Raw genomic sequence first — 72,089 nt, forward strand, 5'->3', positions numbered from 1 at the left:
ACACACCCACCCCGATCCAAACACACACATCCCCAACCCCGATCCAAACACACACACACCCCACCCTCTCCGTTCCTCTCACTCACGCACCACGCATACACCCAGTCACTCACAGTGGCATACATGCATTCATACATGCATATTTCCAGACATGCTTGCACACATTCTTACACACAATCACTCACATGCGTGCAACCACGCACACAACACAACACACACAGACGCATTCACACACTCACTCAAACATTCAGGCACACACTCAGACACACACACACAACACCCCCACCCCCGCCCCTGTCGGAAGCCCGACTTTCCTTGTGCCAGGAGGGAACCAGCAGGACACCGCCAGGCCGTATTACTTGTCGTACTACGGCTGGCAGAGTTCTACTGGCGTGGCAGTGCTGGTGCTAGCTGTGCCACCTTGCCACCATCCGCCACCATGAACACTGCAGGATTTCCACCCTTCTTTTGGCAGGAGTCTGGCAGTGCTCATAATATGGCGGACAGATGGTAGTTGCGGTGGTGGTATTTTGGCGGCCGTCACTGCGGTGGTAGGCGTTTTTTACGGCCAATATCAAAATGACCTGTGTCTTGCACAACTGGTGTCCAGGTCTTTCAGTTCTGTCCCAGTGGCAACAGTCATGCATAATACTGCTGTTGTGTGGGGTCTCATTATCCTAATGAGGCTGCTGGATCGGCTGTATCACCTGAATTGCAGGCCAGGGAACCGGTAGTCTCAGAAAGCAGCTGTAGCAAAGTCAATCAGCATGTAGTTGTGGTCATTTGGCTGGAATCTCCGTCTAATGTGCATAGAACAGAGAAGTGTTTTTATAATAAAACAGCTGAATGTTCTGATAAAATGTCCCCACGTAAGGATATGTGTGTTTCTGTGAATATTTGAGACGCAGAGTACCACTTTGCTGGTGTTAGAAATGGTGTCTCTAGTTGGCAGAGGTAAACACCCTTGTCCAAATAGTGACCTCAATCCTAGTCAGGGTACGTCACAACACAATCCAAATTATCCTGTGCCCACCGCCTGGTAGCTTGGCACTGAGCAGTCAGGCTTAAATTAGAAGGCAATGTGTAAAGTATTTGTGCAATAAATCATACAGTAACATAATGAAAACACCACAGAAATACACCACACAGGTTTAGAAAAATAGATAATATTTATCTGAATACAACGAGGTAAAAATGACAAAGATCCAATAAGCACAAGTTGAAATATTACTTTTAAAATGTTCTCAATCCTTATAAATGAACAGGTATTTCTCTGTAACACAAGGTACCAAGAATGGGTAAAAAATAACGACACATGGAGACCGCAGAGAAGGAGATGCGTGGAAAAATAAGGTATGGTGTCGGATTTTCCTGTGCGGCACAGACTATGCATCATTTCTTTCCTTGCTGCAAGGGTTTGGTTAGTTTTTCGGCATGCAGTGTTGGTTCCTCTCTGCGATGCAAGGATATTTTGACACCCAGGAACTATGCGTTGAAAATCCTTGATGCACTGCAAGAATGGGCAGGCACTGCTTTGTTCTGGTAGGCGATGCCTTGAATATTCCATCACAAGGAATTTCCAATCGGGAAGGCGGTGCTGCGTCGTTCTGGTTGGCTGTGCGGCAATTTCTCAGCCGCGTTGCAGGCTTTGCGTTGATTTCTGCAGGCGGTGTGTTGATTTGCGATGCACAAGGAGTTTCTTGAAGAGGTGAAGTCTTTGTTGGTCCAGAGACTTCAGAAACAAGAGGCAAGCTCAATCTAAGCTTTTAAAGAGCACTTCAGGAGGAAGGCAGAGTCCTTCCAGCAGAGTCAGAGGTCAGCACGGCAGCAGGGCAACAATCAGGGCAGCAGTTCTTTCCAGTAAAGCAGTCCAGATAAGTCCTTTGGGCCGCGAGGCAGTTTCTCTGACAGAATGCATGTGTAGGCCCAGAAGTGTCTGAGTTGATGGGGTCAGAGACCCAGTTTATACACCCAAAAATGCCTTTGAAGTGGGGGAGACTTCAAAGAGTGGTTTTGAAGTGCACAAGTTCCCCTTTCAGCCCAGTTCTGTCTGCCAGCGTCCCTGTTGGGAGTTATCAGTCCTTTGTGTGAGGGCAGGCCACTGGCCTTTGAAATGTAAATGTGAGGCCCTCCACCCTTCCAGCCGAGGAAGACCCATTCAGTATGCAGATGAATGCAGATGTGACTGAGTGTCCTGTGTTTTTCACTACCAGGACATGTAAACATATGTTAGACTTGACATCATTGGCATGGTCTCCCCTAATGTTTTGCCTATACTTCCCAGGTTGTTTCTGTGTGCTGGACTCTGTTTTTGCTGTTTTGTTTGCTCTGGACACTTTATCACTGCTGACCAGTGCTAAAATGTAAGTGTTCCCTGTATAAATTATATGTGAACATTGGCTTATCCATGAGTGCCATGTTTGATTGACTAAGTAAGTCCCTAGTAAAGTGCACTAGAAGTGCCCAGGGCCTGTAAATCAAATGCTACTAGTGGGCCTGCAGCACTGGTTGTGCCACCCAGATTAGTAGCCCTGTAAACATGGCTCAGACCTGCCATTGTAGTGTCTGGGAGTGCAGTTTTAAACTGCCAATTCGACTTGGCAAGTGTACCCACTTACCAGGCCTAAACTTTCCCCTTTTAGACATGTAAGGCACCCCCAAGGTAGGCCCTAGGTAGTCCCACGGGCAGGGTGTAGTGTATGTTAAAGGTGGGACATGTACTTGTGTGTTTTACATGTCCTGACAGTGAAATACTGCCCAATTCAGTTTTCACTGTTGCAAGGCCTATCGCTCTCATAGGTGAACATGGGGCTGCCTTTAAATATTATTAAAACACTGAATCCCTTTGGGAGCAGATAGGCATGTGGAGTATGTGGTCTCTGAACTCACAATTTAAAAATACATCTTTTAGTGAAGTTGGTTTTTAGATTGTGTGTTTGAAATTGCCACTTTTAGAAAGTAGACGTTTTCTTGCTTAAACCATTCTGTGACTCCAGGCAGTGACACAAAGGGAGCTGGGGTGTAGCCTGCATATCCTGATGGGCTATCTCGGCCAAGGGGAGGGGAGGAGTGGTCACTTACACCTGAAAGGGCTGTGCCTGCCCTGACACAATGCAGTCTCCAACCCCCTGGTGTGTGTCTGGGGTCTGGCCTGTGCAAGGCAGAAGAAGAGCACCCAAACCCCCTGAAAATCAGATTACTTCTGAAACCAAGAGGAACCCCTGCCAAGGAGAAAAGCTGGAGAAGCTGGAGGAGGAGTACTGCCCCTTTGCCTGTGACTGTGCTTTGCTGGGTTGGCCTGCAGTATCTGCTTCTGCTTGAGAGAGAACAAAGACTGACTTTTGTGTGACTTCCCACTGGTGAAGAATCTCCCAGGGCTTGAAACAGAGCTTGCCTCCTGTTGTTAAAGTCTCAGGGACAGCAAAGACTTCTCTCTGCCAGCACTTGGGCTTTCTGCTGAGATTCCTGCCTGCCAAGTGGTGCCCTAACCTGTCTCTGGAATCTTGAAAGGTGCAGCTGGTGGAAATGGACAGAAATCCTCACAAAACACTGCGGGGGAGCTTTCGACACACTACCCGCTTCACGGCTAAAAAATGACGCGCCACCGGCCTCGCGGCTAAAAACGAGTCTCCACCTGCACGGCTGGGAGATCAACACAACGTGGCAGAGAAACGATGCGTAACACCCATAGCGGCTGCTGTTAACGACACAAGCCCCCACGCAGAGCGGCTTCTTGACACCATGCGACCGTGCGACTTTGTGCAGAAAATCAGCACAAAGCCTGCCCGGACAAAAGGTGCCCGTCCAGATCGACGCATCATTCTCTTGCGGGAGAGAAGAAACAACGCACGCCGACCCGACCGGAGAAGGAACGATGCACGCTCTTGCTTGCGAGTGAGAAATCAACGCATCGCTGGCCTTTTTTGGCAGACGCTCGGCCGTGCGGCTTTATTTTGACGCTAACCAGGTACTTTTGTATGCTAACAACATTCTCACTGTTTTCTAAAGGATTTAAGAATATTTTGCTTTTTAAATTCATAACTTGACTGGTGTATGGTGGATTTTTGTTGTTTTGGTCTTGTTTTGGTTAGATACATACTATCTATTTTTCTAAACCTGTGTTGTGTCATTTGGTAGTGTTTTCACTGAGTTTTTGTGTGTTGGTACAAATATTTTACACCTTGCTTCTGAAGTTAAGCCTGCCTGTTCGTGCCAAGCAACCAAGGGGGTGAGCGTGGTTAACTGAGGGTGATTCTCCTTTACCCTTACTAGAGTGAGGGTCCTTGTTGGGCAGGGGGTAACCTGACTGCCAAACAAAGACCCCATTTCTAACAACACACAAGTACATGTCCTGTATTTTACCTACGTAGCACCCTCCCATATGGGTTACCTAGGGCCTACCGTAAGGGTGACGTATGTAGAAAAAGAGGAGTTTAAAACTTGGCAAGTACTTTTAAATGCCAAGTCGAAGTGGCAGTAAAACTACAGACACAGGGCTTGCAATGGCAGGCCTGAGACATGGTTAAGGGGCTTCTTAAGTGGGTGGCACAATCAACACCACAGGCCCACTAGTAGCACTTAATTTACAGGACCTTGGCACATGTAGTGCACGTTACTAGGGACTTATAAGTAAATCAAATATGCAAACTGGAGATAAACCAATGTTACCCTGTTCAAGGGAGAGAGCTTATGCACTTTAGCACTGGTTAACAGTGGTAAAGGGCGCAAAGTCCTAAAACCACCATAAACAGTGTCAAAAAAGTGGAGGGAGGCAGGCAAAAGGTTGGGGGATAACCACCCTAAGGCTGTCAGGCATAACAGCCTGCAACACTATCTTGCTGCAGCCTTGAGGAAAGCACAAAGTTAAAAGAATGTCTTGCTAAGAAACGCATTGCTTTACTAGGTGAAAGAACAACTAGATGAATGTGGCTGAGACTGAAAAAATTAAAAATGAAGCAGAATAAAATGTAACTGGGCCAAAGGGCACAAGTGGCAGGCCTAGTTGCTAAAATATTGTGCCTGGAGGCATCATTAAAATGGCTATACAACACTGTGTGGAAAGCAGCTGATAGGAGTGTGTGTATGAGTAGGAAGATGCACTGGTCTCTGTGTCAATACTTCTCTCTTCAATAACAGGTCCTTATAGTACATGGTGGATAAGGACGGATCTATCTACTAACACCTAGCTGTTGCATGACAAGTCGCCATAGCTGTATAACATAATAATTGGCTCCTGCATTACCAAATGCCTATAGAATAAAAGATTTGAACACTACCATAGAGATACATAAGCATGCATCAGCATATGTACAGTCCCTGGAGATGGAACTGCCAGTTTTGGTGAATATTGCAATACTATAATAAAATCAAAAGTAACATTAAACTTTTTATTACAACAAAACAAATCACCAATAATACTGAACTGCAACAACTATAGTAACAAACTATATGAGCAACTATTAGGCAAACAAAACAAACAAGTATAAAACAACTTTTTTTCACACTCATCAGAAGGCACCAATGTCTCCCCCTTTGTGCCTTATTTGTCTACTATATTTTGATTTAGGTAGCACTTCTTTTCAAGTCTTTTAGCACCTTAGCTAGGCAATGAGTGTTCAGTTTCAAGTATATATCAGCAGGCTAGGTGGCTAGAAAGTTTCCACTAAGTGCCATGTCTATAAATTACAACTCACAAAGTTTAGCTTGGGCAGACTTAGCTCCTGCAGCTGAACTGCATAACTCTACAGTCACTGCCACATCCTTACAACTTGAAAACACTTTCCTTCAAGACGTAGTTATTCCTCAGCAGCACAATAATCCTGCTTGTATTAACAGGGCTTTTTTGCCTCTTAAATAAGCCGCCTTTGTTCTATTTTGAAAACGTTTCCATCTTTGTCTTAAAACAAGACTAAAATAACAAAAAAAGGTGAAAGTTGCATGGTGATCAATAATTCATAATAGTGATACATCACTATCTTTTCTAAGCTTTACTACATTTTCCACCCACAATCACATTTATGCCATGACCTCTGCTTCCAACACTGTCATCTTAACACACCTTGGCTAACACTCACCAAAGTGTTTCACTCTAGAAATAGTAATATCACCATTCCAACATCTCATGTGTCTAAAATATATACACAATGAGGTTCACAAGAAAATTAGAGCTTGTATTGTTAAATTTTTTTTAATCATTTAAAAACCAGTACTTCCTTCACTGGCAAGTATATACAGTGGAAACAGTTCGGGGCTTATTTACAAGCACCTTGTGCTGCCATAGCATCAGCTTTTTGTGACACTTCGGCGACGCAAGCAGTCCCCTACTCTCCGCCACATTTACAAACTAGCACAATGGGACCAATGCGCCAGTTTGTAAAGCCCTGCACCACTTATACCTGCTCCAGGTATAATGTATGCATGTTGGGGATTCCCATGTTAAAAGCCATGCAGAACTGGCACAGTGAAATGTACTGCATTTCACTGCACCATTCTGCGCCTTCACAGCATCACTTTCTGAATGCCTGCTCAGAGCAGACATTAAAGCGATGCTGGGCTTTGTAATATGTGACCCTCTCTCATTGCTGGAGTAACATCAGATTACCAACGCTACTCCAGCACTGCGCCACTTTTGCGGCAACAGATGCAACATAATGTCTGCCTCATCTGTGGAATCGTACGCCATGGAGCACTGTATCATAAATACAGCACTACCATGGCATCATTAAGGGGTTTGGGGCTGGCATAAGAAAACCCTAGGTCTTGGGTTCCTTGAATTCTCCCTTGTGTGAAGGAAATACTTCTTTCTGTCTAATCGGCAAGAGGGTCCTCCTATTGCTAGTAGTCCTTATCCTGCCGAGGATAGATAAGGACCAAATTAAAATAAGTCTGCTACATTCAGAAAGAAGCCCTATTCTTTAGAACAAAAGAGATAACCCGTGAAGATGGAACTCCTATTCACATGAAGCTCAGTGGTTGATTTTCCACATTTATCAGAAGATACAATTCCTGCATTTTCCATCTTTCAAAGTCAGAGGTACTGCGTTTATGAGGATATCAGGTCTCTCCCAGGGAGCTTTTTTAACACCACATACTTGCCAAGTGCCCTGAGGAAGGTGGGTGACCTCTTTGGTCACGTGGCATCAAAACCCGCATCAGCACTACAACTGGGGCAACACTTTGGATTGGACCTTACCTTTCTTCATATGAATTTTGAAACAATACACTCTAGGAAATTGTCTCAAATAATGATGACTCAATTGATAAGAGAAGTTTTCACCTGAATAGATTGTTTGTAATTATTAGGTTATCATTTTTTTCTTTTTGAGCATGGTCCTATTGTACTTTTATCTGTTTTTAATGAGTGTGATTTAATTGGAATGAATGTTGTTTCTTTATCCTTAGATTCACCTATTTGCATTTCACTCCGTTATCATTGGAGCTTCCTTCTCTAAACACAATTGCATGTGAGCTTCACCTCCTTCACGTTTTACAAATTTTATGCAAAATAAATAGGATGTGCCATAACAGCTACAGAGGCCGACTTTGAAGCTTGAACATTGTTTAAATCTCGGGAGAAGGCTCAACATCCTGTGATTTAGAGCAAATCACTTCATTTCACTGTGACTAAAAATGCAAATGGTGCTCATGTCATTCTGTCTGCAAGGCTGCAAACGTCATCGCCTTCAGACCATAAAAATATTAAACGAAAAAGAGTGGGTAAGGCGTTACAGCAACAAATGCAGCAACTAAAACAGACTGATAAACAAAACATGCGGTTGGCAACAACAGCAATGTCTATCTTTACAGCTGCTAAGCTAATTTACTCTTTGAGGCAGGGAAGCAATCTCTGTATTCAGCCCCCTCCCAGCAGGCCTGGCTCCATCCTGTAGCGCCCATACCCTTCAACAAAGAGGTGTGAGTGCTTTAAAGTCTGACAAGGTGCTAAAGGTACACTAAATGCTTGATGCTGCACCATGGCGGTCTTCCACACTCTCCCCACCCCTTTTCACCCCTGCCAACTTCAAATGGACTGTTTCAAAAGTGTAATGTGATGAAGCATTTTTATTGCGTTTTGTCCCCATGTGTCACCTTTTCTAAAGCTTTATAACAACTTGCAATTAGATTGACTTATGTTTCGTTTTTGTGTTGCTAGAGGCAGCATGTGTCCAATATTGACAGGTATTTCTTTCCTATCTGCTAGGCGGTGTGTGTTGCTTTTAATTTCTTTAACACTGTCATCACTGGACCGTTGTACTCTAACTTTAATTATTTACATATTGACTACACATCCTTCACATTTTAAGACTTTTAAGCAACAGAGAGAGGGTGTGGCATAACAGCCACAGTGCCTTCCTTTGAAGATGGGGAACCATGTTCGAGCCTGGGTGGGAGCAGCAAACAATTAATGCATCCGTCTGTAATACAATTAGTAAAACATAATCTTTTATGTCTATATTTCACAACAATGATTATATTACTGTAAAAGAAACCATCCGGTTTTCTGTGTTTATTTTGAGTGAAACATCTACTCATTAAATAGTGCTAAAAACGGACACAACATTTGTGACATAAATCATGTGAGCTGCTAAAATAAAGCATTATTAAAAGGCTGTACAGTAAAACTAATAGCTCTGCTTTAACCTATAAGCAGCACTCTTGAATAGGCACCTGGTCAGAAAAAAAGAGAGAGGGCTGTTAATCACATTTCCAGTGCCGAGCACTGGCCTTCATGGTTCAGGCCTTTGACCTATCAGGCTTTGTGCTTCTTACCTGGAGGCCGTGGCTCCAGGTTAATTGATTAGATTTTGTTCACATTGTTATATATGAGCTTCTTGAAATGGACAAATAGAAGTGCAGAGTACCTGCTTGTTTCTGGGATGTGCCGGTACTCTCCAATTAAAAGTATTCCGTTTTTCGTGAGAAATGCAGGTATTCTTCCTCCCAAAATGAAAAAAGTGCCGGTACTCAGTCCCGGACAGTACCGGCCCATTTAAAGTACTGCTCATAGGTACATTTTAAAGTACATTTCACCGGCTTTATAACTGGAATTTCGTTTTTAAAATATATTCACAGGTGTAATAGACCTCTGTCACATTTTAAACGTTTTACGCGAAGGCAGGAGGATGTGCTGCTTCAATTTTGAACTTTGAGGATGGAGACAGTGGTTGAGCCTTGGCGGAAGGCTCAACATCCTGTGATTTTGGGCAAGTTGTTTAATTTCTCCATGACTAAAAATAAATGTCTCTGTCTATAAAGCACTGGTGCTCATGTAAACCACATCAGCTATATGCAGTTAAAAATGTTAATTTGCACACGCATCCTTTGACAAACTGTACCTGTGTTTCCAATATCACCCAATAACGGTAAAAAACACTTTTAATCAAACTCTGGGAGAGAAAAAAAGAATTATTAACAGTGAGGAAAATACTAAAAGCTGAACACCCAAAAGGTCTTTAGATAAGGCATTTCACATTTTTGAAGTTTCTGTGTAGAATTGCTTGTTTATTTGCAGCCCCTCGCCAACTCCCAGAGGAATCCCTGGAATCCAGAGCAGGCCTTGGAAATGCAGTCTGTGTTTGCTTACAAAAACAAGCTTGGCTGTTCTTGTGTACCAGCACCCTTATCTTGTGATTTGAGCACCAGTTACCTTACACAAAGACACATTCATTTATTGGCAGGTACAGGGAGATTAACTGATATGCCCAGAATCATAGGATATTGAGATGATGCTGAGATTGAACTGGCTTCCTCAGCTCCAAAGTCAGCAGCTCTGGCCATTACGCCACACTCTCTTGGGTTCATATCTGCACTGCAAATATATTGTTTCTGAGATGTTCCACTAAGCACATGTATATTTTTCATTAATTCAAGGGGCAGGCTTTGACTTACACTAGGAAATAAGCTTTCCTTTTCTTGATGGGGCACATTAAAGTCCACATTTTATGGGTGAGTACTCCAAAGAAGGCATTCACGATGCATGTTGTGTTTTTCCTGCACACTAGACACCAGATCTTCCTTGTGAAGAACAAGCTGTTTCAGTGTGCAAAGAAGCACTATATACAATTTTACATGTAAAGAACGCAAACCTTACCATCGTATTTCAAATGTGGTTCTTTTAATGCTCACCTGAACCATGTGACTTATAGTTAACAGGTTTATGTGTACCTGGCATTTCCATTGCTTGGTTTGTCTTATAAAAATCCATTAGCAAATATATATTTTTTTTAAAATAAGGTAGATAAAAGTACCTCCCCATCATTGGAAAACTTGTTCCAGTCTGGAAGATCAGTCACTATTCTTCGCCATTTCAAAACTGGCAATACAGGTTGCTTTATGTGCAACCCAGGCGTTCTCTGATTTGATGTACACCAGCTATCTGCTCAGAATCCATTCTTTTTGAAGTATTGCCCCTTTTTTTGGTGAACACTTCACTGAACACTTTGCCAGTCCTTTTACCCATCATTCACCAGCCCTCCCATTCACCAACAACATGACGCCACATTCACCAGCCGCATGTGACCTCCTGTTCACCACCCCCACCCATCCTCCCATTAAATAATATTCACTGCCCCCACTCACCCTTCCATTCATTGCCCCCACCCGACCTCCTATTCACCGCCCCCACCCGATTGCCAAATCCAAAAGCTCGCCCACGGGCAGTGCCGCCAGCAAAGGTGTGAGTATTTAAATGTGTTCCTATTTTTTTTTGTTATTGCAGGAAGAGCATGCCAAAACTTGAATCCCATTCCCCAGTCTTGTTCAAACCTGCAGGTGACAGAGGCAAACCCTTGTGCACAGCCTAGTGCTCAGTGAGACTGACATCAGTCTTCCCTCGTTTGGGAAAGTGCAGTGATTTGGCTGCCTGCTCACTTGTATGGTGCATCATAAAACAAAGGAAGGAAACAAATTAAATCTGCCTTTGTACATTTCGTGATGTTTTAACAGCAGGCACAGTGCTCTACAATATAGATTCAAGACATTGCCAAAGCCAATAGCTCTGTCTAAACATTTATAAGGTCCCAAAGCCAAGACCTAAAGACAATGCCAATGCTTCATGCACTGCTGCTGTGCTGTATCTGTGCTGTGTATGAGGTACGCTTGCACTGCTGCCTGTACTGTATGTGTGCTGTGCGTGACGGAAGCTTGCACTGCTACCTGTGCTGTATCTGCACTGTGTGTGAGAGAAGCTTGCACTACTGCTGCCTGTGCTGTATCTGCTTGGTGTGAGAGAAACTTGCACTGCTGCTGTGCTGTACCTGTGCTGTGTGTGAGGGAAGCTTGCACTGCTGCCTGTGCTGTGTGTGAAGGAAGCGTGTACTGGTGCTGTGCTATATCTGTGTTGTGTGTGAGGGAAGGTTGCACTAGTGCTGCCTGTGCTGTAGCTGCTATGTGTGAGGGAAGCTTACACTGCTGCTGTTCTGGATCAGTGCTGTGGGTGGGGGAACTTGTACTGCTGCTGTGCTGTATTTGCTGTGTGTGAGGCAAGCTTGCACTGCTGCTGTGCTGTATCTGCTCTGCCTGAGGAAGCTTGCACTGCTGCTGCTGTGCTGTATCTGCCCTGTATGTGATGGAAGCTTGCACTGCTGCTGCTTGTGCTGTTGTATGTGAGGGAAGCTTGCACTGCTGCTGTGCTGTATCTGCTGGGTGAGGAAAGTTTGCACTGATGCTGCCTGTGCTGTATCTGCTCTCTGTGTGAGGGAAGCTTGCACTGCTGCTGCCTGTGCGTTTATATAAGAGGGAAGCTGGCACTGCTGCTGTGCTGCATCTACTATGCGTGAGGGAAGCATGCACTGCTGCTGTCTGTGCTGATTCTGCTGTCTGTGAGGGAAGCTTTCACTGCTGCTGCCTGTGCTCTAATGTGTGAGGGAAAACATTCACTGCTGCTGTGCTGTATCTGCTGTGTGTGAGGGAAGCTTGCACTCATGCTGCCTATGCTGTATCTGCTCTGTGTGTGAGTGAAGCTGGCACTGCTGCTGCCTGTGCTATATCTGCTTTGTGTGTGAGTGAAGTGTGCACTGCTGCCTGTGCTGTATCTGCTGTGTGTGAGGTAAGCTTTCACTGCTGCTGTCTGTACTCTTATGTGTCAGGGAAGCTTGCACTGCTGCTGTGCTGTATCTGCTGTGTGTGATTGAAGCTTGCACTGCTGCTGTGCTGTATCTGTGTGGGTGTGAGGGAAGCTTGCACTGCTGCTGCCTATGCGGATCTGGTGTGTGTAAGGGAAGCTTGCATTGCTGCTGTGCTGTATCTGCTGTGCATGAGGGTAGCTTGCACTGCTGCTGCCTATGCTGTATATGTTGTGTGTAAAGGAAGCTTCCACTGCTGCTGTGCTGTATCTGCTCAGCGTGTGAAGGTAGCTTGCACTGATGCTGCCTATGCTGTATCTGCTCTGTGTGTGAGTGAAAATTGCACTGCTGCTGCCTGTGCTGTATCTTCTTTGTGTGAGGGAAGCTTAGACTGCTGCCTGTGCAGTATCTGCTGTGTGTGAGGGAAGCTTGCATGGTAAATTCTGTGAGGGAAGCTTGAATAGTACCTTCTATGTGGGGGAAGCTTGCATTGTATCTTCTCAGTTAAGATATAAACTACCTATTCCTCTCTATCTTCTTTTCAATGTATTCTATGCAGCTCTCAACCATATATTTTCACCATGCCACTTAATTGCACTACACAATTACACACCATACCACACAATTTCACACTGCACAATTCCACAAGTAACAATTCAAATGCAAACCACAAATTTCGACTCCACACCACATACATCCCCTACACTCCAAATCAAAACACATAAATAAATACATTGTCATTTACAACACCAATAGCTTGCACTCTTGCCAATGCGAGACCTATTGCATTGCAAATGCTTGTTACTATTTATGATCCCACGTGAGTCACGCAAGAGTATTACAACTAGTTAAAACATGATGGCCCTCATTACAACCCTGGCGGTCTTTGACCGCCAGGGTTGTTTTGGCAGATTTCACCACCAGCAGGCTGGTGGTGAAATCCTGGGGATTACGACTGCGGCGGAAGCGCTGCGGTTGCACCGCCGGGACCGGCGGTTTCCTGCCACTTTTGTCCCGGCGGGAGTAATCCTCCAGGGCAGCGCTGCTTGTAGCACTGCCCAGGGGATTACGAGCCCCCCTCCCGCCAGCCTTTTCATGGCGGTTTGCACCGCCATGAAAAGGCTTGTGGAAAGGGGAGCTGCGGGGCCTCCTGCCACGGTCCCGTGCAGCTTTTCACTGTCTGCTATGCAGACAGTGAAAAGCGCGGCAGGTGCAACTGCACCCGTTGCACGGCCGCAACCCCGCCGGCTCCATTTGGAGTCGGCTTCAGTGTTGCGGCCGAGGTCCCCACTGGGTCGGCGGGGGGAAACCAGGTTTCTGCCCGCCGGCCCAGCGGGGATCTCATAATGGCCGTGGCGCGAGTGCGGCTGCATCGGCAGCTGCCCGGCGGTCAAACCTTGGCGGGCGGCTTCAGCCATCCGCCAAGGTTGTAATGACCCCCCATATATTTACAATCTCCACAGTGGTTATACCTTAAACACCTTCTCTTTAAATCTAGGGAAACAGCATGCCCTTGTGTTGCCCATTTTATAGCTTTTTTGCTTCTAGAACACCTCCAATTTTTCACAGTAAACAGTAATGGCCACCATTTCATTTCTACATTCCAACAGACAGGCAATCAAGTCACTCATTCTCGAGAGAGCACAGATGTTCACAGGAAATATGGGCCTGTGGACCGATGACAGGGCTCCACCTTTGATTTTGCGCTCTCCCAGGAGCGTTGCTGGACTCTTGCAAGCCCAACTACCAAAATATACAATTATTTTTTTACCTTCAGTTTCTCAAAAACTACTGATCAGGTTTACACCGAAATAAAAACACAAAGCACAAACTGTGGAACAAAATCTAACCTCCTGCCAAATTTGGTGTAATTTAATTCAGCCTTTTTTGCTAAAACCTGTCTTAAAGAAGTCTATGGAGAATGCATGCTGATTTTACATATTGGGACACCCCTTGCTCTCGGCCCCTCTTTAACATATCACCAGAAAACTTTCCAGGAAAAAGCACCGGTGGGTGATCTTTTTATGGATATTTTTGTGAAGATTGGTCAAATGGGGCCAAAGTTATTAGCAAACTATAAGGCACTCTATTTATGGAAAAGTAAAACTAGCTAAAACTGCCTACTGGCAATCGCCAGTAGGTAATTTATATATATAGTCTGAATTTGCAGCTTGGATGGGTGGACAGCATGAAGATGCTCCAAATAAAGCCACCAATGAGTTCTGACTTTGTACCATTTTGGAAGTAGTATAAAATTATAATCCAAAGCCTTTTGAAGTATCTGAAATCCTAGTTTATTAGGGGAAGTTCAAGTTAGCATAATACAACAGTACAATAGAAAACAACACATTTCTTACCTCCGCCTTCCCCCATCTACCACTTTGGAGATGGATCAGTGTGTCTTCTGTTGTTACAAAAACCTCTGTGGTGACAGCTACACGAAGACATTGCCAGTTTTCATTTTTCACCTCCACCCTGAAGAAAGGGAGGGAACCCGTTGTCACTCCAAGCTCAGACATGACATACTTGCAAGTTCCCTCAAAATCAAATTTTCGTCCGTCAAAACTGGTGTAATGAGGATCTCCACCGGCCCAGCAGATGCCATCTGGTAAAGTATAGCAACCGTACACTCCTTCGATACTGGTGCAGACCTCAGTGGAGGCACAAGGGGAGCTTGAGCACTCAGTTGTTCCACTGGATCCATTACATTGACACAATGTCTGACAGTTGCTTCCTTGCCGAAAGGTCTGGCCTGCCTTGAAATATTGGCCATCATAGGTGCAACCACACGAATCTGGGGTCACACATTCATCAGCACTGAGGATGAAGCCACTGTTACACTGGCATCCTTCTGCACAAGGTGTAGAGCAGTGGGATGAAGAGTTTGGTGCAGCACATGAGGAAGGACAAGAAGACCCACACAGCTCATAGTGGCTGTTGCTGGGACAGCTGACATCTGTAAAAATATAGTAATACAGTCAATGAATAAACATTAATGTAGCCTTTAGGACTGGGCATACTGGATAGCAATCCTAACCACAGACTCCTCCTTCTCTACTTCAGCTCCCAAGTCAATATATGTAATGGTCTGCATGGGGTGTCATTCATATTGTTCTGCCAAATGGACACCAAGCTGCATTTTATGATCTGCATAAACTCTAAATCTATCACTTCAGTAGAAAGAAAACTATTCCTTCCAAATTATCATATATGAAACCAATGCAGTCTCCCATCATCATTACCCTGCCTTGTGATACAGAACAAACAGAATCCTGCGCTCAAGAGAAAGACCACCCATATTTCACTGTGAACCAATGTGGTTAGTTCTTGCGTGCTTGAGCACAGAATAATCAGTGTTAAGCTATTTTCCTTGATTTTCTTCTACATCTTGGGATGATTTCATTTAGAGTATGAGCAACAGGCAGATATATGAAATACAGTTTAATACTCTGCTCTATTGAGTTTCAAAGCAAGTAACTTGATTCTGGAAAGGAAATTGACTACCCTTATCTTACGGCAGGAGAAAATAAGGCAATATTAAAGTGAAAGGGACTCTGATAAAACTGTTATAGTGAGTAGCTGATAAACAAGGAAGTGTAAAAATCAGAGTTTGATGGAAAGGGATGGAAACTGGTGGAGCTTCCTGAACTGGCATCAACTTCGTGCCTCGCAATATGTTCTTTGAGCTAGTCGGATTCAGTTTAACTCCATAATGCTAGATAAAAGAAGCAGCTGAGAGTGCCATTCAGTAAGGAGTCTTAATTGGTTATTAGATATTTCACCTCTCTCTGAAATGCATGAGTAAAGCAAACCTTAGATATATCAAGTGGTATACAAGGGCTCATTAACCTTCCGGATAAATAAATTATGGACTTCCAGGACAATGTAGTGGCACGAAGACCTCTTTGGCTGTATGTGTTTCTAGAAAGTGGTTGCCCTTCAATTAAATTATGACCATTTGCAAGAACGTAGCGCCTGATTCACAAAGCTTTTTTTCATGAGTAGCGAGAGAACTTTCTTCTGGGTGCTTAGGGACAGATGTAGCAAGCAATTTTGCCCATTGTGTGTCTATGGGAAAATGTGTTCGTACATATGGCCCTTAATCTTTACAATAAAAGTGTGCCGATGATGAGAGAAAAAGGACAGCATTACATTGTAAAAGATGTCAAGCAGCACTCACCGCATTCAGTCAGATTCCTCCACGATAGTACTGGGAGACCACGGCTTTGGCACTCCTGAGTGTAACTTTGAAGACTGTCACATAGGCTTTGCTTATCATCATTGGTGGCACATAAATCGTAGACACAATTGTCCATGTAGGTGCTGGGATCCTCCAGCCTGTTGCAGCCCCTGAATGGGCCACTGGGATCTGCCATTATCCCACATGACTGTAGGGATCTGTACTGAGTTTGCAGGGCCAGGCTACACTGTGGCTGGCTGTTGGTATCCAAGCAGTGAAACAGAGAATCATCCTCTTGCCAACTGTTCCCAAATGCTCCTGCACTGGTAAGCAAGGTACCGTTGGGAGCCCTGAAATCATCAGTCTCGTTGCCATCAAAGTCTCCACAGAGGCCACAGAGAAGCCCTGAGTAGGCATAGGGAACCTTGACAACCACATGGTGACTCCAATCATAAGTCACAAAGAGGCCAAAGTCTGTCTGTAGTTTGGCTGTGGAGCCACTTGTGACAACCTGGACCCTCCCTGACTGCAGATTAACTGGAAGATTGACCAGAGATCCATTCACCTGAAATAAACAAACAACATGCAAATCTATGAGTCTGTGCCAATCTGGACATTTTTGCCACAGCATTCCGTGAATGTAACACGCACTGACCCAGCCACACAAAGGGCCTAATTGATATATTGCTGGAAAAGTTACTCTGTCACAACAGTGACAGATATCCCGTCCACCAATGTCAAAATCTCATAGGAGATATTGGCAGATGGGATATCTGTCAACGTTGTGATGGAGCAATTCATCCACCAATATCTAAATCAGGTCCGTAGCCTCATGAAAAACACAGTCTTTCTAAACTTATTAAATGCCCACACTATGCTTCACCACATACCATATTAGCTCCTTTCCCTCTCAATGTAATACACGTATGTGCTGAACCACAGCCATGTTCAACTGTAGTAATGGACCTGTTCTCTAAACAATACCACTGTTCGTTAAACAATAGCCCTGTTTAATAGAGCCAACCACAACAAGAGGGTCAGGAGTTTCGTGTAACACATGCACCTTTGCTCATAAACAAAAATACCAGCTCGCTCTTGGGGGTCACAATAAAACTTGCATTTGGAGTAACTTACCCTAATGTGTGCCTAATAAATTGGAATACACATATAAATATACAGCTTCAATTATATTCCAGTCTAAACATTTGTTTCCAATAACCTCTGGTAAAGAGAAAAATACATGGCTGTGTACAGAGTGTATGGGTTAGCACTTCACCTGCATTTTATTCATTTGACCAACAACTATCGATATCAGCTCGCCATAGACTCTGATTTCCACAGATCGTGTCCAGGCCACCCTGGTGGATGTCCGGTGTTCGTTAACAACCTGGATGCTAAAGTCTGATAGATTTCCAGCAGCTCCACAATACTTGCTGAGAGTGGTCTTACAAGTTCCTTGGTAGTCAAAGAGGAGTCCGTCAAATGAGCGGTAGTGGGGATCACCTGATGCGGTACAGATCCCATAGGGTCCCCGATAGCAGCCTCTTACTCCATCTACAACTTTGCATTCCTGCAGAGAGCTGCATCCATAATCTTCACACACCATGTCCTGGGCTGCCTCACTGCAGGTGCATTTCTGGCTGCAGGTGTCCGTCAGAATGACCTCGTCCCCGAGGTTGTAGTACTGACCATCCATGTTGCAGCCACACATGTTAATAGGAACACAGCTGCCACCACTCAAGATGTAGCTGCTGTTGCAGAAGCATCCTTCTCGACATGGCAGGGTGCAGTACAGATTGGAAGTGGAATCTGAGCAGGTGGATGGGCAAGCCGTGCCACAGGTCTGGTACATACTGTTGGCGGGACAGGAGGCTCCTGTAAAAGAAACGGATGCAGTATGGTGAAGATGTTTTTTCTCTAAGCCAACATAAATAAATCCCATTGGATGTACCAACACTGCAGTCGTGAACTTGCAACCGATTTCATTGCACCTTAGTGGCTAACAATATGCCTACTAGGTAATCCGATTAGTTGCGCATATACACACACACACATGACGCTCAGCAGAAACTGTGACAATAGATTCTACTTTAGTCTGTTGTGCCATATTTTCATTACAAAAAAATTTGTTTTGCTCAGAAATAGTAAAAAAAATCGAACACATATCCCATATACAGCTCAGCTCATATCCAACATGCCACAAATCGCCCAGTGTTACTGATACATATTTTAAAATGTTTTGCAATTGAAGAACCTCCTTCTCACCCATCTGGTTATCACTCACTACAAAATCCAGAGCTTCGCCACTGCCCAACAATGACGTTTAATGCCTGACATCGCTCAGTGTAAGCCTGCAAAGCATTACACAGGGTGGATTGATTCCCTTCGGTAACGCAGAGATCATAGATGCAGCCAGACACAAAGTTCTCTGGAGACAGAACTGGAATACAAGATGCAAAGGCACCTGTGGTGAGCCTCATCAAGCCGCAGTAGGTGCTACCATTGTACAGAGTCTGGTTTTGGATGGTGCATGTGGGTGCAGTATAGTCATCACTACAAAGAGCATCGTTATCTGGCACCTTCCAGCTCTTGCCAAAGAGCGCCTCAGTGGAAGCCTGAGTGCCATTCGGGGTCATGAAGTCATCTGAAGAATTGCTGTTCAAATTCCCGCAAAGACCACAGGTGGAGTTCGCGTAGTTGGGCAGAAGTGTGACTGTTGTGTGGGAAAAGCCATCGTAGGTCACAACCAGGCCCAAGTCGGTGCTGACGGCCACCGTGAAGCCGGTTTGGTAAGCCTTTAGGTTTCCTCCAAGAAGCGTCACCGGGAGACGAACTTTATCGCCATTTAGCTAAAAGTTAACAAAAACAGGAACAATTAGGATGAAACGTTAGGACACAAGGGATGGTGAGACTTCTACGCACTTCTATATAGTATTAAACATGGGCAGGATAGATGATTGATCAACTGATTATCTAAACACATGAGAGAAAGAAATGTCAATTGTATATTAAAAAAATCTCAATTCACACGACATTTCCCTTGCACACTCGGTTGTCTTTGGAAAAGGAGGCATATGTGACATTGTCTCAGATGCGTACTGCTGGTAAAATGGAGATCCTACGAGGCAGTCAGAGGTCTGCCCCGACCCCTGGTGTGACTAAGGGAGTGGGAGGAGGCACGTCTACAAGTGAAAGAGAGTTGCAGAGACACCAAGCCTGCCAGGTAGGCTGGACTGAAGCTCTGGTCCTAAAAGAACTCATAGCTCTGTTTGGAGAAGCAAGTATGTGGTGTTAGTTGATGATTGAGGTGCAGAATGGACTAGATAGCATTATGGGAAGGTACAATACAGCAAACCTTTGAGATAAAAGTTTAGTTTGAAAGTGGAACAAAGGTTCAGAGGGGTATGTTACACATTTCAGTAGCTCCCATGGTGAGCATTAGTTGACTTACATAGACTTGCCCACTCAGGCCTTTGCTCATTACGATTTCATTGCCATATGTCACCACACGCACAAGCTTGACCCACGACACTGCATTTCCACGATTCTCGTTCTTGGCTTCTACACGGAAGTAGGTTAGGTTGGAGTTGTTACGGCAGAGCTGGGAGAGAAGGTAGGTGCATGTGCCCTGGAAGTTGAAGTAGCGCCCATCAAATGAGGTGTAGTGTGGATCCCCGGAAGCCAGGCAGGTCTTCTTGTCCGTGGCCTGGCAGCTGTAGTAATTTGCTACGGGCTTGCAGGTTTCATAGGACACACAGGGTTGTTCCTGACAAGTGATTATGCCGGTGTTTAGGCACTGGCATTTATACTGGCAAAAGGTGGTGTTCCAAAAGGATATCCCTGTTGGGAGAAAAGCCCCTGGAATAGAATGAGAATGAGACATATCAGCAATAAATAAAGTCTCTGTGTCCTGTCAGATGTAGAAGTGCTCTGATGTATTGTGTGGCTGGCGCACGGAGCAGCTCTACTGTGAACACTGACTTTTTGTTACCATTTCATTAAACCAGTCACACTTTCAACAGAAGACTGTGTTTTCGCAAAGCGTTTCCCAGATATACAACTGATTACCGTATACTGTGCACCGCAAGGTATCCTCTATGTGACCTTTTGTCTCTATAGACTCGATATATAAAGATTAAGAACAGCACTAGTTTCAAAAAGGGATTTGGATCATTAGAGTGGTTTTGCAATAAAAACGGCTGGAGTTACTGTTATTGACATGTATTGACAAATTGTGGTCCAATTGTCATACATCCGTGTACTCCTGTGTATTACTACCTTACACTGGCACGCATCGTACACGAATAAGTCTCACACAATGGGTGGTGAGTGGGCAGTGCAAGGAGTGGTTTGGCTTGAGAATTTGTGAAAGCCCACAAACCTGATTTTGTGGCCATTCAAAAACCTGTTTCCGACACTTTCAGCACCCTGGAACTCAAGGGCTGGAGTAAACTATTTGCAGCATGATCGGGGGAACAGAACAGTTCAAACTTTATTGGATGCAATTGAAGGTGGCGCCCCACAGGGCAAAAAGGGTTCCACACTGAGAAGTTTGAACAAAAAAAAACCACAAGTACACTTACGTAGCGGCGCTGCCTTTCTGCAAAGGAGAACTGTGCATATGTTGAGCATTGGCCAAAAAAAAAAGCACACAAAAAGGGAAAGGACTGTCCTTAACCCCTTCGCTGCCAGGCCTTTTCCCCCTCAGGTGGCAGGCCTTTTTTTGGCTATTTGGGGCAGTTCGCGCTTAGACCCTCATAACTTTTTGTCCACTTAAGATACCTACACCAAATTTGTGCCATTACATTCCAACATCCTAAGGATTTAGAAGTACCCATAATTTGTGGGTTCTCCTGGAGGAGGCCAAAAAATTTAGCCAAAATACAGATAAAATTGTTTTGTTTTTTTTAAATGGGAAAAAGGGCTACAGAAGAAGGCTTGTGTTGTGTCCCCTGAAAATGGTATCAACAAGGGGTTTGCAGTACTAAAATCACCATCCTCCCAGCTTTTAGGACCAGGCAGACTTGAATCAGAAAATCACATTTTTCAACACAATTTTGACATTTTACTGGGACATACCCCATTTTTACTATTTTTTGTGCTTTTAGCCTCCTTCCAGTTAGTGACAGAAATGGGTGTGAAACCAATGCTGGATCCTGGAAAGCTAAATATTTCTGAAAAGTAGATACAATTCTGAATTTAGCAAGGGTTTATTTGTGTAGATCCAGCAAGATTTTCCTATAGCTGAAATAAAAAATATTGAAATTGAGGTAAAAAAACAGCCAGTTTTCTCCACATTTTACTCTGTATCTTTTTCCTGCGATGTCAGATTTTCGAAAGCAATATCAGCATAGTCTGCTGGACTCTTCTGGTTGTGGGTATATATAGGGCTTGTAGGTTCATCAAGAACCCTAGGTATCCAGAGCCAATAAATGAGTTGCACCTTGCAATGGGTTTTCATTGTATACCGGGCATACAGCAATTCATTTGGTGAAATATAAAGTGTGAAAAATAGGCATCAAGGAAACCTTTATATTTCCAAAAGATAAGGTACTGAGAAGTAGTGGTTATTTGCATATCTCTGAATTCCGGGGTCCTCATATTAGCATGTGAATTACAAGACATTTCTCAAATAGACTTCTTTTTTACACACTGTCTTACATTTAGAAGGAACAATGTAGAGAAAGACAAGGGGCAATAACACTTGCTCTTCTGTTCTGTGTTTCCCCAAGTTTTCCAATACAAATGATACATCACTTGTGTGGGTAGGCCTAGTGCCCGTGACAGGAAATGCAACATGAACACATCACATTTTTACAATGAAATCTGAGTTGTTTTTTGCAAAGTGCCTAGCTGTGGATTTTGGCCTCTAGCTCAGCCGGCACCTAGGAAAACCTAGCAAACCTGGACATTTCTGAAAACTAGACACCTAGGGGATCCCAGATGGGGTAACTTGTGGTGCTCTCACCAGGTTCTGTCACCTAGGATCCTTTCCTCACATTTTGGTGCTGCAAAGTTCTGGAATCTGAGAGGAGCCGCAAACTTCTGTCTACCCAGCGTTCCCCCAGGTCTTCCGATAAAAATGGTACCTCAAATGTGTGGGTAAGCCTAGTGCCAGCAAAAGGAAATGCCCCAAAACACTATATGGACACATCAAAATTATCAAATACAAAACTACCTGTTTTTGCGGGGGACCTGCGTTTTTGGTCCTGGACTCAGCAGCCATATAGGGAACCTACCAAACACAAACATATCTGAAAACTAGACACCCGAGGGAGTCCAGGGAGGTGTGACTTGCGTGGATCCCCAAGTGTTTTCTTACTGAGTTTCTTACTGAATCCTCAGCAAACTTCAAATTTAGCTAAAAAATCACATTTTCCCCACATTTCTGTGTGGAATCACCGCATTGGGACAAATTTCCTACCATCCAGCATTCCCTCTGTCTCCCGGTAAAAATTACGCCTCACTTGTGTAGGTGGGCCAAGTGCCTGTGACAGGGAAGAGCCAAAAACATGTCAAAATTGAGGGGACCCAAAGGGGGTCCAAAATGGCAGTTTGAAAAAATATATTTTTAGGCTGACAAGTGGGGCAGAATTTCTATTGGTATAGTTGCGACATTGCTGGGTGGTAGGAATTTTGTGGATTCCTGCAGATTCCGGAAGGTTCAATCACAGAAATGTGGGAAAAATGTGTGATTTCCAGAAAAATTGGAGGTTTGCAGGGCATTGTGGGTAAGAAAATGGTACAGGGTGCATGTGAAGCACACTACCCTGGACTTACCCAGATGTTTAGTTTTCAGATGTGTCTAGGTCTTGTAGATTTTTCTACATGGCAGCGTCCCAAAGTCTAAAAAGTGGAACCCTCACCATTCCAAGTGTGACGATTTTGAGAGCTAGACAAGCTCTCATGGCCCAAATGTAAAACCAAAACTCAAAATAATCAAATGTCCTCTTGCTTGCTGTGGGATAAGATTTTTTAGTGTGCAGAGGGAGAGGTGAAAGACTGTTACCCCCTTCAGTTGGGGTGGGGGCATAACCATGTAAATACTGGTTGGTAACCACCACCCCACAATTTGTCTTTTTTTTTATTCCATGGCATCCGGTAGGCTTTCTACCCCCTCCCACCGGGAGTGGATCGGGGGTAATTGCTCCATCTGCCCACTGGTGGGCAGAACAACTTTGTCCCCATTTATTTGGGGTGGATGTATGGCCATTCCCCAACCTCTTTTTTGAAAAAATAAATCTTCCCTGGTCTCTGCTGGCCTTTCAAAAATAAGCTGAGAGGGGGCAGATATGGCCAACAGTAATGTGCCGTCATGGGGAGCCACACTTGCCTAAGGGGCTGCCCCCAACACACACACCAATCCCTGGTGCGTAAGTAATTTCTGCCCCCCTGGGGGCAGATTGGCTGAATAGAAATGGCCTAAAATAAATTTGCCCCCATGGGAGCGACCCTAGCCTAAAGGGTTGCTCCCCTTGTGTGAAATTGACACAACAAAGTAAAAATCCCTGGTGTCTAGTAGTTTCTGCACCCCCTTGGGGGCAGATTGGCCAAATAAAAATATGCAAATCGTCTCCCAAGGTGGACAGAAATGGCTTAAAATTAATTTCCCCCCCCCTGGGGTGCGCCCTTGCCTAAGGGGTCGCTCCCCTCATGAGAATAACAAAAAAAACAAAAAAACATCCCTCGTGTCTAGTGGGCATTTCCTCTTCTTTGATGCCTCTCCCGCCCCCACCACGTAATCGGAAGAGAAGTGCTTTTGCATTTCTCTTCCAATCTGGGGGTGGCCTCTGATGAGGTCAGTGCGTGATTGTACGCTGACATCATCAGACTTCACTTGGGGGGTCCGGAGGGGTGGAGGTGGAAGGGGAAGCGATTCCCCTTCCATCACTGCCCATGGGAGGAGGGTGCTTGGCCATCGGGAGGAGCGCTAGCGCTCCCTCCAAGGGCCCATAGCAAGATGTAATGTTTGTTTCCTTGGCACCCGAGCAGTACAAACGAGGACGTAACCGTTACGTCCTTGGCACCCAAGGGGTTAAAAAACAAATGGAAGTCACAAGACTTTCTCAGGAGTACGAATGGAAAGATGAAAGTGGCGTATCTCTCTAAGCATACTCCTAGAATGTTTTGAGAATGGCCCACATTTGAAATATGCACCTGTGCACAGGAATACATGTATGGTTTGTGAATCGTTCACAAGTTGGTGCATGAACGTGTGCAGGGATGTGGAAGGATCATAGCCAATAGTGCCAACGAATGAAAAGCTATCTGTTTTTATTTGGTGGTAAGTGGGACTGAGGTGACCTTAAGAACAGGGTTTAGAGGAGTTTTAACATTTCATGTAATTTTTCCTGCTGTTGTCTACTCTGCTGACATGCACCCCCTCCATGTAAATGCATCTTCTTTCAGTACATGAGACACCCAGAGTTATCAAACACCCATAGAAGAAGCCTGCCTCCACCACAGAGATTCCCTTGCTCCTCCATATTTCATTCAAACCCCGTCCAGCTCTGTGATATACATCTTATCGGTGCTTCTTTCACTGGGCACCTTAAGTACTATCTGTTTCAGTATTCACTTCAGTCACCAGTCAAGGTACAGCACTTCACTGCTTTGGGGCTGCAATCTGGGTTGATGTACAACTCATACACACATTCGTAAAAAGGAAATAATCTTGCAAAACCTAACACCGCCCTTTTACTGTCACTACCTGCCTCTGCCATCTTGACAGGAATGAGCTGAGACTAACTTACTTAGGCAAAATTGAAATGGACCTGCTGGAGTACTCTACATTTACTTAAAGGACCAGTCTTTCAAGCGATTTCCAAAGATTTGGTGCTGCCACTGGGTGCTGTCCCAGCACTGCTCCCTTCCTTCGGCTCAATAAAGTGCCAGGCCCGCAACCCATTGCCATGTTGTTGGACCTGGCTTTTTGACAGGGACATCCCCAAACGTTTTGCCTCCTTCCTCCTATTTTTTCTGACCTATTGTTGTTGGCTTTTGACTTCTCTGGGCACTTCACCGCTGCTAACCAGTGCTAAAGTGCATATGCTCTCTGTGTAAATTGTACTACTGATTGGTTTATCCATGATTGACTATTTAATTTACTTGTAAGTCCCTGGTAGAGTGCACTACATGTGCCTAGGGCAGGTAGATTAAATGCTACTAGTGGGCCTGCAGCACTGGTTGTGCCACCCACTTCAGTAGCCCCTTAACCCTGTCTCAGGCCTGCCATTGCAAGGCCTGTGTGTGCAGTTCCACTGCCACTTCGACTTGGCATTTAAAAGTACTTGCCAAGCCTAGAACTCCCCTTTTTCTACATATAAGTCATCCCTAATGTGTGCCCTAGGTAACCCCTAGAGCAGGGTGCTGTGTAGGTAAAAGGCAGGACATGTACCTGTGTAGTTATATGTCCTGGTAGTGTAAAACTCCTAAATTCGATTTTACACTACTGTGAGGCCTGCTCCCTTCATAGGCTAACATTGGGGCTGCCCTCATACACTGTTGAAGTGGCAGCTGCTGATCTGAAAGGAGCAGGAAGGTCATATTTAGTATGGCCAGAATGGTAATATAAAGTCCTGCTGACTGGTGAAGTCGGATTTAATATTACTATTCTAGAAATGCCACTTTTAGAAAGTGAGCATTTCTTTGCATTAAAATCTTGTTGTGCCCTTCAATCCACGTCTGGCTAGGTTTAGTTGACAGCTCCTTGTGCATTCACTCAGACACACCCCAAACACAGGGTACTCAGCCTCACTTGCATACATCTGCATTTTGAATGGGTCTTCCTGGGCTGGGAGGGTGGAGGGCCTGCCTGACTGCCTGACTTCTCTCTTCCACTTGGATGCTCCGTGCGCCGAAATTTTCGATGCACAGCTTGTTCCGCGGCCAGAAAAACGCCGCACACCGACGCTAATCGACGCAACGCCTTCGGGACGACCGAAACTTTGACGCACGGCCTCGCAAGGACAACGCCGCCCGACTTCCAAGAAGAAATCGTCGCGACGCCTGCCGTGAGACCAAAACTTTGACGCACGGCCTCGCAAGGACAACGCCGCCCAACTCCTGAGGAGAAATCGACGCGACGCCTGCCGTTAGATCGAAACTTCGACGCGCAGCCCCGCAGAACGACGCGTAGCCGGAAAACAAGCAGGAAAATCCACGCACAGACCGGGGACATCTGGTACTCCCCGCGATCCACAGAAAGAGACTGTCCGTGCGCCGGAAAACGACGCACGACTTCCCGCGTGGAAAATAACGACGCAAGTCCGTGTGTGCTGAGGAGAAATCGACGCCCACACCAGTTTTCCACGTATCTCTTCTCCTGTGGCCCTCCGAGGAGATTTTCCACTCTAAACCAGGTACTTTGTGTTTGAAAGAGACTTTGTTTACTTTCTAAAGACTTAAGACACTTTCTATCACGTTTCAGTGATATCTTTACAAATTCATATTGCAACATTGATCGTTTTGATCTGAAGATTCCCAGATAAATATTATATATTTTTCTAAACACTGTGTGGTGTATTTTTGTGGTGTTATGCTATGGTGTTGTATGATTTATTGCACAAATGCTTTACACATTGCCTTCTAAGTTAAGCCTGACTGCTCGTGCCAAGCTACCAGAGGGTGGGCACAGGCTGATTTTGGATTGTGTGTGACTTACCCTGACTAGAGTGAGGGTTCTTGCTTGGACAGAGGGCAACCTGACTGCCAACCAAAAACCCAATTTCTAACACATGTGCTGTGTGATGTGTAAGGTAAGAACACTTATGCCAGTTTATGAAGCTATCTCACCATTATACACGCATCCACCCGCACTCTGGAAGGTGTCCACTCGGAACGCCCACACTCCCGGGGTGTTGACATTACTAGTAGATGCAACATTTAAGATGTCCGCCGTCCTTGATCCTGGGATACTGAAGTAGTGAGAGGAGCCTCCGCTGTTAAAGCCAGCCTGTGGGGAGAAAAGCAATCAGTCAACCCAAGCAGATGAGGTATATGCAAAGGACGAATACTGCTTTGCTGATAACTTAGAATTTCCCAAAACATTGCCAAGATTCTTATAAATAAGACAGAGAGATAACCGACGAAATTAGTCCCAGTTACTAAGGTTTCCAACAAAAAAAAACAAAAACAAAGGTAATCTATTAGTGTTAAAGAAAAATGCAAAGGACAATAAATTATTATTATTTTTAAATTGCAAAGGGACAAGGATGTGTAAAGTGTTCTGTACAATAATGCAAAGGTCCAGGGATGTGAAAGTGTACTGTACAATAACACTGGAGCATTCGTGCTGACATTCCGGGGCGATGGTGTGCATTGCTGATCAATCATTTTTCTTCATCTCCGATACTTGAAACCCGCCAGGTGGGTCTTCCAGCAGCAATAAATGAGACGTACAAGGCTGCTAAGCAGTGCCTGTTGTACTGTCCTGCTGCCACACTGCCACTTGGAGCTACTGCAGCCGGGGTGACAACGGGGGAGCAACATGCCTTCAGCGCCTTGAGAGCCTCACGTGATTTGCCGCGCTTTATAAATCCTGATTGATTGACATGCCTTGCAGCCTGGATGGGACATACAACTGCAGAGAGCAGAACGGTTGTAGGAAAAATAGGCTGCAAGCTAAGTCAGTAAACGTCTCCTATCTGTTCAGGTTCATGACTTTGGTTGCCTGTGCAGGCATACAGTTTCACTTTGCCCAATTTGTGACTCTAAAATTAGCTATGGTCTAAGGGGCCTCATTCACATTCACCTTAATAAGCTGATGAAGAATGAATCACTTCCAAAGTTAGAATCAGTGTAAAAAATATTCAGTTGTTGGAGAAATTGCCATACCTGTGCCTGGGTGCCCCCTAATCCCGTAGACCTATCCCCGCCACTTGTAGTGCCGGTCGTCCATTCGATGACATCATAGTTCAGCAGAATAAAGTCAATTACGCCATCGGAGATGAGGACAGCCTGGAATGTGTTCACCTGTAATAACACAAGGGTGGTGCAAAAAAGACAAATGTCAAAGCAAGGCACACAGTTCCAATGATTCCCAGCTCAAAAATGAACCATCAGGTCTAGCCTTTATATACACTGGAAAAGTTGGGTTATCCCAGAATGCCTTGTGAATTTGGCAATTACAGGATCTTGCTTCTGTGTCTATAAAATCACCCTTGCAGTTTTCAATCTCAATTGCAGGTCTTACTATTTTTTTTCTATTTTGAAGATGTACACATAATTTTCATGAATGCATTTTTGCATATAGAGGAAGGCATGGATGCATAGTATGCAGGGCTGGTCCTAGATTTGTGGGGTCCCTGGCAGAATAGGAACATGCGAGGCCCCTCTAAGATGTGGCATCACAGGAAGGGCCATTAATCGAACATCACTGTTCTGGAATTTTTGAAAGGAGCTTTCTAGGAAACTACTTACCTGCTGTGGATATCACTAAAATGGCTGGCTAACATTATAGATAATAATCCTAAAAAATAACGATTTATATTTTAAAGCTGTATTACGGCGAAATACACTACATTAATAAAGCTGGCTGAAAAAGCTAGACCCAGGTCTAATTTCTTCCAGATTAGGACATGATTAAGATTAGGATGTGAGGTGGCTAATACATTGGCAGGCAGAAGCATCTAAGGCGGAACTACATCTGCACACTGAGACCAGTGCTTAATTTGTGCTCTTTGTTTCCGGTGCTGAGCACCGGCACTAATTTTTGAGGGCCTCAAGCATTTGCTGAAAGCAAAAGACACATATGGGAAAAAACGGAGAAAGGGAGAAATTAAAAAGCATCACAAAGGGAGAAAGCAGAAAGCAGCAAGAGTGAGCTGAAGCGCTGGGAGTGGCTTTAAATGGATTAAAGAGGCCAGAGATGGCTTCAGGATTACGGTGCCTCCGTATTCCGTGCTCACATATTTAACTGCAGCAGCTGTGTGTTTCAGAGGTGAGCTCTGAGCACTGGCACTTTTCTATTTACAAATTAAGCACTGACTGAGACCCATATTTATACTTTTTTAGCACCACATTTGCGTCATTTTTGACGCAAAAGCGGAGCAAACTTACAAAATACTAGGGTATTTTGTACGTTTGCGCCGCTTTTGCGTACAAAAATAATGACGGAAATGTGGAGCTAAAAAAGTATAAATATAGGTCTGAGTGCCTAAACACAGAAATTAGTTTCAAACTCAATTTTTAAGAGATACAAGGAGCTGAAATAACAAAAATAAATAGAAGAGATGGTGAAAAAGGAAAACAGTTTGTGGCCAGGGAAAAAAGACAGCCAAAGCTATAATGGGAGCCAGTCACTAAAGGGATTCATTGAGGCAACAAAACAAAAAGGACATACTACAGTAAATTCCGTGCAGTTTATAGCTATATGAAAAGGAAACGTAGCAGTGTGGAATAGATAGGTTGGGGAAGGTCGTGCTTGACTTGTAAAATTATAGTTAAGTAATACCAGAGACTTTCAGGTTTAAAAACATAAGTTACATGTCCTTAATATCTGAAAAAACACTTGCTAAATTGAAAACGGATCAGAACCATGCAGCTCAACACATATTTAGTTTAGGAAGTAATGACCAAATTGCACCTGCCTTTAGGAAAATCCATGGGATCTTGATTAAACAGATAATTGAATGCAAAACCCTTGCAAGACCATTTCCATCATTCACAAGTCGCTCCAGTCGCTCTCCAGGTACCTAACCAAACACTCTTGGTCTTTCAACTGCCAATGCAAAATATGCCTCTCTGAACCTAATGGCTACCTACTTCCATAGGCTCAGTATTTAGCAGATCACTCCATGTGCATTGATGTACTCCATGGAATGCCCCCTCGTTTCTCAGCTGCCCTCTTCCCCCACAGCCCCATCTTCTCTACACCTCCTTCCCCTCATCTCCCACAGAAGGCCAATTCTAACTCTGCTTTTAAAAAAGCAGCCATTTCCCCAGGCCTTGCTGTCACTCCCTGAGATTTGGGATTATTTGTTGTGGGAGCAGGCCCACACAATACTGTGCTTACCCAGTCCACACCATTTTGATTCTGCACATGACAACGAGCTGTCTGGCTATGTGAGCACAGTCAGACTGACTGCACATACCAAACCTAAGCCCTTTTGGGTTGTGTAACAAAGGCTAAGCCAGCCTTGCAATGAGCCAGTTTATCCACAGTAATAAAAGAAATATTTCACCAGCTGTCCCCGGCCATAAGCCTATTGGTTAATTGTGGATTCCCTGCCTTTCTTACATGGCCCCAGCCCCTTCCATGGGCCTCACAGCACTTAAGTCTTGCAGGCTGGACTACTGTCCATTATCACTTTGCAGGACACTTTGCACACGCACAGATTAGTCTCCGAACACATTTTATGCTGTTTCATTCCACAACCACCTGCTATAATTCAATTTCTTTTAGAAGCATAGCTAGGCTGGCTGGAAAGGTGTCAATCAGGTATGATTAATAAGACATATTCTATTTGAGGTCCAATTCCTTTATCACCTTGTGAAGAAACCTTTGACTGCTCATTATTACGATCTTTGGAGAGACATGTTTCTAAAAGAAGTAACGCTTAACCAAATGAAATAGTTCTGAAACAGCAATCATAAACAACAGTATTCTGCACAGATGCTGCCACTTAATCACCTATTGCCTCTGACTCCAGTAAAGATCTCACAATATACATCTGCCTTTTTCCTATTACAGAAATATATATATATGTTTTTAAAGGTGGCAAAGAAATGTCAGAAGATGTGGAGAGGTTTTGAGCCTGCTGAAGGTTTTATGAGCAGAGGAACAACCAGAGAGTGTTTAGTTTTTACATTGATAGGAACATCGGATGAAGCATGCAAGATATTGCAAAGGGAGTTCAGGACAAGAGTTACAATCTCTAGATCTCCAGTCAGGACACAGACAAGAAAGGGTCCCACTGGGAGTGAGATTTTATATAAGATTATAGAGGAGTAATAGAGTACACAGAGAGCAGGCTGAAATTCAGCAGACACAGTGAGGATAGTTTAACATCACAACTCTTTGTGAAGGACGTTACACGCATCTCAAAACAAATACTTTTTTTTACATTTGTTTACAGGAAAATAAAGAGATTGGGAATTGCAAAAGGTTCAATGGCCTCAGCAGCACATACTGGATCAACAAAACTTGTATCTCTTCTCTGGCCTCTTACATTTTTTTCCTGACTCTGCCCGCTTACCTCGACCTCTCCCCTCCATGCTTTACTTTTCACCTTATCTCATGCCCAACTTATTACCTACTCTTGCTGCTTCAGACCTCTCTTACACCTACTTCACTTCTGCATTATCTCCTGTTCACTTATCTCTCACCAAGCATCTTACGATCTCTCTCTGATTCTGTCACCCTTACATCCATCTTTCCCCTCAATACTTTACTCCTTTCCTCTCAACTTTCCACCCAGCCTCTCACCTTCTCTTGCCTCAGTGTTTTTGCTGACTCTCTCCCCACGTACAGTCTGGGTGTGTGGTCTGCAAAACCTCTTTTGTTTGATGTAATAGACTATAATTTTGCTGCATATTTAAAAAGAATCTAGCCCACACATGGGGTAAACATGAACCCTGACATACATGTTAGCCTGGGTCATTGGCATTATTTGATTTTGTGGCCACAGCTCCAATTTCTGCGCGATGGGTGTGTCCTGCACCTCGGCCCCGAATATTTGTGGCTCCACCTTCAGGATCTCGTCCACCTTGGTCCTTAGCTCCCTTTCGGTGAAGCGTGGATTTTTGGGCGGGGACATGGTGAGTGTGGTGGATGGCGTCGGGATTGGGGACGGGGTAAGGGTGCTCCTCTGTGGGTCGATATGCGTCTCCTGTATGCTGCCGTTCTCTGTCTGGCTCTGGTGCTCTCCATCTTCTGGTCCTGGTTTCGTTGCAAGGGATTGTGGGGTGTGTCTGGGAGTGTTTTATGGGGTTCTGGATGTGTGTCAGGTGTGTGGGTGATACGCCTATCCAATGTGTGCACTTGTTGCTGTTGAGTCCACTTGCCACCCGTGGCGGTCGCAGCCGCCAATGGTCGTCTGGCCTCCACCGTCCGCTGAGGTGATTTGTGCATCATTATTTGGAGGGTGGGATGTGGGTGTGCTTGGCGGTGGTGGGGTGGGCTGGGATTCCCACCAACAGATTCCTGGCGGTGAGTGGTGGTCTGGGAATTTTTGGCGGGGTTGGGTTTTTAGTTCATTATATGGCGGGATACCATTCGCCGCCAATGGCGGGATTCTGTTCACCGCCGACACGGCGGTCGGCGGTCTTTCCCGCCATGTTCATAATAACCGCCATAGTCCTATGTACTAAGGTAAAACACTTCTCTGTATCAGAGAAATGTTTTTTTTTCAAGTATTGATGAGGCCTGTCTCCCTTTCCTGCATCCTAGGTGATGGGAAATGATTCTCTTTCTTTTGTTGTGCACTCTGCTGGACACCCTGCTTTACAGTCAGGCAGGGGCAGGGCTCATTTCACACCTAAGGGCACTTCAAGTGCCCATCTAATCCCTGTTATCATGCAGATGAAGCATTAGATTTTTGATGCAATTTCAGCCCATGAATGTGAGGCCTCGGGGAGGGGGCCCCCTCTCTCCCTCCCCTTGGCCTCACTGCGCTGCACCTTGGCTGCTTCCTGGGCCTTAAAGCACTGGGGTCTCTTGAAAGGCAGTGCTGGGCCCCTTTGTTGTGAGCAGGAGAAGGGCCCTGGGCAGCTGGCCACACGGCCGATGCCGAGTACCCTGGCATACTCAGACCTGGGTGTATGGTTTAGCATCACTCTGCCTGAGGGTGATTTTCACTGAGTCAACTGATCTGCTGGTGTTTGTCTCAGTATCACTTGTTGTGTAAACACCATTTACCGAGCCATGTGCTGTGAGCACCATGCAGCACCGTCCCATACTCAAGTTCATGCGATTATCTGAACCATTTTGTAATTACCTTAGAGGATGACGAACCATAGTATGCCACCTTGTCCCACGTGGCAATGTACAGCCAGGTGGCATAGAATGATGAGAGCTCAAAGTAGCGGTGGACGTCAGACGAAGCTCGCTGCAGGAGAGTGGCGTTTCTGGACTCTCTGTAGAACACGTTTCCTGTAATGGTAATATCCACATCTGTCCAGAATGGTGCCACAAACGCTCGTCCATCGGAGAGAGGAAAAGGATCCGAGGTGAACTGGTAGACGGGCACCCCGAATGACACCACTCCGTTCGAGTTCACCTGTGAGAAGAATGATGGGTCTTAAATAAGCACTAGAAAAAGTCCCATTAGCAGTTTTTGTAGTTATACAATTACACCAGAAGGGGGCACCCTATTCCATGGGAACAGGAAATAAAGCATTTAACTGACAGATGTTTACATGCCCTGCGGGTACAGCGATGAACTAATCTGAACATTATGAAAACAAGCATTTGCAATGCAATAGGTCTTGCATTTTCTTGAGTTAGAGCTATTGGCATTGTACCTTCGGAGCTGGACTTTTCTTGCCACACAAAATGGTCACCCTGTCTCATAATTCCAACTTTTCCTGCTATGTTCTGGTGGTCACTGGCCGCTACTGGCATCAGAAATCACAAGAACTTGAGGAGAGATGAGGAGATGACTGCACTACCTCGCGTTGTGTAAATGTCTGAACAAAAATTGGAAAATAAGCTGGAAAAGTATTTTCTTTTTATTTTAACAGAACGAAAAGTCTTGCAAGAATTCTTGCCTCGCACTTTAATGAGCAGAACAGCCTGAGAAGATTTATGGCCACAATAAAAGAGATAAGCAATGCCCTGTGACAATGTTGTGAGTGCTGGCAGGGAGGGGCCCTAGAGAGAGAAACTAGAGAGCTGACACAAGGCAAAGCAAGTATCACATCATTGTTACTAGGTTTAGCTACTTTCTACCAGAAAGGGCATATTGAGCTTTTGTGAGCAGTATTCCAAATGACCTTGTGTTTCTTTTGTAAAATAAGCTTATTTGAGCAGCCAGAGGTAAACAAGGACAGTACTAGAATAAAGCCAAAACAAATGTCAGCGACATGGGAGGAGATAGAAGGAATGGAACGCTGAAATATAATGCAGGCAGCTACCAGCCTAAAACACCCACAGTGAAAGGGGAGCACCAAAGAAATAACAAAAATAGCCTGTCACAGCAATAGATGAAAAAAACTAAGTGGAATAATACAGTAGCTAGTCACTGCTCTGAAACAGAAAAAGGAGGGAGAAAAACACAGAACTGACCATTAGTGAGCAAGAATTTTTAAAGGACACTGCAACCAACAAATGTAATTGCTTTAAGCCATAAGAAGTATACTAAAAGTATACACGAGGTTGAACGCTTACGCTTGACCTGAAAAAGGTTTCACTGCTGCTGTAGCCTGCGCAGTAATCGACCTCGCCATGATTTTTCACATGCCTTGAAAATGCTACCCAGAAAATGTCTACTTGCGCATATTCAAATACTTTTGTTTTATTTTGTATTTTATATTTGAGCTAGTGTAGTGTAAGTAAAGTTTTTCCAGATCGTTTGGCCGTGTAAAACTTGTACATGTGCTACTTTTGTTTATTCACAAACATCACCGCTGTACCTCTACATTCACAAACACTGTCGATATGTAGGAGGAAAAAACTATGCATATTTTTCAATTTTTTGCAAATCTGTTTGTGCAAGTCACGCACCAATGATCATTTGAATATTTTAAGTTTTTTCTCCATAGGAGCACTATTTTATCTTCTGGAGAAACTCCTTCCTGCAAACCTTTTAAATAACTGGGATTGCTACTTACAGAGGCACACTGGAATTCAAGTTACTTTCAGAATTATGTAGGTTCATTTCTATAACAGTTCCTAGGAGAGGGAAGCCCCTACACAATGTTTCTGAAGTACACACCACTGGGTGTTCTTTTTGTTTTTCATCTTTCATGTCACCAACCCCAAGTTTACGATGAAGGTGGATCAGCCACACTGACAGATTCTACTGCAGGTTTGGGGGAGAATTTTATAGATGTCAGAGCCACAAATGCCTTTCATTTACAAGCAGATGTTCTATATATTTTCTGAATTGGTGTCTATGTTGTCTGATCTTGGTGGCTCTGCTGGATGACATTGCAAAGCTTTCATAGAGCTGGACAATCACTAATTCAGAAATCAAAAAGATGAACGTGCAGTGTTTGGGACAATGCTACCTGGACCTCGAAAGTCTCTTAATCTTCTGTTTGTCTGCCAGCTAACACTATCCATTTGTGCTGTCGGCTAAAACATACTCCTCTACCACATAGCTGCCTGCTGAAAATCAAAAGTATGATGTTCAAACAACACTATTTCATCTTGACCAAATGTATACCTTTGGAATATTTGTTCTGTTCAGCTCACTGGTAACACTCCTGATGTGAGTTAGGAGTATTTCAATCAAATAAAAATACATAACTAAATCTAGGAGCAATAGATCTTGATGTGCCAGAGACATGCCACTCACTGATGAAGTCCAATAAGGTCAAGGTACATATGTTGTTGCTTCTGTTCCTATTCAGAGGGGATGTGGCCTACAGATTGGGCTAGGCTATCTCTTTGTGGGTATTTGGATAATGGTGGTACCGGGTGGAAACAAACTCTCTGAAAATGTACAAGCTGTTTGAATTGATTCAAGCATTTCCTTTCATTATGTATCTAGTTGAGGGCAAGGGCATTGCATTTTGTTAAATAACAGTCATAAGTGTGAAAGGCTTGATTTAAATCTTATGATGCTCTAGAATTTACAATTAAATACAGTGATCTGCATCTATATTAAGACTTACAAAAAGAGTTGTGTATGTCTGTTCGAAGAAGCAGAATGGTACAGTAAGGGGGACAGGGTTAGTGCTGCCATCATCCACTTTGTCCATTGATGCGTCTCCTAAACTCAGTCCATATGGGTACATCACAGGATTACCTAGAATGAAAACATTAGTGGTAATATTCAATGCTCTTCAACCATATTTTGTTTCAAAACAGTCCTAAGAGAAATTGAACTCTCCAAAGGATTTTGTTTGCACACTATACTACAAAAGTGTGTGTCTGAGTGCATTTTATACTGTAATGGAAGCAATTTTGTGAGGAGTAATTGTTTATATCTGTATTTTTGTTTTCTGGAAAATAGGTCATTACTCACATCTCCTGCCTTAAGATCTGTTTCTTAAAGTAATGTATACTATATACTCCGTATCATGTTTCATTTTGATATAACTTCTCTACCTGCAAAAGTAAGTGTCTGGGATTCATCAGTGCTGCTGAATGGATATGGATGTGCTAAGGTGGTCATGAGGATAAAACCAATGTTTCAGATTATGATAGATTTAGAGTGTGCTCATTGTCTAGGGAATGCTCTTGTTCCATAAAAAATGTCATGTTTGTGCTAATGAAACAAAAGTTATGCAAAACTTCAATGCCCCCCAGGATCCCAGGAGAAGGATGGAGAATGCATTCCCATGCCATAATGCTTTCTTAGTTGAAGTATTTTATAGCACACTACGGACCAGACTTACAATAAACTCGTGAAGTGTGGTGCTGCGCCAAAATCAGCAGCACTGCGCCACTTTTGAAATGCAGGGATGCGCCGTATTTACTAGAATACAGCGCACCCCTATGTCTCCCCCAGCGCTAAATGTAGCTGTCTGCGCCATCGCAAGCATCCTTGCACCATAGTGCACGGGCGTCTGCTTTGAGGGGATTTATTGTTTATGTGCAGGAAGATGTCCCTTCATGCACATAAACAATCGTTCATGGCGGTTTTGCTCTTTCCATGTGTGCTGCTGAAAGCAGCACACATAGAATAAGCAAAAACAAGAAGAAATGAAAGCATTTCTCCTTGTTGCGCTATGCTAATGCCACCCCTGGGGTGGCGTTAGTTTTTGCCGCTGCCACAGATGTACAGATTCTTGTAAATCTGGGGCAGTGTCAAAAGCAATGGGTGTTGCGGGGGAACACCCACAGCAATACCCATAGCATGCTCCTCTGCCACAGAAAACTGCGTAGGGGAGGCACATTTACAAGGCGGCGTTAAGCCACAAAAAGTGGCTTAGCACAGCCTTGTAAATATGCGTAATGCACAGTGCCACCAAAACATCACAAAAAGTGATGCACCGGTGGCACTATGGGGTTTGTAAATGTGCCCCTACGTGCATTGGATTGGGGCATTTTCTGAGTTTCATCAGTCTTACTAAGCATAGCAAATGATGAACATGTATTTAGTTTTTAGGTTTTTATACAGTACTCGAAAACATTTATTTTGCATCCATCATCTATGTAACCGAACAGTTTTCCTGGCCCAGATTTGCTAACATTTGACGCAGCACAATGAAGCGAGACAACTTGCTGCATTGCATTAAAAGGAGAGAACAGGAATACACCATATCTACTAAGATATAGCACATTTCTGCTAACTCAGCGCAGCCTAGCGCCAACACGACACGCTTGTGCCATGAAGTGTTACAGGCTGTATTGTTTTTGTGCAGGAAGGGACATTTTCCTGCACAAGTAAAAAACCTCGGAGGCAGTTTTCCTCTTTCTACGTGTGCTGTATTCTACAGCACACACAAAAAAAAAGAAAATAACAAGGAGAAACATTTCTCCACGTTATGCCTCTTTTGAGAATGCACCTGTCTTAGTAAATCTGGGAATGTGCCAAAATGTGTGGGTGGATGCTTGGGAACACCTACACTCTACCCAAAGCATGTCTTCCCAATGCAGAGTAACGCAAGGCAGCAACTTGCACTGCCTTGCGTAAGTCTAGATTCACTAAGTCATACAGAGACACTCAAGGTGTCTTTGCATGGCATGTATTTCTCTTTGAAGCTCTTCTGTTGCCTTGCACCACCTTGCACCACCTTGCATGACACAATGGCTATGCAAGGGCTTCATAAATCTGTGTCCCTGTTTCTTAGCATCTTTGACACACCTTTCATATCAAGGATGTCTGTTGTTAAATACTGTAGGAGGCTGGCCTGGTTTGTAGCGGGTACCTTGGGTACTTACAACTCATACCAGGTCCAGTTATCCCTTATTAGTGAAGTAGTAGTGTTCTAGCAGCTTAGGCTGATAGAGGTAGCTATAGCAGAGCAGCTTAGGCTGAACTAGGAGACATGCAAAGCTCATGCAATACCACTTATAGTTACACAGTACTTATACACAAGCAAAGACAATACTCAGTGTTACCAAAAATAAAGGTATTTATTTGGGGTGATACAGTACCAAAAATATGTTAGAGACAATACTCCTTCTGGAGGTAAGTATTATACACAATATATACACTAGATGCCAAAATTAAACAAGTAAATAGTCATAGAACAATACAAACAGTTGGAAATCCTGTAGAATGCAATGGGAGAAAATAGGTCTAGGGGCAACATAAACCATATACTAAAAAAATGGAATGTGAATCATGAATTCCCCCCTAGACAAGTGTAGTGTGTGCAGAATTGCTGGGAGAGTAAGAATACAGTAAAGATGAGTAAATTACTACACCCCAGAGCACAAAAAAGCAGGAGTAAAGTATTGCAAGTTTCCTTAGGACACACTACACCTCGTTTTTGGGATTTGGCAGCATCCAACCGAGTCTGTAAAGAACAAGTGCTGGATTATTGGACCAGAAGACTTGGAAAGGAAGGGGACCAAGTCCAGAAGTCAAAAGAAGTTCCAGGAAGGACAGGAGCCCCTGCCAGCCCAGAACAGAGTGCAAAAGAAGAGTCCCCGGTCAGTCAAAGACTGCAGGAATGCACCCTAGGAAGATGACAGTGGGTTTCTGCATGATGCAAAAGATGCCACACAGCGTGAAGATTGTTGCAGATGAGATTTTGTGTCGGAAGTCGCCAACAAACCTTGGCTACGACAAAAGTGCATTTTTCGTCAAAATGACACTGGATGGACCCAGGAGGGACCTGGGGGACTCAACTCTGTGTGAGGAGGAAGAGGGGGCTCTCAGCACTTTAGAGAGCTCTCAGGATGCCAGCCAGCACCCCCAGAAGCAGCACGAGCCGGTTTCAAAGGAGGTGCAAAATGCAGTTGATGCAGCACAACAAAAGAAGGTCCCAATCCGCCGGAGAACAGCTCAGTGAGTTGAGCGCCACAGGGTGGAGTGCTGGGGACCTGGGCCAGGCTGTGCATGAAGGAATTTTACAAAGAGTGCGAAGAGTGCACAGAGGCCTCAGGAGGTGAAGAAGACAGAGTACACATGGTTACCAGCGTTCTTGGGGAAGGCAAGGTCTTACCTCATCCAAATTGCATCAGCAGGACCTCAGGATAGTCTATGTTGATGATGTCCATCCTCTGTGTCCTTAGGAGCATGCTCGTTATTGTGAGAAGAGTCCCAGGGTACAGGTCGTTGTCTTGGAAAGTGCCTGCTTGGAGCAGGGGAGTGATTCTGTCACTCCACGGAGGAGATTTCTTCGGTTCTTCTGGTGCAGGATGAAGACAGGGAGTCCCCAGAGCATGCACACCATGGAAACTGTTGCAGTTGATGACTTGGAGCTGAGGTTGCTGAAGAAAGGTGTCTCTTGTAGACACTTTGTTGCAGTTACAGCGTTTCTTGGAGAAGGCTGCGGTTGATCCGAGGTCAGAAGAGTCTGAAGTTGGTGCAGAGGATTCCGGAAGGAAACTTGCAAGCAGAATCTGAAGAAAACCCACAGGAGAGACCTTAAATAGCCCTGAGAGGGGGATTGGCTACCTTATCAGGTATGGGCTTATCAGGAGGGATTTCTGACATCACCCGCTGGCACTGGCCACTCAGAGCCCTCCAGAGTGCCCCCACACCTGGCAAAGCAAGATGGCTGAAGTCTGGGACACACTGGAGGAGCTCTGGGCACCACCCCTGGAGTGGTGATGGACAGGGGAGTGGTCACTCCCCTTTCCTTTGTCCAGTTTCCCACCAGAGCAGGGGAGAAGGGGTCCCTGAACCGGTGTAGACTTGTTTATTCAAGGAGGGCACCATCTGTGCCCTTCAAAGCATTTCCAGAGGCTGGGGGAGGCTACCCCTCCCCAGCCTGAAACACCTATTTCCAGAGGAAGAGGATGTAACAACCTGCTCTCAAAGGAAATGCTTTGTTCTGCCTTTCTGGGGCTGGGCTGCCCAGACCCCAGGAGGTCAGAACCCTGTCTGTGAGGTGGCAGCAGCTGTAGCTGCAGTGCAAGCCTCAGAGCTGGTTTGGCAGTACTGGGGGTCCATGGTGGAGCCCCCAGGATGCATGGAATTGCATCCCAAATACCAGATTTGGAATGGGTGGACAATTCCATGATCTTAGACATGTTACATGGCCATATTCAGAGTTACCACTGTGAAGCTACATATAGGTATTGACCTATATGTAGTGAACGCGTGTAATGGCGTCCCCACACTCACAAAGTCTGGGGAAATGGCCCTGAACTATGTGGGGCACCTTTGCTAGTGCAAGGGTGCCCTCACACTTAATACCTTTGCACCTAACCTTCAGCAAGTGAAGGTTAGACATATAGATGACTTATAAGTTACTTAAGTGCAGTGCAAAATGGCTGTAAAATAATGTGGACGTTATTTCACTCAGGCTGCAGTGGCAGTCCTGTGTAAGAATTGTCTGAGCTCCCTATGGGTGGCAAAATAAATTCTGCCGCCCATAGGGATCTCCTGGAACCCCAATACCCTGGGTACCCAGGTACCATATACTAGGGAATTATAAGGGAGTTCCAGTGTGCCATTTAGAACTGTTGAAAATGGTCACTATCCTATAGTGACAATTTTAACGGCAGAGAAAGCATAAGCACTGAGGTTCTGATTAGCAGATTAGCAGTGACACAATTAGTCACTACACAGGTATACACATTCAGGCCACAAACTATGAGCACTGGGCTCCTAGCTAGCAGGATCGCAGTGAGACAGGCAAAAACAAACTGGCATACATGTAAAAATGGGGGTAACATGCCAGGCAAGATGGTATTTTCCTACACATATTATGATCCTCATAGGATAGAATGGGATTGTTATGCAGCGGACAGGATATTTGTCACGTTCGTGATAGACCCCTCTGCCGAGATCTAATTCAGGCCCCAAAAGTTTAACTTATACTAAAAGTCTAACTTTAGCACTTCTCAGTATTACAAAAGGTAAAGTTAGACCAAAAGTCAAATTTAGACCAAAAGTCTGACTGAGACCAAACATCTAATTTGACTACTTATCAGTATTCACAAAGGTAAAGTTAGACTGAAGTCTAAATTTACTAACAATATAGTTAGACTTTTAGTTTAAGCTAGACTTTGGTGTAAATTAGACATTTGGGCCTTCATTATGATCCTGGCGGGCTACAGACCACCAGGGCTGCTGTGGCGATTGGACCGCTGCCAATGTGGTGGTCCAGCAGCCACATTATGACTGTGGTGTTACCGCCACGGTCAGACCGCTGACACTGCCACTTTTCAGTCACCCAACGGCCTGGCGGTGCTGGTGGTCCCAAATCCGCCAGGGAAGCGCTGTGAGCAGCACTGCCTTGTGGATTATGACACCTCTCTCCACCGGTATTTAAATGCTGGCAGAGACAGTGTGAAGGGAGCCCCGTGGGGGCCCCTGCAATGCCCACGCACTTGGCATGGGCAGTGCAGGGGCCCGATGGCCAGCCCTATCACACTTTTCACTGTCTGATTTGCACCCTACACACCCTACACACCCCAACATTGCCATCGGCTCCTAATCGATTCAATGTTGTGGACTGTTTGCCGCTGACCCAGCGCGAAACTCGTATTAGGGGCCGCAGGAAGGAGGACTTAATTGGATGGCCTTTTCTGTTCATCAAAGCCATAATGGGTGCCTTAGTCTAAATTAGACTTTTGGTTTAAGCTAGACTTTTGGTCTAACTTTACCTTAGTGAATATCAACAAGTAGTAAAGTTAGACTTTTGGTCTAAGTGAGACCTTTGTTCTAAGTTTACAGTTGTGAATCTGGCCTACTGAGCATTATTTTGTTTAATGTTTCCAGATTACATATTATGGTGCACAGATGCCAATTTTGGGTGGTGCAAGTAAGTAATTTCATTATTTAATTTTTAATATTTATATTTATAGTTAGTGATATCTCCTATTGCAGTATGTTGGTGAAGTGTAAGGGTTATTAGCGTTAGTAGCTAGGTACATAGTTCTCAGAAGTCATTAGGTGATGACTTAATGATTTGATCTTCAAACGTTAAAGGCAGCCTGTTGTTTTTCAGAAACTCTCATGTAGGCAAGTATAAGTTTTGGTATTTGGGCCCTAACTATTACCACTTTAGTAAAGTGGTAATAAGTAGGGCAAAATAGTTTTAACTTTCTACACATTTTCTTCCTTAAATTATGGAGTAGTGTTGGAGTTCTGCAGTACCCCCCAAAAAGTTTGAAATGTTAACATGTTTGTTCATATTTTTTTCTACATTTATAGACCATTCTATTGTGAAGTGTGTTTTTTTTTTCAGTAGCACGGTCATGTTTAGTAATTGCTGTGCACTACTGCGTACACATTGATTTCAATATTTAAATATGTATATTAATAAAATATAGTGTATTACAGTGTGTTTCCATTTTTTTAAACTTTTTTTTAATATTGTGGTATCACAGTACTCATATGAAACTCTGTATTCTTCAATCAACATATAAATACCTTTTCCTATCTATTAACACTTTAATAAAGAGTTAATAAAGTATTTAAATAAAGTCTGGGAAATATATATGAAACCTAACTCTTACATATATTGAATCGCATAACACAGAACATAGGGAATCACAAGTTAAAAACAAGATGGCTGCCGTTAACTCTTGTTAAGGCAGTCAATAACCAATCAGCTAGTGACTTGTCATCGCTATATACCTGGGCGAGTACCATGATACTACTGCAGCCAGAGTTTTTGCTGAATTAAAAAGACCTAAAAACATCAAATACTCACCCTACTTAGCAGCAGTAAACCATAGAATCATCTGTGCACCATTATATATAATCCTTTCAAATTTTGAAAAAATCATACTTACTTTTTTTGCGCTACTTGAAATACAAAAGTCTATGTAAAATGCATTTGATTTTACGCTGGTTTTTGGACAACCTTTTTTTCTTTACACCACTTTCACGAAACAACACAAAACTTTCAGGACTCCAAGAATGAAATGGGGAACGCAGGTATGCAAAGTTTTTCAGACATTCATCAAAAGGGCCAAAAAATCAAAAAATCTCTATCTCTAGTCATCCTAAGTACAACTACAGAATGGCTACCATCACTGTGTATTATATATATATTAGATGCAAGGTGCAAGAGTTCCATATTCTGTAGATGTACCATTAATACATGGGGCTAATTCGCTACAGTTCAACCACCTCCATTAGCTTGCACCTCAATGATAGACATTATACTCATCATCAAAATCATATACATTCATTGGGTTCAAAGTCCAAGAGCATCATAATATGTGGCTACGCAATTAATGTATAAAGTTAATATATTGCAATTCAAACCACTATAACTTGCAACTTTGCCATGCACATTAATTACACCACATATTATATTATTGATGAGATCTTGTATGGCATTTTTGATATTATCACTGCAACATTTTCAATAAAACTATTGATAAGAAAACTGTGCATGGCAAGGGCACAAGTTATAGTTACCTGAGGGTGTGAGTTATAGTTACTTAAAAGAACTCTAACTATAACTGCTGATCTTCTATGGTTTTGTACGAGTAAATTCAGAACCTAACTATAACATCCCTGAAATCTTAGTTTTTTTAGTGCATATATCTATATCTCTCTCTCTCTCTCTCTCTATATATATATATATATATATATATATATATATATATATATATATATCTCCTTCCTGATTTCTTCCACACCCAAGCGTGTTATATGACGGAGAAAGCAGCAATATCCACCGAACTCTGGTATTCACAAAGACGCACACTCTGGTGTAAGGTGTTAGTGAAGAAGTTTAATGCCCCAAAATTGACATGTAAGGTCTTGTTCACAAAAGCAAGAACGAAAGCCAGCAAGTAAACTTCTTTACTAACACAGTACCCTGAGTGTGCGTCTTTGTGAGTACAGGAGTTTCATATATCTATCGATCTATATATATATAGAGTGCCACATAGGCATGTCTCCTCAGTTCCACCACCAGGGGATGTGATCCGATAGTGTGCAGTCTAGATAGAGGACCACCCCGAAATTCACAGCTTGTTCTGGGTGCACCAGTAAGAACCTGATCCTAGCGAATGTGCCATAGGGGGATGAGCAAAAAAGGTTAGCCTCTAATCTGACCATGTGTCACTCGCCATAGTTCCAGTAAGTTTAAAGTATCCAAACCATCGTGCAATGCCCTGGAGGCCCAGCCTGGTGGCCTGGCTGTGTGCCTGGTGCTATCCAGCTTTTGTAGTCCCATGCGGATGATATAATAATTTGCATAAGATGCTACAAAGTACATAATTCCTTCAAAGAAATCTATTTTGTCTATATTGGGTGCCTACATATTCAGTAACACCCTAGGTGTGCCTCCAATCTCCCCAACCACCCCGATATAGCAGCCATCAGCTTCCTTTAATTCAGTATCCACTTGTAGGGGCATGCTGCCATTCACCCACAGTGCCAAGAAGGTGAAGCTGGCATACCACAACCTGCCTCCCATTTTGCTAATATTTTCTCATTTTCATGCAGTAGGAGGTGTGTTTCCTGCAGCATAACCATCTTTGCCTGCTGCTTACGTGCATACCACAAGATCCTTTGCTGTTTGATGAGATTCTGAATCCCTTTAACATTCCAGGATAGTACTGTTACCCTCATGCATGTGGAGAGTTCAATTCTCCATGTTCATGTATTGCCTTGCCAATAATTAGTTGTATCGCCAATAGCTTCCGCTCCTTCTCTTCAAATATAAAAACTGCCCTCCCACCCCCAACTTGGCCTCCACAAGTAACACACATGGAGTAATTTCCCCCCTTCTGGGAAAAAACAAACGTCCCTGTTACAGCTTGCTACCTTCTAGGTTCTCTGGTGCTGGGTACTATCGGAACAGTGTCACTGTTAGGCAAACACATACCAAAGTGGTAACATACTCAAACCTTGGGCCCACCCCATCTGACTTTCATATTATGCTCAGTCATTTGTAGTGTACCCACCTCATTGAATAATCTGCCTTCTAAATCAGCCAGCTTGGCCACCTGCTGCTGTTGAAACCTCCTCTAGTCTGTTAGCTGATTAGTAGGCCCCTCAGGACTTCCTCTGCCCCATCAGCTCTACTGCACAAGTCCTTCAATCCTTCTTTCATTTTGTTCATATCTTGGCACAGTAGCACCACTGTGATCATTACACCATCAATTTTCTCAGTAATTACCTTGTCACCCTCTAGCATTAAGTCTTTAATGTCCAGAGTAGATGTCCGTTGTAGATGGAGGAGAAGCATCTCCCAGCATGTTCTCCTAGACAGCACTTCCTCCTTGAGCCATTCTGGCAATGCCTTCCCCAATCGTGTGATGGGGTTGTGAGGCTTTTCCTGGGCCCCCTCTGGCTTTAGGTTCTATTTGTGCCAAATATATATGATTTTGCAATTCTTACAGCCCAGTTCCTCAAAATGTTTACCCTGCAGTATATTCCATAGCACATGAACAGCAGTCAGGCCCTTTCTAGCAGTGAAGCAGAGTCAACCACAGACCAACCTCCCTATTATAAATATGCCTAGAACTGGGGAGCTGTTGGTCCCTGGGGTTGTAATGGGCAAAAGAGGGGGGTCAACACAGCCCCCATATAAGATATAGGTGAAGCCCTGAAAAGGTGGCAGCCCCCGGGCCATAAACAGACTTGGGAGGGGGGCCACACGGCCCACCTCCAGCATTATTTTATTTGGCCTGTCACAGGGAGGTGGCGCCCCCAGGGCCAAGAGTGGCCATTGGAGGGGGCATGTCCTCCGCCACTATAATAAATAAAACATTTTTGCACCCAGGACCTGCCACGCCTGGGGGCTAAGTTTATACAAATGCCGGGATCTGCGGATCCTCCATGGACATTTAAAAAAAAAAAAAGCTTTTTGGCCCAGGCGAGGACCCTGGGAACACATAGTAACAACACAAAATAAAATGATTGATGGAGTGTTGAAACTTTTCAAACACTCATCCCCAGTCACAGATATGGGTTTAATCCATCATTATTTTTTTCTCGCCACATCATACCAGTTTGGAACCAGCCATATATAAATCAGTCTTTACCCTGCTCCACATAGCGAGCCAGGTTCTCCCCGGACAGGAAACAGGCATCCTGGGACCTGTTTGGGATATCACCCCTCATCAGCCAGGCTATCTTGAATCCAGTGGTGCAGCGAGCAAGGGACCCACGTCTGGGCATATCCTAGACACTTAGGCGTTTATTCTGAGTCTGGCGGTCTTGAGACCGCCAGACTCGGGTGGCCATCGGACCGCTGCGGAAGTGGCGGTCCAATCTGCCACATTCCGACCACGCCCTAAATTCTGCGTAATACCGCCGCCACCACCATGCTGAGACGGCCTCCAGTCTGGTGGTCCCGGCAGTTGGAATCCGCCAGGGCAGCACTGCAAGCAGCGCTGCCCGCCGGATTACGAGTTCCGTTCTGCCAGCCTTTCCATGGTGGTTCACACCACTGTGGAAAAGCTGGTGGAATGGGAGTGCCAGGGGCCCCCTGGGGGCCCCTACACTGCTCATGTATTTAGCAAGGGCAGTGCAGGGGACCCCATGCACAGCCCCATCACGCATTTCACAGCGGGAATTACGGGCAGTGAAATGCACGATGGGTGTTGCTGCACCCGCTTCACCGACACATTGGCACCAGCTTGATTCTGAGCCAGCGTCAATGTTAAGGCCCTCTTAATTGCAGGGCCGGCGGGCGGAAACAATGTTTCTGCCCACCAGCCCAGTGGTGAAGTCGAAATAGGGCCAGCGGTGTCCTGACGGCACCAGTGGTCAGTTGGTGGGTTGGGTTTGGCAGGCGGCCTTATCCCCCCACTTGATGGATCACCCCGAAGCTTTCAAGACAGCAGCTGAACTAATTAGTGTACAAGATTGGAAAATTTCGTGAAGATTCATCAAATGGCACCAAAGTTATTGGAAAATGCTTAATTTATAGTAATTAGGTCCTAACTATAACTAGCCACTGGTTACTGCCAGTAGGCAATATATATGTATATACATATAGACCCTCACTACAACCCTGGCAGTCGGTGTTAAAGCGGCGGTAATACCGCCAACAGGCCAGCGTTAAAAAAAATGGGATTATGACCGTGGTGGAAACCGCCAACATAGACAGCCACTTTAACACTCCGACCGCCACGGCGGTACAAACAAACAGCGCAGAGGACACCGCCAACAGACAGGCGGGAGACAATGTACCGCCCACCCTATCACAACACGGCTATCCGCCACCTTTTCCGGGGCGGAACCAACGCGAATAAACACACGACGGAAACAGTACACAGAAGGGAAAACACCCACCTCTCCACACCCCATGAGGAACCAGGACGCCATGGAGCCCAAACTGCAGATACTGCCCGCAATGGTCTTCCTGCTCCTTTATCAGGAGCTTCAAAGACGGTGGCGACGACCACGGTGAGTACTGCACCTACAACACAGGGGAGGGAAAAGAGAGTGACACACACACGCAACACCCACACCCCCACCCTCACCCACAACACCATACACACAAATACATGCTGCAAAATTACGTATACACCTCCCAACCCCCCTTGAATAACGCAAGGACAAAAGGAAATGATTGTAATCAATAAAAATCCATTAGTCAAAACTCAAAATCCAGTTTATACAATTATGTACACCAACTACACAAGTCCGTATAGTGCACCAATCATTGTCCGTGGACCACTGGTCCCAAAATGCATGGGCGAGGCCCACACTAGATACCTGACTCCAAACGGAGAGAACACTGGAGGGGCATCAGATAGAAAATATACAGGCACCTCAAGGGGAGATGGAGGGAGGGCACCTCAGCCTGATGAACGCACAACACCACTGCTCCATGAGGGGGCTCCATGCCCATTGATGTATCCTGGGGAGTGCAAAACCACAGTCTCTCAAGTCTCTCAAGTGGGTGGTTTGCCCACTGCTTCATCCTGGGGAGTGCAAAGCCACAGTCTCCCAAGTCTCTCAAGTGGGTGGTTTGCCCACTGCTTTATCCTGGGCAGTGCAAAGCCACAGTCTCTCAAGTTTCTCAAGTGGGTGGTTTGCCCACTGCTTTATCCTGGGGAGTGCAAAGCCACAGTCTCTCAAGTGGATAACAGTCTCCACTGGTTCTGGAGGGAGCATTGTGCCCAGAGTGCTTCATCCTGCCAAGGACTGTGTTAGTGGATGTGATACTCCACTGGTTCTGGACGGGGCATGGTGCCCAGAGTGCTTCATCCTGCCAAGGACTGAGGTAGTGGATGCCTTTCTCCACTGATTCTGGAGGGGGCATTGTGCCCAGAGTGCTTCCTCCTGCCAAGGACTGAGGTAGTGGATGCCTTTCTCCAGTGGTTCTGGAGGCGGCATTGTGCCCAGAGTGCTCCACGTGCATTGTGGCCGCAACAATACACTTGCCTGGGTGTGTGTGCCACGAGATTGCCGAGCTACAGTTAGGTTGATACGCCATGGAGGCAGAGACATACCACACACTGCTGTGGCTTCGCATTCGCATATGCAGGTGACAACTGTGATGACAGTGATGCTTCATGGAAGCTGCCCAGGCTCCTGGAACTCACCACCAGCCTCGGACGACTGACCACTGGGGATGGCAGCCATGTCTGCAGTGGTGCCACTGGCTCAGGATGTCGCGGGGCCGCTGGCGGTGCTTGCGGCGGTGTCAGTCGCGTCAGTGCTTGCGGAGGGCTCTGTGGCAGAGGTGCTGGCGGCGGGGTCTGTGGCGGCGGTGCTGGTGGTGGGGTCTGTGGCGGCGGTGCTGGTGGGGTGGTCTGTGGTGGCGTGGTCTGCGGCGGAGGTGCTAGTGGCGGGGTCTGTGGCGGCGGTGCTCTTGGTGGGGTCTGTGGCGGCAGTGCTGGTGGCGGGGTCTGTGTTGGCAGTGCTGGCTGCGGGGTCTGTGGTGGCAGTCTTCTCCACAGTACAGGTTGGCGTTGACGTGGATAGAAGGTGTGACACTGGTCCCTCAGTCGGTGCCACCATGCCCTCTCCTGACCTGCCCTTCAGTTTCTGGCCCTTCCCCACCTTTGATGGTGGCGCAGCTGCCTTGCCACTATCCCATTTCGTTTTTCCCTGACCCCTTGGTGGCAGGTGTTTTTGGCTTCTCACTCAGGGATTGGGCACCTTTTTCACCTTGGCAGGTGGCGGAATGTCCTTGCCCTGGCTCCGTGGCACACTGGCAGCCCTGATGGTTGGAACACTCCATGACCCTGCAGTTGCTGGCACCACTGTGCCTGGGGATGTGGTGGCAGAGGTGCTGGGCTGGGACCTGGAAAGCCTGGCCCTAGGGGAAGGACGGGGGGGAGGTGTAGGGAAGAGGTCAATATTAGCCATGAAAAGCTTTTTAGACACACTGGGACGGGTAGATGGAGGGGGTTTGGGAGTGGAGGTAGAGGTAGTGATTGTAGGAGGTCTGAATTTGGGTGAAGGTGCATGGGCTGGAGGCTGTTGTGAGGTGGATGGCTGTTGGGTCGGTGTGTGCCTGCGTTTGTGTACTTTGGGAGGAGGGCTCACTGACACACTGGGAGAGGACACTGGGGATGTGTGAATGGCAGTGGGGGTGGTGAGTGCACGTGAGCGGTGTGTGGTGATGGGCGTGCTGGTGATGGAGGTGATGGAGGTAGTGGCTGAGGATGTAGTGCATGCAGGTGTGAGTGGAGACGAGACTGGGAGAGAGGAGGGAGACGTGGAGGAAGGGGACACAGTGGAGGCGTTGAATGTTGGTATGTGTGTACAGGTATGATGCTTGTGTGAGTGCCTGTGGGATGTGTGGTGCTTATGTTTGCCTGAGCCACCCTTGTGTGTTGATGTGTGTGCATGGTGGCCTGATGGTGTGCTTGGGATAGGCTGAGGTACAGGGGATTGGGTCTGGGTGGAGGAAGTTGGAGGGGGGAAGCTGGACATGGGGACAATGGCTGCCATCAGCGCTGAGGCCAGAGCCTGAAATGCTCTCTGTTGGGCTGCCTGGCCAGAATGAATGCCCTCCAGGTATGCATTTGTTTGTTGCAAATGCCTCTCAACACCCTGGATGGCATTCAGAATGGTAGACTGCCCAACAGTGAGGGATCTCAGAAGGTCAATAGCCTCCTCACTGAGGGCAGCAGGGCTGACTGGGGAGGGCCTGAGGTGCCTGGGGCGAAGGAGATGCCCATCCTCCTGGGTGAGCGGTCACGGGACACACACTGAGGGGCTGCTGGGAGGGCAGTGCTGGTAGGGGGGGTGACGGCTGTACCTGTTGATGCGGGGGGCACAGAGGGGCCCGCCACCGCAAGGGAGCTCTCATCAGAGGAGGAGTCGCTGTCACTGCTGTCTGCTCCTGTCCCCGCCGTGGAGCTCCCCTCACCCTCCGTGTTACTGGTGGCTTCAGACTTCGTTGTTTCGTCCTCCAGGGCCAAGTGGGATGCAGCTACCTCCTGCTCCGGTGCCACTGCTCCTTTGCCTGATGATGCTTTTGCACACAAGAACAGGGAGACCAGAAAAGGAGGGGGAAGACAGAAGAAAGACATGTTCAGTGCATGCAACACCACTACCGTTGGTGGACACAACAGACACAGCAGCCCTCAGCACTACGCCATGCACTTATAGTTCCTAGATTTATCACATGCCCATGGGGTACAAGTACTAAGCCTGATTGCTGCACACCTGGAAGTCACAGGAGCCTGACTATGTGTAGATGGCACTAACCACTGTTGGGGTTGGGGTGCCACAGAGCCTGCCTCACAAGGGACCTTGCCTACAAAGCTCTCCCTGGCCTAGGGGAACCCACTGCCCACCTCCGTCGCCCAGACACCTTGTAATGTGTGCAAAGTCAGCTGAATGAGAGTGTACTCACCCCCTTGCGGCTGCTGTAATGCCCTCAAGCGCCCATCCAACTCCGGATACACCACCGCCAAGATCCGGAACATCAGGGGGGTCATGGTGCGACAGGCACCCCTCCCACGTTGGGAGGCCATCCCCAGCTGGGCCTCCGCCGTCTTCTTGCTCCAGCGGCAAAGGTCCTCCCATCTTTTCCGGCAGTGGGTGCTCCGTCTGTGGTGGACCCCCAAGGTCCGGACGTCCTTGGGATGGCACGCCAAATATCCTTCTTCTGGTGGGCCCGTCCGGACCGTCATCCTCATTGGCCCACTTCCCACCCTTGCCAGGACGCACATACACTCACCATCCGTACATGCAGGCCTCAGCCCCCCCCCATTTATCTTCCATCCACACCACTCAAAACAGGCATTGCCCATGCAGCATTCTCACAGTGTACTCACCTGTTTGTCTGGAGGACCGTACAGTTGTGTGTACTGGGGGAGGACCCCATCCATTAGTTTCTCCAACTCCTCCGAAGTGAATGCAGGGGCTCTTTCCCCAGACACATGAGCCATCGTCGCTTTCCGACTGAGGTCACAGCAGCACTTGCAGTGTAGGTCCTCTACTGTTGAAGGTCAGGTATCAAGTGAGTGAACAGACAGACAATGGCGGTCACGTCCGCGGCGGTGCGTACCGTCACCGCCGGCGTACATCATCATTGGCTCCTCGGACCCACAGGGTCCAATGTTAACCAATGCAGGATTGCGCTGCGGTCTTCGACAGCCTACCGCGACGGTGTACAATGCCAGTGCAGTTACCTCATATCCCCTTGTCCCACCTCACAGGTCAGGAAGCCGCCATTTCAGGGGGCCACATGGCATTAATTTTAACTGCGTCACACCAATGTAGGCCTTGCATACACACAGTAACAGGCACATTGCGGATTAATAAATGTGTGCAAATGACATTTTGTGATACCTCAGTGTTGGCTCACTCTCTGCTCGCTGTTCTCGTCCATAGGGCACGTCCGCTGGGGCAGGTGATGAGATGGCGGCATCCTCCGGTGTACAAACCACTGGTGGACCTGTCGACAATGGAAGAGAGACACGTAATAGTCACCTACAGACTTGATCGTGCAACAATCCATGAACTGCGTGCCCAGTTGGAGCCAGAGCTGATGTCAGCCATCCGCCATCCCACAGGGATACCCCCTCTAGTGCAGGTCCTGTCAGTACTCCATTTCCTGGCAAGTGGTTCTTTTCAAACAACAGTGGCCATTGCATCAGGGATGTCCCAGCCAATGTTCTCTAACGTGTTGTCCAGAGTGTTGTCTGCCCTGCTGAAACACATGCGCAGCTACATCGTGTTCCCTCAGGTGGAGGATTTGCTCACAGTGAAAGGTGACTTCTATGCCCTGGGACATATCCCCAACATCATAGGTGCCATTGATGGGACACATGTGGCCTTGCTACGCCACCGCAGGAGTGAACAGGTGTACAGAAACCGGAACAGCTACCATTCAATGAATGTGCAGATGGTGTGTTTGGCCGACCAGTACATATCCCATGTGAATGCCAAATTTCCTGGCTCAGTGCATGACGCTTACATTCTGAGGAATAGCAGCATCCCTTATGTGATGGGGCAACTCCAGAGGCACTGTGTGTGGCTAATAGGTGAGGACAAGGACCCTATACAGTGTGAATAGTTGTCTGGGTATGGGGTTGTCCCTACGGGTTAGTGTGTGTCTAACAGTTGTCCCTTGACATTTGCAGGTGACTCTGGGTACCCCAACCTGTCATGGTTACTGACCCCAGTGAGAAATCCCAGGACAAGGGCAGAGGAACGCTACAATGAGGCACATGGGTGAACTAGGAGGGTGATTGAACGGACCTTCGGCCTCCTGAAGGCCAGGTTCCGGTGCCTCCATATGACAGGTGGTTCTCTCTACTACTCACCAAAGAAGGTGTGCCAGATCATCATGGCCTGCTGTATGCTGCACAACCTGGCTTTGCGACAGCAGGTGCCTTTTCTGCAGGAGGATGGTCCAGCTGGAGGTCTTGTGGCAGCTGTGGAGCCTGTGGACAGTGAAGAAGAGGAAGCAGAAGAAGGGGATATCGACAACAGAAACAACATTATCTAGCATTACTTCCAGTGAGACACAGGTAAGAAGATGTCACTGCCTCACACATCTCATACTATTGTTTGAACTTGCATAAGTCTGTCATTTTCACTCAGTGTATGTACCCTGACTTGTCACTTTGCCTTTCCATTTAACAGATGTGGGTCCCACTTTGTGAACTCTGCTATATTTCCTCCAGCCCTACAGCTGTGTTCCATCGGTATGTGAACAATTCAGTTGACATTGCTATATTCCATAGTTATTGCAATTACACATTTGTGAAAGCACAGACTGACTCCAGATTGTTTTGTGATTGAAGTGTGTTTATTTCCGTGCAAATAAGTGGAGGGGTTTGTAAAACGAGCAGGGGTGATGGTGGAGGAATGTCCATGGCAGAATCCAGTCTATTTGTTTCACAGGTGCATTGTCCAAAGGGGCATAGGAAGTGGAGCAAGGGCAGTTGAAGGATGGACAGGGTGACAAAGTGGGACAGAAGGGTGACATTCAGGGGGGTCTCATTTCCTGGTGGGAGTCTTGGCAATGTTCTCTGTCTCAGGGACCTTTTGTGGGGTGGCTCTCCATCTGCAGCGGGTGGAGTGCTGGTGTCGTGTTCCTGTGGCAGTGCCTCCTATCCACTAGCGCCAGCGGAGGTGGAGGGCTGTTCATCATCCAGGCTAGTGTGAGGGGCCCCTTGTTGTGCCACTGTGTCCCTCCTGGTGTTGACAAGGTCTTGCAGCACCCCTGCAATGTTGACCAGGGTGGTGTTAATGGACTTCAGTTCCTCCCTGATCCCCAGATAGTGTTCCTCCTGCAGCCGCTGGGTCTCCTGAAACTTGGCCAGTACCATTGCCATTGTCTCCTGGAAATGATGGTACGCTCCCCTGATGTTGGAGAGGGCCTCGTTGAGAGTGGGTTCCCTGGGCCTGTCGTCCCCCTGTCCCACAGCAGTCCTCCCAGTTCCCCTGTTTTCCTGTTCCTCTGTCCCCTGAACCGTGTGCCCATTGCCACTGCCCCCAGGTCCCTGATTTTCTTGGGTTGGTGGGTTTGCCTGGGGTCACTGTAGTTGGTGGACACACTGCTGATTGACGTGTCTGGGGGACAGAGGGATGGGCCCGCTGGGTGGGTGCTGTGCTGGTGTTTCCTGAAGGGGAGGCTCTGTGGTGGCTTGTGACAGTGTCAGGGGAACCAACTGTCCCGAGGTCCCAGATGGGCTGGGCTGGTCATCTTGATCCAGTTGTGCAGAGCTGCTGCCATCACTGTGGGTCTCTTTTGTGGGGGGACTGGATATGTCTGGTACCTCCCTTCCGGTGACATTGGGTAGGGTCCTGCAGGGATGTAGAGGCATGATTATTGCATCTGTGTTTGCCATCGTGTGCAATGGGTGAGTGACCCTGTACTCCAGTGCTTGCATTCTTGTCTAGGTCCTTGTGTGATAATTGGTTTGGGGGCTGTGTGGGTATCTGTAGTGGACATGCTTTGGTGATGGGTGTCCATGCTTTGGTGTTGCATGCAGGGCTTGGTGTTGGGATGGGTGGGTTGTGATAGTGGGACATATGTTGGAGTGATGGGGTTGAGGGTGAGGGTGGGAATATGTGATGGCATGCAGGTAGGGTGGGGGATATAATAGTTAGGAGTTGACTTACCAGAGTCCATTCCTCCTGTTACTCCTGCGAGGCCCTCAGGATGCATTATTGCCAAGTCTTGCTCCTGCCATGTTGTTAGTTGTGGGGGAGGAGGTGGGGGTCCACCTCCAGTCCTCTGTACAGCAATGTGGTGTCTGGAGACCACAGAACGCACCTTCCCCGTAGGTCGTCCCACCTCTTCCAGGTGTCATCCCTAGTTCTTGGATGCTGTCCCACTGCGTTGACCCTGTCGACGATTCTGCGCCATAGCTCCATCTTCCTAGCAATGGAGGTGTGCTGCACCTGTGATCCAAATAGCTGTGGCTCTACCCGGACGATTTCCTCCACCATGACCCTGAGCTCCTCCTCTGAGAACCTGGGGTGTCGTTGAGGTGCCATGATGTGGTGTGGGTGATGTGTTGTTGTGTGTTGTTTGAGGTGCGTGGATGTTGTGTGAGTGATGATGTTGTGTGTCTGTGGATGCTGGTGTTGTTTCTGGTGATGTGTCTCTCTCTGGCGTAGTGTCAGTATGCTGTAAGTAAGGGTTTGTGGGTGATGTGGGTGTGTTTTTTTATAGTGGAGTGGGTGTGTGGGTGTGGTGTGTGTATGTGTATCAGGTGTGAGTATTTCAAATTGTCCAATGTGGTTGTGTTTTGTAAATGTGTGTGTATTTTGAGCGCGGCGGTGTGTACCGCCAATGGATTACCGCAGTTGAAAGATTGCCGCGTTGATTCGTGGGTCCTGATAGTGTGGGCGTATTCCTGTTGGCGTGACGGTGGAGGTTTTGTTATCACCAGTTTATCACTGAACTTTGTGTGGGTGTCTGTATTATGGTCGATTCCGAGCTGTGGGTCGTAATAGCTGTAGCGGAATTCCACTGCCGCAGCGGTGTGTTGGCGGTCTCCTGCACGGAGGTAAGCAGGATTTACTGCCAGGGTTGTAATGAGGGCCATAGTTTTTCAGGTAAAGACCCCAACAACCAGAATCATTCCTTTAGAGGATAATAAGGATATAATGAACAATTTGGTCTCAATGAATACATTAACCATATATGGAATAAAAAAAATTATTAAAAAGATGAAAGGATAAGAAAGGTCTCAAAGTCCCATGTCAATGAAATAGATGACCCAATTCTCAAAATAAGGATTCACATTAACTCTCAAAAATATAGAATATGTTACCATGAAGAATATCAGAAAAGTACTTTACATAAATTAATAAAAACAAACATAAATGAAGCAAAGAGTGTAAATATGCGCATGGATAGTAAAGGAATGATAATTATCACTTTAATTGAAGATAATATATGTAGAATTGTGGCGTATGTGTGAATAAAGGCTCTATAGCAACTGCTACGCCTTGCTATTTAAATAATATGTGGGAGAGTGTGGACAGTAAGACTCCTCATTGAGAGGGAAAAAGAGGAAGAGCATTTAAAACAACATAGTAAAATTGAAACACATGAGACCTTGAGGAACTTTGTTGGAAAATTGGCAGCAACAATATTCCTTTATATGTATGGTTCCAGCCAGTGGTCTAGTTATCTTTTAATTCAGGTGGATGGAGAGCATAAGCACTTTAAGCAGACTACATACACCACGTGGACTCAATAGCCCACTAGAAGGCAGAGAAGCCAAAAAGCATCGGCCACATTTTTTTTTTTTGCACATAAATTATAATGAAATGAAATGTCAAATAAGTTAAGCTCCTGAAGCTTTACCATGTAGTGCCATTTGTTTCAATCTCTGGGTGGGGAGAGAAGGTTACTGCAAATATATATATATATATATCCTTCATACTCCTCATTTTACTGTATGCCGCTGTGCTCCTGATTGTGGGTGAATGTCAGAAATAACAGAGCTGGCTTCTCCATACTATGTGCACTCAAACTGACTTGCCAACACCCAAAGCATGTTCCTTTCTTACGTTATTGAGAACTTGCCACTTGACGCATTTCTGCTGAGCACACCGGGCTTGAGTACAATGAAGAAATGCAATTTTTTTAAAGCTGATATATACCCTTGTGACTTTTAAACAATAATAGATAGAGAAGAATAAGCTCAGGCTAAATCTTCTTTATGCTATAATACAATGTGTTAAATGTCACACATTGAAAACAATCAATCCATCCTGGTCAAGTGACTACATATTTTCGTTCAACATTTACCACAATGCAACAGTGAGGAAAAGGTTTGAATTAAAGTCATAATTTAAATTACCTAATCATGCAATATTTCCTTGATAATCACATTCCATATATACAGAGTCCAAGTGGACTGTCACATCAATGTATTACATTGCATTTTGCTGCTCATTTAATACACATCATGCGCTTACTAAACCTTCCACTTGGCCATGTAGTCTCCCTAGTGGGGATTTATGAAATCACTATTCTATAATAAATCTACAGCATCTGAAGTTCCCGCTGTCTAACTTAATATTGTTACATAAAATTAAAAAAGAAACATAATCTATACTCAATATAGCCATTGCATTTCTTACCCAAACTCAAAAAAAATTAAAGGAATCTGAACAGATCCTCTTCTATATTGAAACTATTAGGGACTTTGCTATCTAATTCTAGTATGCTTCTAGACTCTAGCAGATGCAATTTCTTCTCCCTGTTACCACCTCTTGGTGTTCTCTGTACTACATCAATCACATGGTACCTTAGGAGCTTTTATTCACTATTATGAACTGCATTGAAGTATTGTGCATCTGGGTAGGTCGTATCACTATATTTGATTGCACACATGTGTTGCAAGATACGTTTGTGTGCTTTGTGTACTGTACTACCTACATACACTAGGGCAAGTGGGCATGTTAAAACATACACTGCAAAGTCTATCTTGCAATGTATGCTCCTCTTATTTTGCATGCTTTTGTGAAAGGGTGAGGAGATGCCATCTTATTAGAACCATGTTGACAGGCTTTGCATTTTGTACACTTTTTGAACCCTATACACTTTGTTAGCCAGTGGGTTTTGTCTGAGACTTCAGGATGTTGTATTGACTAATATCTCTCTCATCGATGTTAATCTTCTATATGTTACTGGTAATCTTTTTGCTACTGTCTTTCCAACTACTGGATCATTTTTTACTAAATGCCAATGTTCAGCCATGATTGTCCTGATCTGCTTTCACTTTGTACTGTAGTCAGTTATGAATCTTCTCTCTTCCCAGGCATCTATTTTCTTTTTTCTCTTCGCATTGCCAAAAATCATATCCTCTCTCTTCATTGAGTGTGCTTTCTGCTTTTATTTCTCTAGCGTTTGCTCTTGATATCCCCTCTACTTAAATCTAGCAGCCAGATCTGTTTGTGCCTGTATAGCCTCACTTTGTTCACTGTGATTTTTCTTTATTTCTAACATCTCTCCATTTGGGATACGTCTGTTAAGGCTAGTAGGTTATAAACTGTTGGCATGTAATCGAGCCAGCGGAAATGCTGCTTGCCACTGGGAGCACCAGAACCCTTGCAATGCTCACTGTCTGCACAGTGGAGAGTGAGCATTGCCAGGGTGTTGGGCAGGGGGACCCCTACACTGCCCATGCCAAGTGCATTGGCAGTGCAGGGGCTCCACTGTGGCCCCCTGCACCTATGCTCCAACCGCCTTTTCACAGCAGTGATATCACTATGAAAAGACTGGTTGAGAACCAGGTCGTAATCAGCAGGGTAGCTCTGCATGCAGTGCCGCCCCACCCTGGCTGATTCCGACCTCCACCACCGTCAGCCCGTTGGGATAATAGATCCCGGCAGAGATGGTGGTACCCTGGCGGTCTGACCATCAGGGTAGTAATGTGGAGGTCGGACCGCCACAGCAGCGGCGATCCTGACCGACACCGCAAGGATGGTGCTACCAAGACCGCCAGCCTCGTAATGAGGACCCTAGTCTTTCTTCCATGTGATATCATACATTTTTTTAAGGAAATCTCCCCTTTCCTTCACGTATGATGGTAATATTTTTACATATTCTCATAGAATGTGGTCTACAAATCTCAATGTATTTTCGAAAATGTCATCTATGGCTGATAATATATCATGGCTATGTAGTACAGTCTTGTTCTTGTGAACGTTTGGAATAACATAAAAGGCCGGGATCCTTGAATGATCCTTCTTCAGAAAAAAGTATTCTTCTTCTCTAAGTAAACCTTGATGTTTCCTAGTATTCAGCTGCTAGTTATACTCAGTTCTAGCCTCCTGCATAGCTGCATTAGTGGTTCTCTTATAGTAGTTAGTGTGGTTCCATTATTTGTACACCTATTCTTTATATATTTTTAGGGGCCAGAGTACTGTGTCTCCTCCCTTATTGGCTCTCCTTACTACTACATTTGCCTATTTTTAATGTTCTTCAGTAGAATGTCAAATTTCACTTGTATTGGCCCATGCGCCTATCTTTTCTTGTGTGCAACATTGCAGTAGAATGATTTTATCTCTTGTGTTACAAGTTCTGAGTATTTATGGATTCCATCTCTCAGTAGGATTGGATAAAATGTGGATGTAAGTTTAAAATTAATGGGGTCTTCCTCATATACATCCATTCCTAAAGATTCTATTAGAGGGTCCTCAGAAAAGATTTCAGTTATCACTATACTTTCATTTTCCAACTCTTTCAGTTCTTTAATGAGCTCTAGATTGGAGAGCCTCAGATTCTCAGTAATTCCTGGTGTACTCATCACATTTCTCTTTTGTTGTCTTTCTGGTTTTTGGTAGTAGAAGTTTTGTAATTTTTATGCTCTTATGAATTTATAAATATTCACTCTCATTTGACTGTAATTCATTGATTTTTCCAGGCAGAACAAGAGTCAGTGTGCTAAATATTGTTCTTCGGCTTTACTTAGACTCAAGTCTGATAGACTGATGATAGCTTTAGTATTCACTACTTCTTGTGTGGCCACTTCCTCTTGGGGAAAGACGCTGTTGTCTTTTTGTAGGACCTTCTCATTTGCCTGCTCCTCCTCCTCCTTATATGTTTCTCTGTTTTTCTCTTCTCAGTCTCAGGTTGCACCTCTTGCTCAGCCGTAAAAAATACAGCTGTCAATGACTGAAGGGATTTCCGAAAGCAAGGGGTTTTCTCCTCTTTTTGTGCCCTCTTCTAGATCTGTCTCTATGGCTAAACTCAGATCAGAACCTGTATTTAATGTAATTATCTCTTGTTAGACTCTACTATTGTCTGATAGTCTTTTTCTTCTAATATTTTTAAATCTTTTTACGAAAGTGTAAATTTGACCACGTTTGTAGTCGATTCTGTCCCTTCTAAATTGCACTACTTTACGATTTTTTATTGCTTTTTCCTGCTTGCTTAGCACCTCTTTTATTTCAGTCATCTGCTTATTAATAAACTCCTGGTCTTCCTCTTTCTTGATCTCTGCTGAAGTCTGTTCAATCTCTTCTAAGAACCTTTGTCTGTTTTTTTCAGTGTATTTGATCAGAATTTGCCTATGTTTCACAGCGGCTTCTGTGTTACTACTCGCCCATTCCCTTAGCATATTAGGGTGGGGGTTCTCATAGCTCGGTGCTGTGGTATGCGCCCCACTTCAAGATATTTTTTTAAATATTTGCTTTCCCACCATTTGCCTGTTCAGTATGGGAAAGCGTTTCATATCTCTTCGGTTTAATTTTAAGATCCTCCACTTTCTAGGCATGTAATTAGCCTCTACAACGTCCGAGAGAAAATACTGCTGCCGATGCACCTGCTTGCCTGCCGTATCCCAGCCATGTTTCTCTGCCACAGCTGTAAAAATATCCTTCTCTCCCTCCTGCTTCTTAAACTGTTTAGGTCGAGCCTCGACAGCGCTTGCTGTTGTATATAGTTTGTGAGCTAACAGTCCACCCATCAGCTTTTTATTGGTGGTTATGCTTGTTCCTTAAAAAGATTTGTCTGCAATTGTTTAATGTCCCTTCTTCGTCCCTCCTTATCATCCATTGTTTCCTCCCACGGAGCAGTACCTAACAGCGCTATCATTACGCTTTTGTCTTGATCATTCATTGTCAGGGACGTCTTTTTTATTTTTCTCATCCACAAGTTGTTGGCTGCTATTCTCTGTTTCTTTTGAGGTCGTGTTTCTCCCCCACATGCCTGTAGAGGTACTTAGGCCCTCATTATGAGGCTGGCGGTCAGAAGACCGCCAGCCTCGCCGTGGCAGCCTTACTGCCCCGGACCCGGCGGTAAAGACCACCACATCACAAGTAGTGGGGTTTGGCAGAAGCTAAACCTCCACAGCGCCGCCTGGCCCACCGGTGCGGTCACACCAACGCATGCATTCACATAGACACCCATCAGAATATGCATATGAAGGTGCCATCCTAATTCTGCTCGATCTGTCTGCAGCATTTGATACCACTTCACCCATCATATTAACCCATTGTCTTCACCAGGTAGGATTGAGGGGACCAGCTTTGAATATTCTGGCAACATTCTACCAAGACAGATCTCTATTAGTCAAATGTGGGGATTTCAGTTCTGCTCCATTTCAGCTCCCTTGTGGAGTCCCATAGGGGTCTTCGTTAAGCCTGACCCTTTTCAATATGTATGTCGCGCCTCTGGCGGATTTGGTCTGTTCCTTTGGGTTCCAGGTGTCTTCCTATGCCGACAACACTCAAATTATAGTTTCCTACCAAGATAAGATTCTAATTGCAGCTAATAGATTCCAGTCTTGCATGAGCGAAGTCAAAATCTGGATGGACCAAACTGGCTAAAGATGAACAGGAACAAAACCGAGGTCCTTATCTTCGGTGCGAACCCCTCCATCTGGAATTCAAACTGGTGGCCTGAGTCATGTGGGACCCTACCAGCTCCCTCTTCAGTGGTAAAAAAACTTGAAATTGCTTGTGATTCCACCTTAACTTTTGAAGCTCAGGTGAATAAAGTCACCAACACGTGTGTTTGGATTATTAAGATGCTAAAGAAAATTCACCCCTTCATCCCTCAGGAACTCAGAGTAACAGTAGTATTGGCCCTGATTGGGTCCAGGCTGGACTATTGTAACGCCCTCTACCTGAACATTAATCAAGCATCTCTGAATAAGTTACAACTCATTCAGAGTCAGAGTGCTCGGTTGGTACTTGAGTTAGCCAAGTTTTCATCGGCCAAAGCGGGCTTGAAGGAGTGACACTGGTTTCCGATTAGGAAGCGTATCATTTTCAAGGTGCTATGTATGGCTCATAAGGACCTCCACTTACAAGGCACTCGATACTTGGCAACTGGGTGGTATACTTCTAGTCACCGTTTAAGATCAGCTGACCTTAAGCTGGCTCGTCCTTACAGGACAAAAAAAGAGAAGTGGGGGATTAGAGCCTTTTCTACAGCCGCCTCAAGATTATGGAATTCTCTCCCATTTAAAATCTGAGATATTCCTCTACCACTGCCTTTTCGCAAGCAAGTCAAAACATGGTTATTCTCATTTTAATCGTCAGGTGTAGCAGCTGTTCATGATTACCCCATTAGCGCTTTGTTACTGCTGGTCGGAATGCGCTTGATAAATACCATATACATGCATACATACATTCATACATTCACACAGACACCCCCACTCACCTCATAAATGCAGCCACACCCCCCCACTCACTCGCAAACATGCAGACACAGACCCCCACTCACTCGAAAACATGCAGACACACACCTCCATGCACGCGCACATATACGCACACAAACATTCACATTCAATTGAATAAATGCACATATTCACCCGCCTCCCCGCCCTCTGCATACTCGCACTCATGCACCCACACACACAGACATCCCCCGCCCCTTCTGTCAGACGATCATCTTACCTTTTCCAGTGAGCTGGTCATCCGGGAGTGGATTGGTCCCGGCTGTTTTGCATTGCCAGCACTACCACGCCAGCAAGACTCTGCCAAGCCGTATTACGGCTCATAATACGACAGGAGGAGTCTTACTGGCGTGGCGGTGTTGGCAATGACACCGCCTCTTCGGAGTTCGACTTCCATCCATAAATGGGTGGAAGTCCTCCAATGACTCCTAATATGCCGATCAGCAGACTGCCAGCACTGGCGATTTATTATCTGCAGCGGCTTTAGGGTTCTTACAGAAAGACCGCCAAAGTCTTAATGAGGCTCCCAGTCTCCCTGTGTCGATCCACTCCTCCCTGACCCTGTTTTTCCCATTTTCTTTAAAAGGGCTTGCTTTAATTTAAAGCACAAGCTTTAATTTAATGCACCAGTTTAGGATGTTCTTCTCATCAACTCGCCTGTAAAACTAACACTGCGTTATATTTTTTCAACTGCAGTCACCAGGAAGGACACATGGGCTGACATTATTTTGCAGAGCTTAAATAAGTAAAAACTATTTTGTCTGTGAGGTAAATGTCCGTAAACATTAGGGTGAATACATTATTTAGGAATCTGATTCCTAGTCCTTTTGTGCAAAATAATAGACAGCTTCCCTTTTTTTTATTAGTGTATTTTCATTCTGCAATCCCTTTTTGTTTATGTCATTGGGGTATTTTTTGCATTATTTACGTGGCTTTTTATTTAATTTGTTATTTTGTCCACAAGTTGTTGGCTGCTATTCCTTGTTTCTTTTGAGGTAGTGTTTCTCCCTGCGTGCCTGCAGAGGTACTTAATCTCCCTGTGTCAATCCCATCCTCCTCTGTGTTGATCCCCTACTCCCCAACACTGATTTTCCCATTTTCTTAAAAAGCTCTTGCTTTAATTTAATGCACAAGCTTCAATTTAATGCACCAGTTAAGGATGTTCTTCCCATGAAACCGCCTCTAAAGCTAACACTGCGTTATATCTATTCAACCACACTCACCAGCAAGAGCACATAGGCTGTTGTTATTTTGCAAAATAGAAATAAATACAAGTAATTGTGGCTGTGAGTTAAGCTGGTGTAAACATTAGGGAGAATACATTTTATAAGAAACTTGATCCTAGTGCTTTTGTGAAAAATATTAGGCAGCTTTTCTTTTTTTATTAGTGTATTTGCATTCTGCAATCCCTTTTTTGTTAAGCTGTCATTAGGGTATTTGTTACATTAATTATGTGGCTTTTTATTTAATTTGTTATTTGGGATTTGTTTTACTTACTTCTACCAACACTGTCATCTCTCACACACACACCCACTGCCCCTCCCATCTCTCTCTCTAATACTCCCACTGCCCACTCTCATCTCTCAATACCACTGACCCCTCTCTTCCCTCCCTCTCTCTACTGCCTACTCATGAATGCTACCTTTCTTTACCTCCTCACGCTGTGCACTGGTCCACCTCTCTCCCCGGGTGCCCCTTCCACTTGTTTCTCTAGCTCGCTCTCTCATAATCTCCCCCACCGTCCTGCTCTCCCTCTTGCACTATTCCCATCTCTCTCATGTGGGTAACAACAGGTCTTGAAGAACAGTTTCTATTCTGTGTCTTTTCTAAGCCTCTGTCCCTCAAACCTACGCTCTCCTCCTCTTCTTATGGTGTCTTCTGCTCTCCTGTCCTCCTCTTCTTTCTATCTTTCTCACATTCTGATTATCTGTCTCAAAGTCAATAACCACTTCTGACACAAACTACCCATCCCGCTCATTCATCCATTCTATCTATTCTCTGCAGCTCTCACCACTATCCATTCTGCATGCCACACAATTCCTCTATACAAATACACTCAACACACAATTCCACATCACACAATTCCACAACTAACAATCCCTGTACAACCCACAAAATTCCACTCCACACCACATACATCCACTACACTCCAAAACAAAACACATGGGTAAAAGAAAACATTACAACTTACAATGCCAACAGCTCTAACTCACAAATGTGAGACCAATTGCATTGCAAATGCTTGTTAAAACTTTCCATTTGCGATAATCGCAATTACTTTCTAGGACATAGATGGCTGTAACCCTTTAACCACTGAGGAGATTCAAGACTCTAGTAGATGGAGTTAAGTGGTTGACTGGGAGAGAGAGCTGCAGCTGTGACCTTTGAGAGGGTGTCTCATGTACCGGAGTCTGCAAAGATAAATGTGTTTAAATAAATGTACATGAAATAATACAAAATGTAGGTGCCCGCGAAAGATAATACTTTGAAGGTTCTTTGACTTATGTGATAATTGATACTACGGCACACTGATGAAGTTTAACTCTTGGACTTCTTGTTCTATCTTTATGTTGAGTTTGTTGTTCTAGATTTTCAGAACCTGACCTGCTTACACTATGCATGTACTTTATACCAGAAATGTGTACAATTTCGGTTTTAGATAGGTCTCAAGTCTTACGTTGGATGGATCACATGTGCAAAGGAAGCACTCCCAATGAACAATGTTGTGTTATAGGTTCAGACCCCTCCGTTTGAACAGGAGAGTGTTCTTCTTGGGTATGATAGTGAGGGTAATGTACTAGGGTGTGCTCCCATTTAACCAGCATGTGCACCACTATGTTAGACCATCTGGCAAATACTTCTTGAAGCACTCGCATTCTTATGCTATGGTATATCATAATGACTTCTAAAGCGTATATGGCCAAGTTCAAGAGGGCCCTGGGAGGTATGTATTGCTGCACCAGGGCAGCCAAACTTGGTTCCCCCTGCTTATTTATAATGTTAGAAATGGGGTCTTTGGTTGACAGTCAGGTTACCCCCTGTTCAAGCAAGGACCCTCACTCTAGTCAGGGTAAAAGAGAATCACACTCAGCTAACCCCTGCTTACCCCCTTGGTAGCTTGGCAGAGCAGTAGGCTTAACTCCAGAGTGCTAGGTGTAAAGTATTTGTACCAACACACACAGTAACTTAATGACAACACTACAAAATGACACAACACCAGTTTAGAAAAATGGGAAATATTTATCTAAACAAAACAAGACCAAAATGACAAAAATCAGACATACACAAGTCAAGTTATGAATTTTTAAAGATTAAACTCAAAAATAGCGCTTAGAAACAAAAATGCTTCGATGAGATGTTAACACAGTGTCGTTACGGAGTCGTTCTCAACAAGCCGACACCAGCGGCGCCGGACACGGAGTCGTGTAGACCCCCAAGTATAGTACCTTTGGTGAAGAGTGAAAACAAGCCAATGCGCGAAGTCGGGGATCGTGGCGTCTGTGCGAAACGTTGAATCCGCGCACTTCAAGCGGCGTCGATCATGACGTGGTGCGGCGACTTTCACGGAGTTGCGGACTTCAGCGGGGCTGCAGCGGCGTCGGGCCTGTGAAGAGCGTCGCGTTCCAGCAAAGGTCACGGCGTCGGGTGCAGGCGGCGTCACCGGATTCAGCAGCGTCGTCGTTCCGAAGTCGTCCAAAGTAGATTTCCTTGGATTTCCACCAGCTTTACTTTCAAGGACCCAGGGACTGGATAGGGCACCACTTGTCAGAGCAGGAGTCTCTCTGGAGACTCAGGGTGCTAGCAGAGAGAAGTCTTTGCTGTCCCTGAGACTTCAAACAACAGGAGGCAAGCTCTAAGTCAAGCCCTTGGAGAGTTCTTCACAAGATGGAAGGCACACAAAGTCCAGTCTTTGCCCTCTTACTCTGGCAGAAGCAGCAACTGCAGGATAGCTCCACAAAGCACAGTCACAAGCAGGGCAGCACTTCTCCTCAGCTCTTCAGCTCTTCTCCAGCCAGAGGTTCCTTCTTGTTTCCAGAAGTGTTCTTAAGTCTGTGGTTTTGGGTGCCCTTCTTATACCCAGTTTCTCCTTTGAAGTAGGCCTACTTCAAAGTAAAGTCTCTTTGGAATGTGAATTCCTGCCTTGCCCTACCCAGGCCCCAGACACTCTCCAGGGGGTTGGAGACTGCATTGTGTGAGGGCAGGCACAGCCCTTTCAGGTGCGAGTGACCACTCCTCCCCTCCCTCCTAGCACAGATGGCTCATCAGGATATGCAGGCTACACCCCAGCTCCCTTTGTGTCACTGTCTAGTGTGAGGTGCAACCAGCCCAACTGTCAAACTGACCCAAACAGGGAATCCAAAAACAGGCAGAGTCACAGAAATGGTATAAGCAAGAAAATGCTCACTTTCTAAAAGTGGCATTTTCAAGCGCACAATCTTAAAATTAACTTTACTAAAATATGTATTTTTAAATTGTGAGCTCAGAGACCCCAAACTCCACATGTCCATCCGCTCCCAAAGGGAATCTACACTTTAATCAGATTTAAAGGTAGCCCCTATGTTAACCTATGAGAGGGACAGGCCTTGCAACAGTGAAAAACTAATTTGGAAATATTTCACTGTCAGGACATATAAAACACATTACTATATGTCCTACCTTAACCATACACTGCACCCTGCCCTTGGGGCTACCAAGGGCCTACTTTAGGGGTGTCTGACATGTAAGAAAATGGTAGGTTTAGGCCTGGCAAGTGGGTACACTAGCCAAGTCAAATTTACAGGTAAAGCTGCACACACAGACACTGCAATGGCAGGTCTGAGTCATGATTACAGAGCTACTTATGTGGGTGGCACAACCAGTGCTGCAGGCCCACTAGTAGCATTTGATTTACCAGCCCTGGCACCTCTAGTGCAATTTACTAGGGACTTACTAGTAAATCAAATATGACAATCATGGATACACCAATCACATACACATTTTGTAAAGGAGCACTTGCACTTTAGCACTGGTTAGCAGTGGTAAAGTGCCCAGAGTAAAACAAATAGCAAAATCAGAGTCCAGCACACATCAACAACCTGGGGAACAGAGGCAAAAAGTTAAGGGAGACCACGCCAAGGATGAAAAGTCTAACAGTATATCATAAAGACTTCTAAAGCATATATGGCCAAGTTCAAGAGGGCTCTGGGAGGTATGTATTGCTGCACCAGGGCAGCCAAACTAGGTACCCCCTGCTTATTTATAATACGGTGAGCTGTGCAAAAGGCTTTAAAATAGGTACGTTTCTCAAAAGTCAGTACAGTTTGCAGAGAAGCTTAGAAACAAAGTAGAATTTAGGCAGATGAAAAAGTAATCTAGCAGCTGCATTCTGAACAATTTGGAGCCTGTTTGTTACAGACCCGGTGGCACCCAGATAAAGAATGTTGCAATAGTCAAATCACAAGATCATTCAAGCCTGTGTAATCATTTGTTGAACCTCGGGATGGAATAAACCAATTATCAGTTTAAGGCTTCTAAGAGTATCAAAACATGTTCCTGATAATGCCTTGACTTGTGGCCCGAATGAAAAGTGTGTCATCGAGCTAGACACCCAATATCTTCAAAAGGTATTTTGACTTGGGAGGATACCCTGACACCCTCAGCCACCAATAATCTGCCCAGGCCAGAGTACCGTCCCAGCAGGAGAATCTCTGTTTTATTAGTATTCAACACCACATAGATAGAATGCATCCATTCAGCAATGGTGGTAATACACTTCTGAAAGGTGAAAACACTCCGTAGACCCCGCTGCAAGAGAGACACCCCAAAATATTTAATCACATCTGCCTGTGCCTAACACAGATGTTAAAAAGGTTTGGACTTAGGACCGAGCCTTGAGGGGTGCTGTGCTCCAAAGCTCTTTGAGAGGATGAGAAGGGGGAATATCACTTTAAAAAGATTGACCACTTAAGAAAGAGGTAAATGAGGCCCAAGGCTTGCATCACACCTCAACTTCATAAAGTCACCCTAGCAACACCTCATGAGACACCATATAAATGGTGGTGCTTAGGTCTAAAACAATGAGTTTGGTTGAGCCACCTTCATCTGCAGCTAGACTAAAAGCCTCCATTACCATAATGAGAGCAGACTCCATACTGTGGAAGGATCTAAACATATTCTGCGAAGAGTCTAAGAAGGCTGACAGAAGATTGTTCACATGTTCCTCCATTACCTTTGTCAGAATAAGTAGGAGAGAGATTTATCAAGAGTTTTCTGGCTGGGCTGCATCAAGCAAGGGTTTTTTCAAAAGAGGGAAGAATTTGCCTTCTTTCCACACGATGAGTTGCAGCACCAAGGACAAAGAAAGATTGGCTAGCTTTAGAAAGTTGGGCGTAACAAACTCCTGCAATTAAAATATAAGCTCAGATTTATTGGGGTTTTCAGGCGTACCCTACTTAACTTTGCTCATTAGGGAGAGAAAGGAAGTATTGTCCCACAGGGCTAGCTACTTCAGCTCATCCCCCTCTTTTATGTGCAGCCCATCTTTGATTCGGGGTCATTAGCCTCCCACCAATGGGTGATCATTGAAGGGATTGTTAATATTGTTGACTTTTTTTCAATGTAGTCCACAAGTTTGCCAAAATTCTCGTTGGATGCCTCAGCCAGCCATAGGTGGTCTTCCAGTTCAATAAGGCTGTTTACAGTTGTATCGATGTCATATGATTTCCTCAATGTGCGCTCAAGCCCTTCACAATGCTTTTTTCTCAGCAATCAATTTATTGCTGAACCAGGAGGCCAAAGGTCTCTTCTTCATTTGGCACAGACAAACAGGTATAAAGACATCTAATGCTGAGACCTTCTTCTTCAACATGGCTGCCCCAATGTTTCAATCCAATTGAGGAGTGTTACTCTGAATGTAATTGCCAATTTTTTGATGTACAGTTAATGCCAATGCTTTCGCATAACAGCAATGCCAGCAGCAATAGCTGGGGCACTAGGGATGTTCATAATAATTGGAACCATACAGTTATCTGACCACACTACCACAATAGGAGTGCTTTTGGCCTGTCACTGGTTGTATCAATAGAATGGTTTCCAAATCATTGATAACATTGTGTATGTAGCTGTCAGCAGTCTGCTCAAGGTTCAAACTAAAGCCCATATTTATACTTTTTGTGTGCCGCATTTTCATGATTTTTTTACGCAAAAGCGGCGCTAACTTACAAAATATAATTGTATTTTCTATGTTTGCGCCGCTTTGGCGTCTAAAAATTATGCAAATGCGGCCCAAAAAAAGTATAAATATGGGCCTAACTTCACCTGTAATATTAATGTTGGCCAGTTTCAGCCCAGGAGGAGAGATATAATCTACTAACGACCCCAAAATAGTTTTCCTAGTCCTGGGGGTTTATAAATTAAGAGACCAGAGAAAGTGAAGTTTCTATTAAAATGAACTTGAAACAGCACACTTTCAGGGGAAAAAACTACACACATAAGAACAACTATAAATGTCTGCAGTACCACCCCACCCACCATAAGATCTGTTGCACCTTTCAATGCAGTAGCCAGGAGGTAGAACTCATCCTGTCTCTAAATGAGTTGACTGGTTTAGCCAGGTTTCCGTAAGGAACAGAACATCCAGTGACTGATCCATAATAAAGTCCAAAAATTGCGCATAGTGGCACTCCAGCAAACAACAATTATTGTTATCCATCTTAATGCTGGTGGCACAAAATCTATGACCGAAGGGTCCACAAATTGGACTTGTGGGACTGGCATGCTTAAAAAAGAAACCACAGTGTTTTCACCCGGCACCCACCTCCCCCGCTCCATAGAATAGATGCTCTTACTGAGCAGCTTGGTAGGTGCGACATTAGTTTGGAGGCTAAGTAAACAGTTCTTTGTCTATTCATAGGACCAGGGTTTCTGGCTCCTGTTGCTGTCTATGTGCGGTTGGGTGCAGATAGGCTTGCCTCTGGCACGTCAGCGCATCAGCCTCTTTTTAGGTCGACATGTTGTATTCTTTTTAAGTATACTTATACTGTGGGTTCCTGTGATTTCATTTGTTGGTTCCAGTGTCCTTCAAAAATCCTTACTTGCTGGTGGTCAGTTCTGCTTCTTTGTCCTGCCTTTTTCTCTTTGGGAGCAGCCCCAATCACTGTATAATTACGCTACGTCCTGTTTATCTCTTCTGTAGGGGACTTATTGTTTCAGTATTTGCCAGTTGGTCTTACACTGTGGGTGCGTGTTCAGTTCCTCCTCCCCACCAGCTCCCTTTGCAAGCATAAAACCCATGACATCGACCCTGTTGCATGGATATTTGCACGTTTGCGGTTACATGGATAATTGCACGTTTGCTGATAATTTTCACTGCGAGCAGATTTTCGTTTGTAAGCGCTTGTTTTCACCTTTGTCTCAGTGCCCTTGTTTCCTCCCCTCTACAATGCCCCCTGTCATCTTCTAGTGGAACATCTCACTCGTAACGGCCTGCTTGCTCCCGCGGGACACGAGGATTAAGATCATGTGCGGCCCCTTCCGTCCCTTGCAGGTCAAAGAGCTCCGCTGTGACGTCACATCCGGGATTCCATCGCCTGCTTCACGGCAGGGATCGTTGGTTTCATGGCGGCCGTTGCCGGGCGCTGAGAGCTGCTCGCTCCCGTGGGACACGAGGCCTAAGCTTGCGTGCGGCCCCTTCAGTCCCTTGCAGGTTGAAGACCTCCGCTGTGACGTCACAGCTGGGATTCCGTCGCCTGCTTCGTGGCAGGTATCAGTTCCATGGCAGCCGTTGCCAGGTGCTGAAAGTTAGTTTTGCATGAGTTTACCTGCTTTTCTAATTTTCATGCTAGAAACTCGTGGCTGCAGCAGGCCCCACAATGCCAACAGGGAGCCAGGAGTGTAACCTGCTCACGCCTGAGGCAGGACTGTGCGAAACCTTCATCAGCGAACCTGCACAAGCATTGTGTCACCCGGGAGCTTTGCTGGGCGGGTTCCAGTGTTAACTGGAATAGGAAAACTTTTATTTGTAGAATATTTCCACCCGCAGTGTGTGACACTGCAGCACTTGGGTGGGTGGAGTGCCTCACCTGCCTACATGCTGCTAGAGAACGTTTGGAACAAGTCCCAGCGCCTGGAGCCAGTTTGCAAACCAGACACGCCGGGAGGAGACTAATTCACATGGGAGTATATTACATTTAAGAGCAGACCTTCATGTAAAAGTCGATGGGAGATGGGTGTCACTTAAGGCATTTGTAGCCACGCCCCCGTGAGTGACACAAGCCGTGGCCAGGTCTTCAGCTGGTCTCGTCAGGTTTTTGATTCTTTTTGCCTATCACGGTGACAGAAAAAGTGCAGAACATTCCCCCTCAAATCCATGGTCAGGGTCGGACCGGTCTGAAGCAGGGACTAGGGACATCTTAAACATTTAGGGACCCAGAGCCAAATGTATTTTTGGGGCCCCTGTTAAGAACAACTTTGAATTTATGATCTAATTTCAGCTCTTTCGGGTCACTGGCACATATTACATCTAATATTCAGGGACAGTTACGTGTGTTTTTAATATTGTAACACAGCAGCAGCACACTAATGTTACTGCAAATAATCAGTGCACACACACATTTCCCATATATGGGGTCCTGTTTTGAGCTGA

At 45.3% G+C, this 72,089-nt stretch overlaps 1 protein-coding gene across 1 annotated transcript; it reads right to left on the reverse strand.

Moving 5' to 3' along the window:
• Window positions 1-18,518: 18,518 nt before the first annotated feature.
• Window positions 18,519-36,123, reverse strand: LOC138247064 (alpha-tectorin-like). Its single transcript, XM_069201813.1, has 6 exons — window positions 36,022-36,123; window positions 33,180-33,461; window positions 28,078-28,215; window positions 27,037-27,196; window positions 19,694-20,100; window positions 18,519-19,091 (listed from the first exon to the last, which is right to left on the reverse strand). Exons 1-6 carry the CDS (start codon window positions 36,106-36,108, stop codon window positions 18,519-18,521), a joined length of 1,647 nt encoding a protein of 548 aa, XP_069057914.1. The 5' UTR covers window positions 36,109-36,123.
• Between the last annotated feature and the right edge of the window lie 35,966 nt (window positions 36,124-72,089).

Source organism: Pleurodeles waltl, chromosome 7, assembly GCF_031143425.1.
Source record: "Pleurodeles waltl isolate 20211129_DDA chromosome 7, aPleWal1.hap1.20221129, whole genome shotgun sequence".
NCBI lineage: Eukaryota > Metazoa > Chordata > Amphibia > Caudata > Salamandridae > Pleurodeles > Pleurodeles waltl.

What these genes read in the sequence shown, in the direction of transcription:
- LOC138247064 (XM_069201813.1), bottom strand. Translation starts at nt 36,108, where the DNA reads ATGGACAAAGTGGATGATGGCAGCACTAACCCTGTCCCCCTTACTGTA. An exon ending in AGACATACACAACTCTTTTT is followed by an intron (nt 33,462 to 36,021) that starts GTAAGTCTTAAT and finishes TTCTTCTCACAG; the next exon opens with GTGAACTCGAACGGAGTGGT. An exon ending in GCCTGAGTGGGCAAGTCTAT is followed by an intron (nt 19,092 to 19,693) that starts GTAAGTCAACTA and finishes GTTAACTTTTAG; the next exon opens with CTAAATGGCGATAAAGTTCG.